Source organism: Muscardinus avellanarius (genome assembly GCF_963383645.1).
Source record: "Muscardinus avellanarius genome assembly, chromosome: 4".
Taxonomy (NCBI): domain Eukaryota; kingdom Metazoa; phylum Chordata; class Mammalia; order Rodentia; family Gliridae; genus Muscardinus; species Muscardinus avellanarius.
In genome coordinates, this window is record NC_137789.1 from 105,980,878 (window position 1) to 106,051,825 (window position 70,948).

General features: G+C 49.2%; 3 protein-coding genes across 3 annotated transcripts in view; 1 reads left to right on the forward strand and 2 right to left on the reverse strand.

Moving 5' to 3' along the window:
• Positions 1 to 1,668: 1,668 nt before the first annotated feature.
• Positions 1,669 to 25,495, reverse strand: RASSF4 (Ras association domain family member 4; the record flags this gene model as incomplete). The annotated part of the gene is made up of 10 exons (XM_080694806.1): positions 1,669 to 1,729; positions 2,915 to 3,012; positions 3,796 to 3,917; positions 4,914 to 4,965; positions 5,232 to 5,333; positions 10,799 to 10,956; positions 11,572 to 11,663; positions 13,791 to 13,933; positions 22,895 to 22,970; positions 25,434 to 25,495. The coding sequence occupies 10 exons, from the start codon at positions 25,493 to 25,495 to the stop codon at positions 1,669 to 1,671; spliced, it is 966 nt and encodes a 321-aa protein (XP_080550932.1).
• DEPP1 (DEPP autophagy regulator 1) lies at positions 17,700 to 18,317 on the forward strand (the record flags this gene model as incomplete). Its single annotated transcript, XM_080695274.1, has 1 exon — positions 17,700 to 18,317. One exon carries the CDS (start codon positions 17,700 to 17,702, stop codon positions 18,315 to 18,317), a length of 618 nt encoding a protein of 205 aa, XP_080551400.1.
• A 25,353-nt stretch (positions 25,496 to 50,848) lies between the features above and the next one.
• TMEM72 (transmembrane protein 72) overlaps positions 50,849 to 70,948 on the reverse strand; it is a gene marked incomplete at both ends in the record, with an annotated part of 25,429 nt that continues 5,329 nt past the window's right edge. Inside the window, 4 exons of the mRNA XM_080694080.1 lie at positions 50,849 to 51,327; positions 52,822 to 52,961; positions 54,334 to 54,405; positions 57,632 to 57,698. Coding sequence (XP_080550206.1) covers positions 50,849 to 51,327; positions 52,822 to 52,961; positions 54,334 to 54,405; positions 57,632 to 57,698 — 758 coding nt within the window. The remainder of the gene's footprint in view (positions 51,328 to 52,821; positions 52,962 to 54,333; positions 54,406 to 57,631; positions 57,699 to 70,948) is intronic.

Below are 70,948 nucleotides of genomic sequence, written 5' to 3' on the forward strand. Positions count from 1 at the left end.
CTAGACCTAAGGTTGGAAACATGAGCTGGGGAGTAAAATTACCAGAAATTACCTGGAAGATTCCTTCTGATGCTAAGATTCTGCAGTTCAGAGTGACCCTATTTCTCAGGCCACTCACAGGCCAGTCACCAGAGACCTCTCCACATGTATGGCAGCCTCCCCTCAGGCTCCACACCAAGCCCCAGGCTGTGCATGAGAGCAAAGGTCTGTCAAGGTCAGCAGCAGTTGGATGTGGCTCTTCTGGTGCACTTTCCTACCACTTCTGAGATTAGAGAGAAGGGGCCGGGTGGACAAGCAGAAGGAAAAAGAGAGCTTGGTTATCACTTTTATAGTTCAAGAGAGCACATCTTTATTCAGCACCTAAGAAACTCTACTTCCAGCAGAGAGAAGAGACCATAGAACTGCAGTCAGGCCTCCCATGGCATCTGTGTTTCTCTGTGATGATAGACCTGGGTTTGGGCAATCTTGGGGTGAAGTCGACCCTAAAGAGTGGCTCCATACTTTGCGATCATCCTTAAACTCTGCTCTTTTGGGAAGCCTAAGAGTAACTTCTCCACTCATCACAGATGGAATCTCTCCTAACTTTGCAACCCCCACCATGGTTTTTATTTTAAACCTACTGTCCACAGATCTCAGCAAGAGAAGAATTTGGTCTTTGGTCAGCTCTGTTTCAGAAAAACACCCACATGACTGATGTAAACTGCTGCAGAGTTTTGCAAAGGCTCTCTCCTTCATCCCAGAAATTCTCTATCAACAAACATAAATTGTTCAATATCTGGCCCCAGGGAACTCAGAGCCTTTCTCCCCAAACAGACCTTTGTCCTCATTACCATGTTTATGGGAAGTATTTAGGGTCATCCTAAATACATCTGCCCAGGCAGTTGTGACAGTCTCAAGCCCTGCCTCTGGAGCCCTCTGCCCAGAGTGCCCTTTAGATGACATGTTGTGGACCACCACCCTGTTTAATTGAATTGATATGCTTCTTCAGTGAGCTCCTTTAAAAAAAAAAAATCCCTTCGGGTCTCACTGGGAAGAGACTGATTTCTGAAGACAGTGGATGGAATCCTGAGGGTCTTATTCATGGTCTCACCTCTGTACATGGAATGCTGGGCTGTGCCTGCCTGTGGGGAAGTGTTAGCTGGTAAGACTCGCCCCCCAAGGCTACTGGCAGCCCCTACTTTCATCAGTCATTACTGTAGTGGCAGTGAGATGTGGGGGCATCCATGGAGATGATGAGGACAGGGGCACTCCAGGGGCTCCGACCCAGGCAACAGGAAGCTGGACGAAGCCCATGGCCCAGGAGAGGGGTCGGGTACCATTCTCCTCAGCAGGAGGGATGTGGCCTGAACAGAAATGGCCACACCATCCAGTCACAGAACATGAGCAGTTCCAGTTTCAGGGCTGCTCACTGGATGGGCTAGCCTGTCATTCACACCCAACCAGAAAGCTCCTAGCCCCTCAGGCCTAGCTCTGCTTCCTTCTTGTGTGTGCTCACTGTAGGGCCAAGGTTAGGGATGCAGGCTGACGGTGCTTAGCTATCAGGTTAGAAGCACAGGCGCTACAGTCCTCAGGCAGCAGCATGGATATGTGTGACCAGTCAGGGCCCAGCCACCAGGACTCCATCTGCTCTCATTGTTGGGGACATCAGGAGAGGCAGGTGCCTGTTAGCTACTCGGCCTCCACCAGCTGTTCCAGACGCTGTAGCATCGTCAAACGCAGGGCTTGGAACCTGCAGAGAGACAAGGCAGAGGGGACTCACTGAGGAGGGAGGGGCAGAACGGGGGATCAGGGAGAGAGCTCGTGGATACCTTGCTCAGGAACAAGGACCATCTCCAGCCAGATGATTGTCAGCCACCACTTGTCCTTTACCAAGGAAAAGGAGGAGCCCAGCTTGCTTCTGTGAGAAGTCTTAAGCAGAAACTGCCAACCAAACAGAGCTTCAAAGCTGCAGGTTGCCAATTTCATTTTAAAGACTCTGCAGTATGGACCAAGTGCGATGGCATGGGCCAGGGCCATTGAGCAGAGTCCAGGAAGCCTGTATCACAGCCCAAGCTCTGCAAACAACGTGTGTTATGTCTTTCCTCGTCTTGGGCCTCACTTTCCTCTCTGCACACCAAATTGACAGAGAAGGTGACCTCTGGGTCACTCCCTACTCTAAAACCCAATGGTGGCATGACTGAGGGTACAAGAGACAGTTCCCTCTGATTGGGGTCTCCAGTGACTCCCTGCCTGGGGCTCAACTGCACAGGCGAAAGCTGTGGTGGCAGATGCAGTTTTCCAAGGGTCATTCAGCCAGAAGCCAGAATCTAAACTGTGTGCAACTCAAGCCCTCACAGTGAGCAGCCTGTCCTTTCCTTTCCTGGGCCGGCCCTGGTCAACGTCCTCCACAGGTCCCGCTCAATGCATCACTTAGCTGAGAAATGGGCAGACTGTGGGGACCTCACACAGCCGGTCCCTGGAGTAACTGCCCTTTGTATTGAACTCGACCCCTGGAAACAGCAGCTGGTGCTGGGAGCGCCCACAATCTCCACTTTCCTGCCGGTTCTGCAGTCCTGTTAGTAGGAGAGGCCTGGGACTAGGCAGAGTTGCACCTAGTAGGCTCTCTCAGCGGTTGCTTTTCCAGAGCTGTTTCACTAGAACCTGTGAACTTCCCTTGCTCCCATGTCCGCCTTTCCTGCCCAGTCTTCTGCAGCTAAGTCCCCTGCTGCTAAGGATGCCCAGGCTGTGTGAGCATCTGGACTGCACTCACTCCATTTTGCAGGCTGACACCCCAGAAGGCGAGGGGGTAATGCTGCGAGCCAAGGCATCCCAGTGCGGGCGGGGGAGAAAGCCTCCCTGCTCTGCATAGCTGTACCCTGCAGAGAGATGCACCTGATGACTGGGACCCCCAGCTAGCTGATCAAATGCTGCTTACTTCGTGGTCAGTTTGATTATTTCTCTTTCCTCCTCTTCTTTTAATTTTTCCACAAAACTGTCCAGCACCGGCATTTCAAACTTAATGTATTGAGCAACCTAGAAAATCCAAGAACATTTCAATGTGCTTTAAATTTTTTCTCACGGCTGATCCTGGACCCACGGAAGTGGCTGCCCTTCTTCCCACCCTACCCCACGCTGCCCTGCTGTGTTGGGTGGGAGAACAAGTGGGACCCATTCTTAGCTCTAAGGCAGCTCCTCGCCCCGGGAGGAAATATCAAGCTGAATATTAGGAAAAGCATTCAATACTGTAGCATTGTCACACTGGATGTTCCCTGAGGCTGGGGGTGGGAACACCTTTGTTTCTAACAATGGAATGAAACTGTGCCCACCCAGGGAAGAGGTTGAGGGAGGAGGGGCCACCAGGCCTTCTCACAGGCATCTAAACTTTAAATGCCTCCTCTGTGCACAGGAGTTTGTGCATCATCCTCTTGCCTGGACAAAGACTCAGCAAGACTTAGACACCCCCTTCTTTTGCATAGGCCCTAGTTATGCTAAAGTTAAGGAGCCCTTGTGTGGAGTCATTAGCACAACCAGAATAAAAGTACACTCCAATAAAGGACCGATTTTCACTTGCCTGGAAGGAAAAGGTTAGGGCCCTGGGTTTCCAGAGCCCACATTTTTCTTTCCCTTTAGGAGGCTGATGGAGCCGGTGATCATCCACAGGCAGAGGGCAGGCTGGACCCTTCAGGATAGCCATGGGGTTCCAGTAGACACAGCCCAGGAGGGCTCTAGCCAAGGAAGCCTTCAGAGCCCTCCAAAGCCCTATGTTGGCCCCCAGGCCCTCCCTGTAGCAGAGGCCTCAGCGAAGCCCCCACTCACATCATAGGGGACCTCCTCGCCCAAGTCGGCTTCCATCACGAAGATCTTGACAATCTTCTCACAGGGTCCATGGAGAATTCTGGAAATCAGTGGGTACTCACAGTCTTTTAACTTTGTTCTCTCTGAAATAGAAGGCATTTTACAAAATTTGTAGGACTTCAGAATCATCTTTCTTTGTACCAGAAAAGATACAAAAATGTATATTTAGGGGGCCTGGGAGACTTTCTTCAGACCTCACTGAATACACTGTCCTGAGAGATGTGTGATCCTGTTGAAGGATGACAGAGCAGGGCACCTCCACATTTGCCACTGCCCAAGAAGGTCCTGCTGAGCTAAAGGCAACTGAAGCAGATACAGGGAAAGCTCTGGGCCCCCTCCTGTTTGCCTATTTGTAGGGCATAAATGTGTCATGGTGTTCCCTCCCCTCTCTACCAGGAAAGACAGAAGTTAATCACCAGAGGCAACTCTAGACCCTCCTCAGTGCAGAGATGGCACCAAGGAGCGTGCATCCTAAACCTTGCTGAAACTAGCCCTTGCCTTCCACTTGCTCCTGACATGTACACCTGGAATCTCAGAGCCCTCCTTCTTTGTCTGCTCCTTTCTCCAAAGGGTATTCTTTTGCTGAGGTGCTGTGTAATCATCTTTTCCCCCGCAAAAAAACATCTTTTCCTCCACAAAGGCTCAGCTAAGAGATAAACAAGAGTTGAGTGGATGTCAGAAGGGCAAGGGGATGGGGGAGACCAGCCTGCCCGTGCTGCTACAGGGTGTTGCTGCGTGAGTGTTACAGAGGTTACAGTGGGGGCCTGTGGACTCTGCCACAGCAGCTCCAGGTGTGGCAGCCCTGCACCTGCTCCCCGCTCTCTGACTGAGTCACAGTGAGCTGGGGAATGGTGCATTCCACTCAAAGGGATTGGAGAGGGCATCTTTGCACAGTTTCAGGGGGGATCCCTAGAGCAGAGGAGAGTAAGCCTGGCTTGGCTTCAAGAGGAAGGTACAAGAGGCAGAGGCAATGTGTCTCAAGGCCACCCCAGGGCACCCAGGGCAGCACAGCTGGTGAGCTGGCCCCATGGGCAGAGACTTGGTGTTTTTATGATCTGGAAGAGGAAGCTGATACTTACCCCCAGACTCATGGACGATGTAGAGTGCAAACTCGCTGGGGCCATCTTCCACCTGCACAGGAAGTCACAGGAAGTCAGAGCATGAGCTTTCTGGGCTGAGCGGGAGTAGAGTGACCACAGGCACAAAGCCATGTACGCAAGCCCCCAAAGACCCTTCCCTCTTTGCCTAAAGTCCCAGGGATGCCAGCTTTGCAGAGGAAACCTTGCTAGTCTTCTAGCAGGAGCCACGGGCAGCTGCCCCCAGCCTTTCCAGTCCTCCCAGCAAAATAGCAACGCGTCAGCGTCCCGGGATGGGTTCTTTGGTGTGTCCGCACTTACTCTGAACTTGTTCAGCAGCAGGGTGAGCACCTGCCGGGTGGTCATGGTGCTGTTGACCCTCACGTTTGTGACGGACCCGTAAGCAGGAGTGAATACAGAGGTCTGTGTGGGGCAGAAAGAACACTCAGGGCAGGCCCAGAGGAGCCACGAAGCTGACATTGTGGTGCTGAGTAGATCCAACAGCAGGTTCCCTGGGCTCTGGGGAGACCTGCACCTGCCCATCATGCAGACCCTTGTGTGAGCTCTTGGTTACCAGATGAGGGGCATTCAGAGTAAGCTTTAATACTGTGAGTCCCTCTGTCTTTTACTCCCTCCCTCACTTCCTTCCTTCCTTTCTTTGAACCTAGGGGCATTCTATCTCCAAGCCATACCCTTAGTCCTTATTTTTCATTTTGAGGAGGGACCTCGCTAAGTCACGGAAACTGTTCTCAAACCTGCGATCCTCCAGTCTCAGCCTCCCACGTTGTGGGATCACAGGCATGTGTCTCAACATGCTACTGCATGTCTTATAGAGGACTCTAAAGAAGACACCTATATTCCCTACACACCCCTGGGGGCAGTTCTCTGGATCCTAGGCAAAAGGGTGGGAGGAACCCATTTTACCATCTATCACATCACCAAGTGTCTGTTGATTGAAAGGCTGGAACTTCCCGCACCTGTCCATTCCTCCACATTCTCCCAGCAGTGCCTGAGCGGAGGCCCTCACATCACTCTGAAGCTGCATCCCAGCATGCTCCTTCCCCTCGGCCAGCCCTTCCGGCCCAGTCACCACCAGGCTGCCCAGAGGTGTCACCTTTCAAACCCCTGAAACTCAGAGTATGGTCTGCCCCATCTTCACCTGCATACAGTCTCATCTTGGCCTGCCTGCCTCTCCTACTCCAATCCAGACCTCCTGAAATAGAATCTGCACTCGGAAAAAGATGCCAGGCCATGCTATCTTTGGGAGGCCTCTACACCATGATCTGGAAGTACAGTACAATTTATCAGAAGCACTTATTTTTTTAAAAAGCATGGTTCTAGTTACCAATCTATGAAGGCTTCCCGCACAGCCTATGCAACACCATCTGCCGCTCCTCTTATTGTTTTGCTCTAAAGACAGCAGGATTTGCTTGCAAGCACCTGTGACCCAGCCACATGGGCTTCTTCACAATTTTTTTTTAAGGAAAGGGCACATTGTATTTTTGCATGTAGTTCACCTTTAAGTGTGTGTGTGTGTGTGTGTGTATGTGTGTGTGTGCACGCGCACAGGGGGGTCAGGGATCGAACTCAGTGCCTCACATATACTAGTAAGCATTCTACCACTGAGCCACATCCCTAACCCTATGTATGAAACACCACAGATGGTTCACAACCTTCTTATAATGGTTTGACTCACAATATTTCTACTGGCCAATAAGTGCAAAAGCAGTACACCTTCAGTAAAAACTGGACTTTGAGTTTTAAATCTGGATCTTTTCCTGGGCTTGTGATACACAATCCAATCCTTTCTCTCAATGTTGGGGGGCAGTGAGCCTCAGCTCCCCTGAGCCAGGTGATCTCCAGGGGAGATGAGCGACACTCCATGGTGGGCTATGTCAGTAGGCAACGGCGCTCTGTAGGTTAGGGGGATTAGGTGCATTTTCATTTTCAACTCATGATGGGCTAACTGGTACAGAACTTATAAGTGGAGGGATGTCTGCATATGAAATAACCTGCCTATTGCCTGATACTTAAGGAGTCCTTGATAACCTCTAGCCATGTGTTGAACTTTAAATGTTTTATACGCAGTCCTTGATTTAACCTCCACAATAGCTCTTTGAAGGTCCTATAACTCATTCCCATTCTTTCCTTCTTCCTTCCTTTTTTCCTTTGTAAGGTTCTAGGATTGAACCTGGGAACATTCTACCTCCAAGCTATCCCCTCATTCCTTTTATTAGTATTAGTATTTTACTTTTGAAACGTGGTCTCTCTAAATTGCTGAGGCTGGTCTTGAACCTGTAATCCTTCTGTCTCAGCCCCTCTAGTACTGGGATTACAGGAGTGTATCACCACGCCCAGCTAACTCCCTTTTCTTAGAAAGGAAACGTGATTATGGAGGTTAAACAGCTGGTCAGCGTTGTCCATCTAGAAAGGACAGTGCTGCGACTAAAGATCCTGTGATGGCTGAAACCCCACACACTAGCTGCTTGACACAGACATCTCCCACAAGACGGACTCCTCTGTGAGTAGGCCTCTCACTGCTCTCCAACCCAAGTTCAAATTCACATACTCCTCCTCTGTGGCCTGCCTTCCCAAGGAGGCAGCAGAGGCTCAGGGTGCTCAGAGAACTTGCACAAAACCCCCAAGTGGTCTCCAGGGTGCAAGGATCCAGAGCCAGCTTTAAAGCCAGCCCTGCAGCCAGGTGTGGTGGCTCATGTCTGGAATCTCAGTACTTGGGAGGCTGAAACAGGAGGACCTCAGTTCAAGGCCAGCCTCAACAATGTAGTCAGATTGTTTCAAAATACCATCAGATCTGGGATATAGCTCAAAGACAGAATGCCCTTGGGTTCAGCCTTCAGCCCCCCACCCCCCAAAAAAAGATCTGGGGCCAGATTAGCATCTTTCATAGACTCAACTGACTCTGGGTTGTACTTTTCCAGAAGTAGAGTTAGGCTCTCGACTTTCCAAGTCTTAACAAGAAGACACTGTTAGGATTTCTTCTGCATGAAGACTCTCCTCAAGATGAAACCAACCAATTCCAAGTGTCCAAGTGGAAACAAAGGTTCTGGGTCTGCTGTATCAATGCTAAGCACAAAAAGTGTGTGTGTGTGTGTGTGTGTGTGTGTGTGAGAGAGAGAGAGAGGGGAGAGGAGAGAGGGGAGAGGGGAGAGGGGAGAGGGGAGAGGGGAGAGGGGAGAGGAGAGGGGAGAGGGGAGAGGGGAGAGGGGAGAGGAGAGAGGAGAGGGGAGAGGAGAGAGGAGAGGGGAGAGGGGAGAGAGGGTAGAGGGGAGAGGGGAGAGGGGAGAGGGGAGAGGGGAGAGGGGAGAGGGGAGAGGGGAGAGGGGAGAGAGACTGGGGATTGAACCAAGGAGAATTCTACCTCTGAGCTACACCCTTAGCCCTATTTTATTTTATTTTGAAACAGGGTCTCATTAAGTTGCTGAGGGCTTCACCAAGTTACTGAGGCTAGCCTTGAACCTGCAATCCTTCTGTCTTAGGCTCATAAATACTGGCATTGCAGAAGTGTACCACCATGCCTGGCTAAGGTTTCTCTTGAATTGATCACAACAGGCCAGGACAAATCAGTGGGAACTGTTACACAATTTTACCCAATGTGGGAATAAAACCAAAATCACTGTGAATCATAGCAGTTTTGGAAAATGACTCAGTGAGGTACTGGTACACGGTTCCGAACAATAAAACCTGGACAGCAACCCCAGGAAGTTAGTGACTCAAGGAATCTGTATCTTAATTTCTGAGGATGCTACCTGTGTGTGGATATAGAAAAAGGTGAGAAAGAGGGCTTCTATAAAGGGTTTCTCTTTGGGAGCCCCTTTCTTACCTAGGATATGTGAACCCACTGTCTGAGATATCTAGGGTACTAGTTAGCCTTCTGGACGGTGGGCCATTAGCCTGGAAAAATACATTCTTCAGGTAACTCTTCCCTCAGGATCATGGGCTGGCTGTGATGAGGGTCTCCTTGTTCCTTTCAGTTACTTTAAGTAACATCGTATCCCTGTGCATTTGCAATGACTAAAATAAGATCACAAGTGCCAAACAAAAATGAGATGCCAGAAATGCCAACGTACCTGAGCCAAGACCCACTATTAGGTGTGTGTGTGTGTGTGAGTCTATGCTGGGGTTTGAACCCAGAGACACCCTACTTCTGAGCTACACCCCTAGCCCTTTTTATTTTTTATTTTGAAATAGGGTCTCTCACTAAGTTGCTGAGGTTCTCATGAATTTGTTGAGGCTCATTAATCTGTGATCCTCCTATCTCAGCACTGCACTTTTGCAAGACTTGTCTTTGGCAGTTTTAAGGTTTTTTTTTTTTTTTTTTGGTGCTAAGGATTGAACCCAAGGATGCTCTATCACTGAGCTGCATCCCCAGCCCTTTTCTATTTTTAATTTTAAAATAGGGTCTTGCTAAGCTGCTGAGGGTCTCAGTAAAATCCTGAGGCTGGCCTCCAACCTGTGATCCTCCCAAGTACTGGGATCACAGGTGTGTGCCACAATACCCGGAAAGAGGATTTTGCTGGGTTTTTCTGGACTTAGCAAAGAAACCCTGTGGTCATTCGTTAGCACACTGCTGCAAACCTAGAGAGGGGTAGGAGGGGAGTTGTAAATGGAAGCAGGGTCCCTTCAGCTGGCCAGGCCGAAATCTTTCTCTTATAGTCCAGGATACCCCAAAGAGTGGCTTGAATGGCCCTTGGAAGTCCTGATGCGGGCTGCTTGCTCCTTCAGACCTGACCCCCAGGCCCGTCTTTCCCCTTGCATGAGTCATACTCTTCCATTAAGGAAGACAGCTGCTCAGACTGGAAACTCCACTTTCCTTTCCCAGTGTAGCAGGGAGCTGCTGGCACAGGACGCTCTGACCAGGGCCTCGCCCAAACTGCCACTCCTCCCATTTTTAGCAACAATTGACTCTCCTTTTACAGTTCCCTTTGTGTGTGGAATGATGTCATTCAGGGAAGGTGATCTTTCCTAAGGGTCAGTACAATGCTCACTGGGACAAAAGGGGTGCTGGGAATCACCAGCCAACTGGGTTCCCGGGGAACAAGCACACATCCCATGGGCACACCTCTGCAGCAGGCCAGGTTTACCAAGTGGAGCTGACAGCTGGGCACATGGTGTTCTCACAGAACTAACAGCCCGGCTCAGGTGGAAACTTAAGAAAACGGCCTCAGGAAAGATAAACTTGGCATTGGGTGGGGTGGCACACATTTGTACTCCTAGTACTTAGGAAGATAAGACAGGAGGATGGCAGGTTCCAGGCCAGCCCCAGCAACTTAGTGAGACCCTGTTTCCAAACAAAAAATAAAATAGGATTGGGGGTATAGCTCAGAGGTAAAACACCCCCAGGTTCAATCCCCAGTACCAAAAAACCCACATACCCAAAAATACTTAACAATAAACTTGGCAAATTGTATGTCTTGAGCTTATTTGTCAAAACCTACAGGTGTGGATCAGCTGAGCGCGGTGGCGCACACTTGTAATCCCAGCATTTAGGAGGCTGAGACAGGAGGATCACAGTTTGCCGACATCCTCAGCTACTTAGTGAGGCCCTTTGCAACTCAGATCCTGTTTCCAAATAAAGAATAAAAAAAATAGGGCCAAGAGTATTGCTTGAAGGAAGAATGCCCCTGGGTTCCATCCTCAGTACCACAAACAAAACAAAACAAAACAAAACAACAAACCACAAGGCAGAAGAAAGAGCGCAGCTCCAGAAGGGGACTGTCATGCTGCTGTGGCTTCTCCTGAGTCTTTTGGACAGGGAGTGACCACCGCCTCTTCCCAGAGTCATGGGGCTGCTGTGCCTGGGCTTGGGGCATGTTGGTCACTGACCTCTCAGCTTTGGGACCCAGGGAGCAGCCAGGTGGGGGCGTCACCTTGTGATTGTAAAAGTGCCCGTTGATGGAGAATCGATGTCGCCGGATCCGCTGGGCCTCACCCGGTGCACGGCACTTGGGTCTCCTCTGGATCATGCAGCTGGCGTCACTCTTGGTCCTCATCAGCTGGGGTACCTCCTCTTCATCCTCCAGGGCCCCTGAAGAGAGCAACAAAGGGAGCAGTAGCAGGAGGGAGAGCAGCTGTCCTTGGTGCTCAGGAGGCTCCCTGGACCCACTGGTCACACGCATTCAAGTGCACAGTGACTGCTCCTGGCTGGGATGCGTGGCAGAGCCTGTGTGCTTCCCAGTTTGCAAGTGGGAGGGTGTAAGCTGTGTCACAACATCACCCAGTCATAAGCCTCCCCGGTCTGTCCCATGGCTCCCAGAGAGGGGTGTGGTACCCAGCCCCATCCTCACAGCACCTACTCTGGCACAGTCCTTCACTTAGTGATGAGGGGAGGGACACAGAGGGCAGATGAGTGATCATGGAGCCAGAGCGCGAGGATGGGGTCTCCGGGCTGGGGCTGCCCTCTGCTGAGGCTCCTCTTCTGCACAGCACTGCACAGTGCGGGTGTCTCAGGCACTGCCACACGGCAACTATTCCGCATTCCTTTCCCATAATGGGGAGTAAATAAGAATATGTGTAAAGGCACCGCTGGGTAGGGATTTAGCAAGGGTCACTCCTAGGAGTCAGACACTGAGGTTATGAGCCAAACCCCTCTTCTCCTCCCTTGGATGAGACAGGGTCCAGGCAGCTTGTGGGCCCCACTTACCTGAGCCGTCGCTGGAATTCTCGGCCTTGTGCACGGGCTGGGCACCTGGCTCTTCAGTAGTGACCTTGCTGTCTTGGGGAGGCAGTTCCTTTCTGGAAAGAGAATCACAATGCTCAGGTGGCTTCTGGCAGAGAGAGAAGGCTGAAAGGTGAAGAGACTGGCTGCTCCTGGGACAGGACAGGTGAGAAGAGGGCAGGCTGAACAGAGTGAATGTGGAATAAACAAACATCAGCAAAGGCCTCTGAATGGTATCCACAGGAAGGAGCAGGAGCCTGGCCCTATCACCTTAAGTGGCCGTGCTCAGCTGCTATGAAGAACCTCAAAGGGCTCCCAATGGCATCCGCAGAAAGGAGCAAAAGCTTGGCCCCATCACCCCGAGAGGCTGTGCTCAGTGGTGTCACCTGGACACAGGCACATGGAAGTCAGCACCTGTGAGTCTTGTGCAGCTATGGGCTGAGTGGGCTCCTGGGCTTCCAGAGGGCCGGAGGGGAGGCAGACAGGGGCAACCTTGAATGGGCCAACATCTAGGTCTTGCGCAGGACTGACCCCTGCCAGGACTGCCAGTGCTGGGCTTGAGAAGGAAGAGGTATGTTCTGGGTTGGATATCTGGGTGTCTCTGGAAAAATTCTTGGGTTGGCAATGCAACAATATTTAGAGATGAAATAAATGGATCAGGGCTCTAACCTCATCAATAGATAAATCCACTGATGGATTAATCGGCCATTGAATGGACTTACTGGGTGGTCACTGTGGGCAAATAGTATGTAGCTGTAGGAGGTGAGTTACTGGGTGCATGGTCTTGCGATTATATCTCTCTCTGGCACATCTCTGTCTCTCTGTGTCTTTCTCTTTCTTTTCCCTGGCTGCTATGAGCTGAGCTGCCTTCTTCTGCCATACCCCGCACATAATGTTTCTGCCGTGGAGTTGGCTAACCATGGACTGTAACATTGCAACAGTGAGCCCACATAAATCTTGCCTTCTCTAAATTATTTCTGTCAGGTATTTTGATCACTGTGATGAGCAGCTGACTGATACAGGGAGTGATGGAACACAGCCCACAGTACAGGGCTGCTGGGGAGGATAAGACAGTAGTTATGAGGAATGCATGAGCATTTCACAGCATGAACATTCTAGAATGTGACTACTGATTGTGCCTGGGACTGCTTTTACCACGGGAAAGAAATTCAAGTCACACTGCAGCCTTACCAAGGTGTCTTTCCTTAGGCTCTAGTTATATGAAGCTCAAAATTTGCTGAGTGTGCAGGGACACCTGAGGATGTGTTGCTGTGTCCACATGCTGACTGCTCCTGGGGAACCCGTTTACCTGCATATTTGGAGAGGCCCTGTTATGAATGCTTGCCCCTTTGAAGGAGTTATTATGCACAGAAGCTCAGCCATTACCTTCCCTTTTGGGGGAAGGTGGGTGGAAAGAGGTAAATGTTCTCAAAACAGTATGACAGGTTGGAAATCATTTTCTTCTGGTTGAACCATTTGCCTAATAGTAAGATAAATTTGATTGGAAATTCTAATACATGTATGAAAGCAAAATCTAATAGTAAAATACAAGTGAAGTAGTAAGGAGACTACATTTGTGTGAAAGTTTTTTCTTTTTTTAGTGGTGGTACTGGGAATTGCCCCCCGAGGAGCATTCTAACCTCTGAGCTACACTCTAAGCTCTATTTTATTATTTATTATTTATTTATTTAATTTAATTAATTAATTAAAAATTTTTTTGCGGGTCTGTTGGGTCTTGCTAAGTTATCACATTTTGTTTTCGAACCTGTGATCCGATCTCAGACTCCAAGTACTGGGATTACAAGCATGTGTTAACACTCCTGGCTTGTAGCTGGCCTTGAACTTATAATCCTCCTGTGTCAGCCTCCCATGTACTGGAATTACAGGTGTATGGTCATTTGTGTGAATTCTTACCCCACCACCTAGGGATGTGATAGAGCTCTTGGGCCTGGGAGATTCCCTAGCCCTGCTAGGCCATATGAGTGAGGCAGTGTATTTAGGTAGGTGAGGTAAGAAGGACCATGGCAGCCACTGAACCACAGGGGACCAGGCAGGGCTACCATCCCATGCTAGAGCCTCGTCAGGAGCAGGGCATCTACCCTGAGGCTGATGATACCCCACATGCACCCCGAACAGGAGCACCTAGGTTGAAAAGTGTCGCATACCCCCCCCCCGTGGCTCCCCCTGGGCTGCTGGTTACTCACAGTGGGCAGCTGGGCTGTGCAGGTGTCCACGAGGTGGAGGGGAGGTGTATGCGCTCCCTGTCATCCTGCATCTGAAGTCGGATGGGCCGTCTGAGTCCCCAGGCGATGTTGAGCAGCCCCTCAATGATCAGAGTCCCTTCTTCCTGTGGGGGACCCGCCAGGTCAGCCTGCTCCCCCAGAATCCTTCCTCCCCATGCTCCCTGGGGGACAGGACACTCAGGCCAGGCCCCCAGATGTACTCCTTCTCCTCGGGGTCCCCCCTCCTTTAGTCTCTACGTGCTCCGGGCCAGGAGGCCAGGTTCCTCCCGGAGGAAGCCAGAGGCGTGCCTTCCACTGCACAGCTAAGGCCTGACCGGCAGCATGGCCGGGGCAGGCGGGAGGCTGAGTCAGGTGTCCCACAGGAACCGCCGCTGTCAGCAGGCACGTCCACAGAGCAGCGAGGAAGCACGTGCCACAGACGCGGGGTCTGGCCACGTGCGCCACCCCGGAACCCCCTGAGTAGGGGGTGAGGTGACCAGGTCCTGCTCACCTGATCCCACACCCACAGTCGTAGAGGAGGCTGCTCCTTTGCAACAGCGGCAGCGGCAGCGCCCACTCTTGGGGACTCAGCCCAGCCCCAGAACACTGAGCCGTCTTTTTCCCTAATGGCTGGTCTCGCCTCTCTCACTGCTTTGGGGACATTGCCAGCCCTGGACTTTCCTCAGCTGCTCCCATCGTGTGGCACACACAGAGTGCGGCTCGTCCTCCGTCATCCACACGAAGTGTGAAGTCCCGACCACGGAGCCTGGCTCCACAGGCACGCTGGCTGGCTGGCTCTGGCTCACACCTCTTGGTCTTGATTTCAGGTCTCTGGCCTAGTTCAGGACCTTCTCCTGGCAATCACCCTAGCCAGGCTTGGCCCCTGGGTCCCTCAGAGCACTGCCTGCAATGTGGGCATTTCCCCAGAGCCCATGGACTTCAACCAGCAGGCTCCCACTCCACCCAGGATCTTCTTTCTTAATTTACTTCTTCATTTTTGTGGTAAGAACATTTAACATGAGACCCACCTTCTGTGTGTGTGTGTGTGTGTGTGTGTGTGTGTGTGGTACTGGGGATTGAAGCCAGGGGTGTTTTTCCTCTGAACTACACCCCCAGCCCTTTTTATTTTGAAACAGGTTATTACGCTAAATTACCACACACTGGCCTTGAACCTGTGATTCTATTTCATCCTCCCAAATATTGGGATACAGGCAGGAGGCACGGCACTGAGCTCAGACCTCGTCGAGGTTCAGGTGCACAGCACAGGACTGTTGGCTATGAGACCTCCAGGCCTGCTCAGCTTCTGTACCTAACTTTCTACCAGTTCAACAACAATCCCTGCCTTCCCATCCCTCCCCTCCCTACCAGAACAGGCAACCATCCTTCTCTCTGCTTCTAGGAGTTTATTTTAGAACCCTCCTTTAAATGGAACCATGCAATATTTTTGACCAACTTTTCACGTTCACAAATTCTATTTCTCTCTCTTCTCATTGTCATCCCACTGGAACAGGGCTGCTGTGGAAACGCCTCCATCCCCCTGGCAGCATTTATAGGAGTGCCTTGCAGCATGTGGACCTGAAACCCCACTCCTCCTCCACAGGCACCTCCCGCCTTTCCCCAGGTAGGATGCGAGAACTTAGGACTGCCAGCCCCTCCTCCTTCCCGGAGAGTCCAGGGTCTGTGGGACCCTCAGACCTCAGGCTTGGCCAGCCCTCTCCCTCCTGTGACTTCTCTTGCTCACTCATCTGAAGTCAGATGCTTTGCAGTTGGGACTTAGGCTGGAGTGGAGGATCTGGGCCCTGTCTGAGGAGTACACAGTGCTGACTCTTTTTATGTGTGTATGTGGTGCTGGGGATCGAACCCAGGGGTATTCTACCTCCAAGCCATACCCTCAGCACTATTTCACTTTTTATTCTGCAACAGGGTCTCACTAAGTTGCCAAGGCTGTCTTCGAACCTGTGATCCTTCTGTCTCAGCCTCTCAAGTACTGGGATTACAGGTGTGTGCACCACACTGGGCCATGGTGCCAGCTTTTTACCAAGTGTTCCCAGGAGCTGTTCACCTTGACCTCAGCAGCCTCCTATGCTGACAGCCACCCCTGGCCCCCTAGTGTGGTCACTTCTACCCCTAGTAGAGCCACACCTGTCCCCCTAGTGTTGCGCAGGTGCTCCCTGACCTCCCCTTAAGATCAGGCAGAAGCCAAACCACAGCATCCTTATTCAAACCCTGCAGTCCAGGGTCCTCAATGTGAAGTCCAGCATGCACACCAAGGTCCTCTGACCTCCTCCCATTCGGGTCAGGCATGCATTCTCCTATGGCCCCCTGAGCATATCTAACACACTCTCACCACAGGGCCTTTGCACGTACTGCCTCGTAGGAAAGACCCTCCTGACTGCACCATCTACAACCACAGCCTGCTACTCTGTCCCATGCCACTGCTCCACCTTTCTCTGCAGCACCTGAAGTCACAGCACCTGTCCACCGATGACTTTGTTGTCTCCTTCACTGGGATATGAACTTCAGGGACCCATAACTTTGCCCACTGCTATGTTTGCTGTCCCTGAAACAGTCCTGGAACATGGTAACACTAAATATCTAATGAACAATAAATAAATCCACCTTTGAAGGCATCTCATCTAGGGTGCTGTAAAACTGGGACCAGACTGCCCTAGGTCCCAGCCCAAGGAGGGTGTGGCTCATCCTGGAGCAGGCGCCTGGAGCCCCCAGGCTGGGGCCCCGCGTGACTGGAGCGCAGCCCAGGGTTCAGTAAGAACCAGTCCAAGGCTGGGGACCCTGGGGTCATGGGTGCCAGGGTAATACTTGGTGGGGAACACTTTCAGGAGAGGGTGGCAGACCCTGAGTCTGACTGTGGGGAGCTTGTGGAGCCTGCTGTCTCTCCCTGCACCCCCTCCAGGTGGCCAGGAGTGAAGGCCTCCACCACGCCTGAAGTGTAAACATTCCCCAGCCTCCCACAGGCACAAACACTGGCTCCAGGCTGGCAGCCAAGCCAGGCCCCGCCCTCCAAGCTGTTTTCCTCTGAGAGCCTTCCTGAGTGCTGCTATTTTGGGCCCTCGTGACAGTTAATTGATGGCTGGAGGAAAGGTATAAAAGCAGCGGCTGGCTGTGAGGCTTGATGGCCAGCCAGCTAGCCAGCCAGAGAGCTTTCAGCTGTGGTCGGGAGCCTCAGAGCATCGACCAGCGACCCAGAGCCCAATCCCAATCTCTGACCCCTGAGCTTCTTAGGAGCCCTGCCTTGGACGGGACTGGCTCATCCGGCTTCTCTGCCAGAGACCTAGACCCTGAGCTGCAGGTAAGAGAGCAGCTGCTCAGACTTTCCCAAGGGCGGTTCTCAGCTGTCAGACCTCGCTGCCGGGTAGAAACCACGTGGCGCTGCTAACTGTGGTCTGCAAAGAACCAGTAGATACTTGTGCAAAAGGTTGTGTTTTTACAAGGGGCTCATACTAGACAGATGCGATTTCATGCATTTTCTGCAAAATCCCAGCCAGGGACATCTTTATACCCCTGTTTATGGATGGGTGAGTGGAGGCTTGGAGAGATAACCTTAGCAAGGATCTCAGGCCAGTAAGTGGCAGATCCTGGTTTTAAACCCAGGTTTTTCTGACCTCACATTTGTATACTTAGATTCTCTTGTCTGCACACATTCTTAACCACAGGAATAGTCTTAAGCAGTTGAATTTTTAAATGTTAGCAGGTAGGGAGAGCTCAGGGGTCCCGGCCCTGGTCTGGACCTTCAGATTCCACACTGTGCCGGTGTACTTGATTCTCATAGATGAGGGAGGAGCCTTGGGAATGGGTACTGGGATGGCATGGCGGGTCTTAACCATCTGTCCCCCATGGCCAACAGGCTGCTGCCTCTGCTTCACAGGAGGGATGAGGTCCCGACTTCTGCTGTCTGTGGCCCACCTGCCCACAATTCGGGAGACCTCGGAAGAGATGCTGTCTGGGGAACCTGGGCAGGAGTCTGCAGCCTCCTCCAGCCTGGATGACTACGTGAGATCTATCTGTCATCTGGCACAGCCCACCTCTGTGCTCGACAAAGTCACAGCCAGGAGCCGACCCAGCAGACCCCACGCGCCAGCCCAGGCCAGCAAGAAGGGCCACTGTGCCATGTCCCTACAGGATGGCACCTCCGACTTCCACGGCCAGCAGCCCACACTGCCCTCTGCTGGCGCTGATGACCCTCTGAACCGGCTCTTCGGGGAGTCCCAAGGAAAGGAGCCAGATAGGAGGGACCTGCTTGGGAAAACAGGCCTCTCTGCTGGACGCTGGGGTGCACGCAGACAGGCAGACAGTGGCAAGGCCAGAGGGAGGCTCTGGGAAGCCAAGGTGCCCGGACTCTCCCTGACAAGACCATCCCAGGACGGACACCAGATCGTCAATCTCAAACACAAGACATGCGGCCGGGCCACAGCCTCCCGCTGCGGCCCTCGCCCCAGCAGCATCCTCAGAAGCCTCTACTTGCACCTCCCGGTGATCCACGAACTCTGACCCCTCCCCAATAAAGGCTTTTGTACAGCACACGTGGGTCCACATGGCCTCTCTCCCCACCCTCTGCCCTGTGGTGGGCGCTGTCCCGGGCAGGTCTCTGGAAGGGATGCAGTTCTCAGGGGTTTATGTTGGAAATTCAGGGTGAATGAGATGCCCTATTCGGAAGAGTGGTGACGGCCCGTTTTGCATGATGAGATGTGACTGGTACCATTTGTTCTGCTCCTTGAGCAAGTGACTTAGTGTCTCTGCCCTTTGTTTCTTTGCCCTTGGGTTCAATGGTGATAACATGGGACCTGCCTCCAAGGCTGCTTGATGAGTAAATGCACGTCCTGGGCTCCCGCTCTGAGCAGCTGTTTCATTCTCAGAAGGGGAAGCCAGAGGCAGGGCCTCAGCTCCCTGGAGGTTTCAGAAGAAGGCCCTGAGCACTCACTTCCCAGGTCTCAGAGCCCTTGTTCCATGAGGACCAGCAGAAAACATGGAATCTTAGCAAATGCACCACTGAATCCTGTTGGTTCCAATTTGCAAATACCTGGTGGCAGAACTGCACCCACCACTAAGCCCACAGGCCTGGCCCCTACCATCCCCGCTGCCTCCCCTCCCAGCGCCCTCGCTGCAAGGTTTGGCTCTGGGCTCAGGGACCAGAGTAGGGACATGTCCAGTTGCCCTGCACCGGGCATGTCCAGATATCCTGAGGCTCAGACCACCTACGGCCAGCTCTGGGTGCCCACGACCGGGAGAACCTACTTCTTGGAGGCATCTAGCAACCAAGGGGATGAGGAAGTGGAATATGGAGAAGTGGGGTGGTGGGGGAAGGATTTCCTTTCTCAGAGAACTGAAAAAAAATCCAGATTAAAGACCATCACCCCATTGCCTTGTGCTGAGTGGGAGCTGAGTGACCTGGGGAGGATGGAAGGGCCACAGGGTGAGCGAGGGAGCTGGGGTCCCACAGACAAGGTCACCAGGTGGGCCACTGTCTCCTCTGCCTCTGTGCCTGGTAAACTATCCATCTACTTCTTTCTTTCTCTTTTGTGTTTGAGTGTCGACTTTAATTGCTTTGGACCTGTTAAATGTTTTTCTGTCCTCTTTTGTGTGTGTTTTCTGGGAAGGCAGAAAGAAGAAAAAATTCAGGCAAGCAATTTACTCAGTTTCCTCATCTGTAAAATGGGGGAGACCAACACCCACTATAGGAGATGTGGAAACTAGTCAAGGGAATTAGAGACAGAGTGGTAAGGACCATTGGCTGATGCCTGCGTCCATCACAGCCTGCTGTGTCTCTACAGGAGCCTCAAGCACACTCGGGGCAGCCTTTTAGCCCTAAGGTCCTCACTTGATGGCGAGGGCGGACCTACCCAGTGGGTACCTGGCTGGTGACTACATGGTCCAGGCTTGCTAGACTCTACCTCACTGCAGACCCTTTTGCAAAGCAGCATGAAAACTAGGCCAGAAGCTGGGTATGCCTCTGCAATCCCAGTACTTAGGAGGCTGAGGCCGGAGAATTGCTGGTTCGGGGCCAGCTTCAGTAACTTAGCAAGACCCTCAAAAACTTAGTGAGACCCTGTCTCAAAATCAAAAATAAAAAGGGCTGGGGGTGTAGCTCGGTGTTCGAATGCCACCGAGTTCAATCCCCAGGTCCCTCCCACACACCCACACCAGGCCAGAGGGAGGTGTGTGGCAACAATCATGGCCTTAATGAGCCTCCCCCACTGGTCAGGGGAGATCAGGTGGAGTGAGGGGACACCTGGGCTTGGCCCCTTTGCAAATATTCTCAGATGTGAAAGAGGTGAAAGGAATCTTGACAAGGATCCCCCAGCCCCTTGGAAAGAAGCCGGGGAGAGTTATTGGCAGTGTCCCAAGCTGCTGAGGACAGGACAGCCTAGCAGAATTCCTTTCCCTTCTCTAAGTCTTCCAGTGGGCGCCCACAGGAACAGTCACACTCTCCCATGGCTTGCTGCAGGCATAAGGAAGGGCCTGGGACACAAGGAATGCATGCCCCCTGGCCCTGGAGCATGTCCAATGTGCTCTCACCACAGGGCATTTGCACATGCTGCTCCTTAGAAAAGACCCTACTGACTGCACCTAACCCTAATCCTAACCCTAACCCCACCATCAGCTGGGAAGCCCTTTTCTGCTCTCAGGTAACAGATATTCATAGGACAACTACTCTTCCAGGCCTTAGGAGAGGAAGCGGGGAAACTCTCTTAGGGAAGGGCCTAGCTTTCTGCACCCCTGACAGGCAGAGAACCAGGAAGAGGGGGGAGCTCCTTGGGTCTCTCTATTACTGGGGTGTCCGAGTCAGACTAGGTGCAGTGCATGTTCACAATTATCAGGGGGAGCCTATGAGCCCATTGAGGGCTGGGCACAGGGGCCGAGCTGGCCATGTGGGTTCCTGGACCAGGGTCAGCTGGCCTCTGGCTTCCCGTGTTTATCTAGAGGGACCAGTTTACACTCCAGCATTTCCTGTTAGTCCACTTTTCTTCTAAGACACCAACCAGCCTAGTTAAAGCCCTCTGCTATGCACAAAAGGCACAGACCGCTCTAGTGACTCAGCAGCTCATTGCATCATTATCTCAAAGGCAGGGTCTAGAGAGAAGGCAGTTGATACTTGGCCTCAGAGAGGGGGAGCTCTTCCCGGCAGGGAGTAAGGCTGTAGCACACCTGTGGCCCAGGGTGTGGTCACATCTACACCTCATCTCTCCATGTTCTGCAGACGCTGATGTGATGGTGAAGGAGGAGGTGCCCCAAACTATAACACTTGGGCTGCATCTGCTAACAGAGAGGCCTGGTGACAACAGGGAGGGGGACTTTCCAGGGCATTGCATGGCTTTGGGAGGGCACACCCGGCTGGCCAGCCCCTTGCTAGCCAAAAGGCACCGCAGCTAGGGAAAGGAGAGTGACAACCAGCCCTTGTCCTTGGGTCCGTGTCAGTGACCCTCCATAGAGGATCCTGAGACCTCTCAACCTTCCTGATGGAAACGTGTGGCTATGTTATGCTCATCTCTTTCACCTATTCCACTGTGACCTTGGACTAAGGTCTTCACCTCTGAGTTGTCACTCAAGTCTTAGCAAAGCTCTCTTGTATTACCACTTTGGGGAGAAGCCAGCCTGGGATGGCCCTGCAGTGAGTGCTTGGGAATGGGGGATCCCAGAGGCACAGGCAGTCCCAGGACTACAATCTTCAGGAGGGTGGAGGGCGGTGGGCCTCAGTGAGACCCAATCATCTTATCAGTACCAGAACACTGAGCCCCCCAGGCCTGCAGCCTTTTCTCTATGGTGGTCATCACCCCCAAAAGATACACACCTACTAAAACCTGCAGCCCCTTGCCTGCTAGCACTGCTGAAGGTTCCTGAAAGATACTTTCTGACTCCATGAAGATAAGGTCTGAGCTTTACATCCCTTTTAGGGTTAGAAAATGAAAACCACTACTATGAGCTAACCTCCTACCACTGCAGGCTACCAGGAATGCCTCCTGATGACCACTCTCCACAGGGACTGTCCCGCTGTCCCTCAAACCACAGGCAAGGCTGCTGGGGGCTTTCCCAGCCCTGTTCCTAAAGAGCAGATTATCTTGGGGAATTCCAAGTGACCAGGCCAACCTCTTACTAATGGTTCCCAAACTTGACCATTGGTTGCCAAATACTCAGAAGGGCCTGTAATAGCAATGGGAATCTGGCATGGTGGCAGACACCTGTAATCCCAGTATTTGTGAGGCTGAGGTAGGAGGATCACAGGTTCAATCAAGGCCAGCCTTAGCAATTTAGCAAGACTCTTTTTAAAAATAAAAAAATAAATAAAAAGGTCTGAGGGTGGAGCTTAAGGGTAGAATGCCCCTGAGTTCAATTCCCAGTACCACAAACAACAACAAAAATCAAATAAAAACCCACAGATGGAAAGACCAAGAGTTTTCAATTCAGTAAGCCTGGGGAGGGGTGGTAAGAATCTAGATTTTCTTTTTTTTTTTTTTAAACTGGGGATTGAACCCAGGGGCATTCTACCTCTGAGCTACGCTATGGGTCTACCTATGGGTCTCCTGTAGGGTCCCGTGAACATCTAAGTTTGTCATCTGGAGAATAGCCCAGCACCTCGCTTGACAGACAAGAACACCAAGGACCAAGGGACATAGCTGAGAAGGCCCAGAATACCTGGCTAGGCTGGTAAGGATCAGAGAGGGCCTGATTCTTTTCAGGTCCCCTCCACCTGGGTTGTGTTGGGCAGAGAAAAAGAAGAAGAGCTGCAGTAACCAAGATTGAAGACTCCCTTGTCCCATTAAGCCCCTGTACAAAATTTCCTGGCTGGAGGGAGAAGACTTACAAGGCGAGTTTTAACTGCTCTGGAACCTTACAAGGACTTTACAACCTTATTCTGCCTGCTGGTAACCTGGTCTCTGACCAGGAAGTGACAAGAGTGACCATCTAACCTAAAGTAGGCCACTTCTGAGAGCGAAGGGACCAGTTTTCACAATTATCCTGAAACACACACACACACACACACACACACACACACACACACACACACACACGTCTTCAGGAAACCAGGACACACGGAGACCCTGTGGACAAGCAGGAGCCATGGGCCTCACCTCTCGGTGTCTCAGCTGGAAGCTTCTGCCTTCATGGTAGCAGTTGTAGGTCTTCAGCAGGCTTAAGAGTTCCGACCTAAAAACGTAAAGGCATGCGTATGCACTTGGGGAGTGGAAGGGCCTTGGACAGACACGCATCTTTTGGCTCCATTGGCCTCAGTCTCTTTACTCATAAACCGAGCATGATAGCACACACTTTTCCAGTCACGTTGTAATTAGTTAGAAGCCCTGGGTGTGCCACTGTGGCACCTGTGCTTTCATCTTCCAGAAGGTTCTTTCTGCACGCAGGCCCTTGTGAGAAAGGAGAGGGTTAGGGTACGGGGGAGGGGGGTGCTGAGAAGGAAGCAAAACTCACAGGCTTTCCCCCAGGGCATCGAGGGTGTAGCACACTTTCATTATTACAGATAGGCACCCTCAGACGCTCCCCTGGGCTCCACCTCTGAGTCACTTCAGAGGAAACCGTGACTTGGATTATTGGCATTTCAAACACTCTTGGTTTCTCTTCATATTAACTCTCTTCATATTAATTCCTACAAGGACCCTGTGTAGCTGCTACAGGGGCACAGGAGGTGCGCCTACCTCTTCCCATCTTGAATTTCCAGAACTATATCAAGGAATAAAGGCGTCTGGGTGAGAGTAAGACCCTGAAGGCTCAAGGGAGGCCACTTTGCCCAAACACTTTCTCCTGGCATAAGGAAAAGAGACAGTGCCATGGCTGGTAGATGGGGACAGAGAAGGCCAGGCCAGCTCCTATGTCCAAGCACACTCTGCAACCCACACAGGCCATCTAAAACCTCCTCGTAACCACATTACAAGGGAAAAGACACAGGTGAGGTTAGCATTCACAGGGCAGTTAGTGAAACTCAGTATATCTAAATTATTGTCTTATCAGCATGGAATCTATAAAACTTGGGAATGAGAGCTAGCACATGCTTTTATTTTGCACAAAGTGTTTGCCCCTTGGAGCATCTTTTGTAAGAAGCATGCTTTCCCGGCACAGTCGTGTGGGGTTTCTGGTCCCCTACTGGACACTGAGGCTCTTTCTAGGCAAGTGCCTCTACCCACAGGCAAGACAGCAGAACCCACCCTGGGGCCCAGGCGTGCGGACTGCAGGTCACAGGGGGATGATGGAACCAACAGGGTGAGTGATATTTAATGCCCTGGCATCAACAAGGCAGGATTCAATGTATTATTTCCACTCCTGGGTATGGAGACAACAGACATAAAATATTAGGAAATATGTATTTATATGAACTTAATCATTCTGTGATGATCGTGACTTTTTTCAAAATCAAATTTCATATTGTTGCAACATTTAACTATGGGAAATGGTGCTGTGGCGGCAATGTGAAATGCAGTGATGCGGCTGAGGTGGGACAGAGGGCGCCAGGTGGGAGATGAGGGGCCACACAGAGTGAGCATAATCACAATCAACACTACTCAATCAGTTGTTAGACCTTACCTATGGGTCAGCTGATTGCCACATCTGAGTGTCACAGCTTTTAATTATACATCAACATAATACTGTTTAAGCTCACGAAGCAAAACGGAAAAAAAAATTAAAAACCCACAAAACCCTGACCAGTAAACAGAGATTCTTCATGAAGAACAAAGAAGAAAATCATCCTTAAGAGGTAATAATTAATATATCCAACCATAGGTCTCAAGTCATGTCCCTATACTATAGATTTTGCATATATAAACATGCCTGGCTAAGATGTAACTAGCCTGGTATTCTCCCATGCCTGCACTCACCTGTCTCTCAGAGTGTGAACTGTTTTCCTTCTCTCAGTAAAATCAGCCTGTGCCTCGCTGTGACCTGTTCTGAAATTCTTTTCTGCGATGGCACCAAGAATTCTCACAGCCTGAGTCCAAAGTCCACCTCCCCATGGTGGGGCTTCCTCAGGACCCCTGTTCTGGTGACACGATGCTGTCTATTTTCTGGGGTTGCTCCCAGGAGGCTCCTGAGGACAGGGCCTCAGCAAAGCTACCTATTTCTAGGGTGCTGTCTGTCCTTTGGGTTGGCAGGTAGGGCTTGCCCAAACTTAGATCATATTTATATAGTCATAAAGCAAGATAAAGTGAAAACAAAACTTTGCTTTAGTTCAGAAATGGATTTAAAAGAATTTCAAATATTTTATGGCAGTTAAAAATAAGCAAAAGTTAAAAATATATATCAATAAAATACACTTTTTCATTAAAAACTCAGAACCAAGTTTTTTTTTTAAACTGCTCAACAAAATGATAAAATGGGAGTGTTAGTATCATTCTAGTTTATAAATACATTAAATTAAATTCTCTCTGCAGAGCCCCAGTAGGCACTGCCCGCTTTCCTGCCTTTGTGGGTCCAAGAAAGTGGGGCTCAGACCCACACTCTGAAGAACACCTTGGTCTCCAAAGAGACAAGCCCCAAAACGAAGCACCCACACTTGTCTTCAGAGCACATACTGTATGTATGAAAAAGTCCCCACCACTCTACCCATGGCTTCCCGGGAGATGGCAGGCACGAAGTCTCCCTCCCCACACAGGCAAAGCTTACTTCAGGATGGACTTGCTGTCACTGATGGGCACATGAGAGCTGGGTAGAGGATCTTCCTTCATCTTCTCTATCTGCAGACTGGGAAGTTACCTGTCGGGAGAATGAGGGAGATGTGCAGACAGGTGAGGCAGGAGGAGCTCCGACCAGCGGCTTCAGCCTCATAAGAGTCAGGTTCGGCGAGCAGTCTCCACCCAGGCAAGCTCTCCATGGTCAGAAATCTGGATTAATTTCCATGTTTCTCGGTGGGGCACCTAGATGGTGCCTTTTGGCGTGGCTGGCCCCTGTGCCCTCCAGAGCCACCCTGGGTCTCCCCTCCCGTCTTCTCACTGAGTCAGGTAGCGGCTCCACCGTAGCCTTTGGAGTCAGCTCCTCTGGGCCAGCTCTTCCAGGGGCAGGTTCATCGGCACTCTACCCACCTCGGGCTGGAGACTGCTGACCATTTTCTATGAATTATCTTATCCAACCCTTAGAGTAACATAACGAGGATCACATATGTCCATTTCATGGATTGGAGGACAGGAAGTGAGATCAAGTGCGTTGCCAGAGATCACGCAGCGAGCACTCAGCAAAGCTACTCTGAACACAAGCATTTGGACCCGATTCTGGCCTCTTAGCTCTTTTTTGTATTGCTCTTAGGAAGTGGCTCAGCCCCCAAGTCCTCCCTTCCTCCTCTGCTTGATGGGATCAGGTCCAGCCACCAGGATCAGTAGTGCTCTCATGTGAAGCCGTTTCTACCTTTCTTTTTCTTTTCTTTCTTTCTTTCTTTCTTTCTTTCTTTCTTTCTTTCTTTCTTTCTTTCTTTCTTTCTTTTTTTGTGGTACTGGGGTTCCTGGAAGCCCTTCTACCTCTGGCCTGCACTCCCAGACCTATTTTTACATTTTTATTTGGAAACAGGGTCTCCTAAGCCAGCGCACGCGGCTGGCTTCAAACCTGTGCCATCCTCCTGTCTCTGCCTCCCAAGCACGGGGATTACAAGTGTGCGCCACCACGCCTGACCCGTTTCTACCTTTCTATTAACAGCTATCGTGAGTCTGGGGGCCTCTCGAGCCCTCCAAAGTTTCCTTTCATGGAGGGTAATCAGGGGTGCCTTCTCTATACTGCTGGCAGCTCTGCCCAGGAACTGCTGCTCTCTCCTCACAGTACATCCCCTTATAATACACCCCAAGACCCCCAGGGGGGCCTTCAACCTGGGGTAGCACTACAGCCTGGAATTCAATGCCTTTTCCATCTTAACTAAGACCAACCACGGACTGTGGCCTAACTCGTGCACTTTTAGGTGCAACAGCAAAAGGAGCGAGCGTTTCTTCTTCCTGCGTCACAATTTCATGGGTAGAACTCTTACTGTACATCCTAGCAACACAGCATATTAATTCTGCATTCCTAATCAGGTTGAGAATGTTACCCTTTTCACTTAAAGAAAACACTGTCAAGCTTCCAAATTTTCAGCATCACTACTTTTATGTTTGAGGACCATTAACAAGTAAAATAAGGGCTATTAACACAAACACTGAGACACCACAACAGTTGATATAGTAACTGAGAACTGTAAGTGACTAATGGGCAGGGGGATACACTGGACAAAGGGATGATTCATGCCTTTGAGGGGGAAGTGAAATTAAGATTTCACAATGCTACTCAGAATTTTAAAACTTAGAAATTTTTTCTGGAGTGTTTCCATTTAATATTTTCAGACCAAGTTTGGCCACATGTAAAAAAAAAAAAAAAAAAACAGAAAGCGAAACCATAGATAAGGGATTACTACTGTATTCTGGCCTAGGAGCCTGCCTTACCCAGTTTCCTACATGTTAAGTAGAGAGGGAAACCTCTCTTTCTCTCTCCAGCATTGACCCTATTTCTACCTTCCATCTGGGGCCCAGAGTAGGGTGATACTAGAAGGTGACATGGCCAGAGTGCACACTGTCCTTCCCATCACAGAGATCAGCTCATTTGCAACTCCCCAACATTTGTTTAGATGACTGTATCCCAGCCCATCATCCGGACCTGTGTGTGCACAAATGTTCCTGGGGCTCAAGGTCAAGGGCAAATGCTGTTGTATTTATTAATGTCTTCAGGGCTTGTGCTGCAGAACAGGCCATCCCTGTGGGGAGTAACACTGACCAGTCCAGCAAGCTCTCTCCCTCTTTGCTCGACACCCACAAACTAGGTGTGTGCTGGGGATGAGTGTCTGGTCAGAAAAGCAGGGGAAATAGAGTTGGCAGGGAGAAGAGTATTCACTTGAGGGAGGGTCTTTCTGGTGACCCTGGGACCAGCCTGTCAACACTTCCTCTGCAGACCATGGCCCACAGAGGTCAGCTCCCTTGCAGAGCAAGCTCAACCTATACACAGGGGGTGGCCCTGACAGGACCTGCAGCTGGGGACCTCCTGAGGCTTTCTTCTCTGCTGGGCTGTAGCAATGTCAAAATACAGTTCTTTAGTACCTGAGCTTGCTTTTGCAAAAGGTGTCCTGCTGGCTCCATGTCAGGGTAGTTTCTCAAGCACATGTGGGGCAGAAGCTGCCTTTAGCCCAGGTAAGGGTCTAAGACCAGGTTTCCAGGTCAACACTCTTTCTGTAGCTTCATGGCACAACCACATCTGCCTTTAAGCAGGCCCATTGGAGGAAGGGCCAGATTTACCCAAAAATAATGGGAGGTGAGTATTCCCACCCCACTCCCAAGCTTCCCTATGCGTGTTAGCGATACCTTCAAATACGGACATAGCATTATTTGAACTATTTTCTTCCTCAATCCTCTTTTTCCCCTTTTCACGTCCCTCCCCAACCCCCTTCCACTATCTACTGGACTCTCCCCTCATTTAAGGGAAGTCCCTCTTATTTCCTATTTTTCTTTCTAGCTTCCACATATGAGAGAATATAAAAACATGAACCCTGACTTTCTGAGACTGGCTGATCTCATTTAGCTTAACGTTCTCTGGCTCCACCCATTTCCCTGCAAATGAAATAATTTTGCTTTTTTACATGGCTCTATCTGGTGTATACACCACATTTTCTTTATCCATTCATCTGTTGGCGGACACCTAGGTTGGTCCCACAGTTTGGCTATCATGAATTGTGCTCCTATAAACATGGATACGCATGTATCACTATAGTGTTCTGACCTTACTTCTTTTGGAAAGATGCCCAGGAGTGGTAGAGCTGAGTTCCATGGTGGCTACATTCCTAGTGTTTGGTTAAATATAGCCAGGCCAAACACACCTGCAGGTCAAATGCATGTAGCAGGGCTCCAGTTTGTGACTCTACAATGTTGCCATCCCCCAGACTATGCAGGGATATGCTTATTTTTCTCTGAGCAGTGGGAGCTCCTGCATATGGAATTCCCTGTAAGTTGAACAGTGGTTGCACAGGAATGGAAGATGCTTCCTAAAGCACTGGGCTGTAGCTGCCAAAATCAGGGGGGCTTCAGTTGTATGCCTTTTCTTGAGCCTTAATTTTTTTCCAACCTGTGCAAGAAAAATATTGACCTCCAATGGAACTGAGGTTTGCTCAGCTGTAGAACTCCCACTTCAAATGGAAAGGGTATACAAATCAGATGAAAGGGAGCTGCTTTGGTTGACAGGGAGGTGAGTGGCAGGGAGCCCTAGCCAGAAGAATTCCGATAATTCTTTTCAGTCCTCCCTCTTTGGCGGGCCTTAGCAGGGTTGTACCTGTCCCATGAGGGCCTGCTTTATAAAGGAGATGCAGTTAGTATGCTAAGGGTCCTTAGCTGCAGTGGGGTGGCATCAGCTGCTCAGAGGAAGAGTCAGCAAGAATATAAAGGAAGGCCTTTGCTTTACATGTAAAGGAAGAGTGAAGGGAGAAAGGGGGAGGTGGGTTCTTGGGATAAGCTTAGGATAATTCTAATTTCGAGCCACAATCTCAAAATTAGGTCCTCGGCAGATGCAGAATAAACAAGTGGATTGAAGTGAGACGCTTAGGCACAAGCAGGAACCAGGACAGGATAGGGCTGCGGCTGGCCTGCCACCCAGGCTCAGCCTGCAAGACACAGAGTGACAGATGCAGCTGGACAGGCTGTCCTCAGGCTCCTCCCCTCCCCAGCTGCCTTCTTTGTCCTGGCCTGCTCCCAGGCCCCTGGGGCACACAGTTCAGGCCTCCAGGCTTGCTTCCCAGGCTGGAAAACACTGTTCCCCAGAGAAGGGCCCTGAGGCCTGCCAGCCATGGCTACCTGTCCCCAGTGAACAAACAGTGTGTTGTTTTCACTTTCCACTTGAGTGGCTGCTCCGCTGGCTGAGCAGACAGCCTGCTATCCAGGGACAAAGGCCTCCTCGGAGGCCTTTGCAACCGCCAGGCCTGGGCCTCCTTTGCTTATTTGTGGTCTTGGGGTCAGTTATGAGAGAAGGCCTCCTTATTATTCTTCAGGTAACCACCAGGCCCAGCATCTACTTCAATTGCAAAGAAGCCAAATGAAGTGGGATTTTTCTGAAACTGAGCGCACTGAGAGCCTTTTATTGTAAGGCTGTGCTACCCATTACAAGATGGCTAAGTATTCCCTATAGCCCAGTATGTGGAACTGTAAGAAAATCTAGAAGAGCAGCTATGAACCCTGAGTTATAGGAAGGTTTCTAACCAAGATTGTCCTGAATTCTGTGAGATGGCATTAGGAATTGCTTTTCTTTAAAGCATTAAACTTGGATTCATTACCTCCAGCTTCTGATGCCAAGTATTCTATATAGCTCAATAAGTCAGAAAACCTGAAATTATAGCTATAAAACCTAAGATATAAGAAGATTTCTCTCTCTCTCTCCCTTTCTTCTTCTTCTTCTTCTTCTTCTTCTTCTTCTTCTTCTTCTTCTTCTTCTTCTTCTTCTTCCTTTTTTGGTATTGGGGATTGGACGCAGCAACTTTCTACCTCCAAGTTACACCCTCAGCCTGATTTTCTTTCTTATTTGGAAACAGGGTTTCATAGATTGTGGAGAACCTCACTACGTTTCTGAGGCTGGTTTCAAACCTCTAATCTTCCCTTCTCAGCCTCCCAAGTACTGGGATTATAAACGTGTACCACTATTCCAGGATAAGAAGGTTTCTAATTTGGGTTTCTGCTGATCTCTGTGAGGAGACCTTGAAATCTTAGGCTTGGATTCTTCATTTCTATCTTCTGGATGACATCATTCTATATATCCCAATATCACAGCAATTCAAAGGTTCTAAGCTCTAAGCCAGTCAGTGAAATCTGAGCGTTTGCTTACCCTGGTTCTCAGGTTTCCTCACATCACAACTTCTATTTTCTCACTCACGCATGATTAAAACCCTGTAGGTCCTAAAGAGCGAGTGTGGGGCACTGCCCTGAACTTGGGGGAGCCCAAGGTCCCTGGTCCTGCCCAGCCCTGACTACAGCTTTCAGATGCCAGGCGGGCACAGCAGCAGAGAGCTGAGAACAATGAGCTTTGAAAACAGCCCTCCTTGCACCTGTTAAGTAGCAAATGGCAGGATCCTGGCCAGGGAAGAAGCCACTGGTGCCTCTGTAAAAGGGGCTCCAGCCCAGATGGACACTCTTGTCCCTCAGTGACACATTGTCTTCTGAGAAAGCCAGCTGTTCTGGTGTGGACAGCAGATAGCAACTGAGTAGCCATTCTCCTCTCCCATGGCTCCCCTCCTCTCCACTCTTATTGTCATCCACCTCAGGCTCAGCCACACCCCCTCCTGCTCCTGCCCCAGGCATGGCATCCCAGAAGCCCTGGAGCATGCTATGCACAATCAGATGGAGGAGACAGAGGCCTGGTTGGAGGTGGGAGGGTGGATACAGGAATGACAGGCAGACAGCTGCCTCCGCTCCCTGCCTTGCTAAGAGCAGGACCTACTGCTCATCTAGTCTTTACTGTATCCCTGTCCCCTCCCCAGTCCTGGGGTCCCCTTGATGGGTTTCCTTGAGCCCATTCTGACTCTCAGGCCTCCCCCCTTTTTCTGGAGAGCCTGGTACTTGGCTGGCATGCAGACTGTGGCTGGCTATCCTTCCAACGTGTCCTGATGGCCCAGCCTGGGGCCGGTGCCTCCCCAGACCTCCGGGGTTAGAGTTCTGCCTTCTGTCCTTGCTCTCAAGAAAGTCACTTCCAAACGTATTGCTTTCCCAGACATGCACACTCACTAAGCTTGTGCTTCCACACCATAACTGGCTCACCTCTTGCCTATGGAAAGGGGATCCATGGAAGACACTTGCAGCCGTGGCTTGTGGGCTGAACAGGCAATCAGAGAATCTGGATCACCTGGGCCAGGGGTTCAGTGCAGACGGCAGATGCTCTAAGTACTGTACCAGCCCTGGCAGGTGGCCCTACCTAAATGTCTCTGCCCCCAGCCTTGTGCCACATGCAGCTGCCAGGAGCTGCTGCCAGGAGTAGGTGTACTGGGAGGCACAGTAGGTCTCAGAACCTTTTGGGTCATGCAGTCCTTTGGAATCGCTTGAAAACACATTCCCCTTGGAAAATGGCATGTGTGTGAGTATGTGCCCATGTGCAGTTTTGCACACAAACACATTACCTGTGCATACTATTGCAGAAGGGTCAGGAGGCCCTTTTCTGTGTGTTCTGAGATTCCCTACATCCTAGGCTGAAAATTTCTATGGAAATGTATCATGCAAAAGAGAGAAGCGTTGTAGGGATGGCTGTGAGTTCTGCTGTGGCACTGACTTGGCTGTGACTTACCATGTTTTGCCACTCTGGAACATCGATTTAGCCAGAGACGCAGGCATGGTAGACTAGAATGTTGTCGGGGCTCTTCCCAAAACTGCAGCTGAATGGCCCCCTTTCTGTGCTCCCCAAGGTCAGGCAAGGCAAGGGGACAAGGTTTAGGAAATCTCCCTCAGCTGTGCATCCTGAGGAAGAAGCGTGGACAGCCAGAAAAGAAGACCCAGGGAACTGTAAGTTCCCCTTTAACAGAAATGAGAACACTACAGCAGCTTTGGGAAATTCAGCTACTTCCTACTTGCTGTCAGTTTACTTTAAAATGATCTCAACAAGTTGTCTTCAGTGTCTGTCTTCTGTAACAGGATAACTACCCAGCCTTTATAAGCTGTGGACTCAAAGCTATTCTGTGATGCCCTGGCTGAGTGACCCCGTAAGTCCCTTTCCCTCTCTGAACCTCTGGTTTCTCATCACTTAAGTAATTATAATTTTCACTTCTTTTTTCTGGTGGAATTACTTAACAGATGCTAGTGAGGAGGGTGACATTTTGATTGTTGGGATAATTTTCACTTTTGTTAAAGCAAATGAGGAGACCTAACAGACAGGCCTTGTACACCCATAAAAAACATAGGCTTCCATTATTGTTGACATTGGGAGTCAGGAGTCCCAGGGAGGATCTGGAGAAGAAGATGTGGAATTCAAAGAGGATGAGACCTCTTTCTGCAGAGGTGACTGGGAGTGAGAAAATAGTCTGAGTTTAACCCTGAAACCAGAACCTAGGACCCCAGAGGTCCAGTCCAGAGGGCTTCCTGGTAGACCCCATAGACTGGGTATCTTCCTCCTCAAGGCTTTGTATGGGTAGGATCTGAGCCTGTGCCACACACCCAAGTTCTGTGCATGCCCTGACCTAAGGAGATCCTGGACCTTAATTCTGTTCTCTACCTTTAGGCCCTGTACTGGAGATTTTTGAGTTTCAGATGGACATTTTAATTGATATACATATCTACTTTTTTCTTTTTTCTGTACTAAGAATTGAACCTAAGGACATCTTATCTTTGAGCTACAGCCATTAAATATTTTAAATCTTGAGACAGAGTCTTGCTAAGTAGCTGAAGGTTTTGCTAAGTTGCTGAGGCTGACCTGGAATCTGTGATCCTCCTATTTCAGCTTCCCAAGTACTGGGATTATGGGGGGGTGTGACCACGCCCACCTGCAACCTTACTTTCAATGTCAAATCTGAAGCCACCAGCACTACACAGAAAGAATGATGACCAGGATAGAGGAAAACAGGCTGAACATACGTGGATAATGTGCTGACATGCATCCCTTTACAACTTGTAGCCAGCCATCTTTTGACCCACAAGTAACCAGTTCTCTCCTCTCCCTTTCTCTCTCCCCAAACCCCTCCTTCCCCTCCTCCCTACCCCCCTCAGCCTTGGTGGCAGAAGTCCAGGAACTACAGAGGAGTAGGAGCCATCAGATCTGCATTTACCTGGTACTTACACAGTTGAATCACTTACAGCTTTGTTTTCATGATTGATGCCTTAGTGAGGTGAGTAATTAAACAATAGTGAAGACTGTTAACCTCTTTTCTGTGGTGCACGATTTTGGGGGTCTAACCTGCTTGGGTTCAAATTACGGAATTCCAGGCCTTATTTTCTGTGTGGCCTCATTTAATTCCCATGTGAAACGGGGTTTCTAAAGCTCTCCTACAGTATTTTAAGGAAGTGTTTGCTGGCCTGGCACAAGGGGATGTGTCAGGCTCGTGAGGTGCAGGCTGGAGAGTCAGGAGCTCAGGCAGAGTGAGCTCCAGAACTAAGTGGTGATGTGCAGGAGACCTGCAAGCACCGCCAGCCCTTGGTCCAAACATCGCTTTACCACTGGCTCATCCGGGGAAAGGGGCTCCGTTCTATAACTCTTGAAGCCTCGGTTCTCATCCAAAACGGGGTAATGGAAGGACCACTCTCACAGTGCCTACAGAGAGAGTGCTTTATTGAGCTGTATCCCTTAGGCCCAGCACAAAGCAGACCTTCCACAAATAGCGATTGCAAGAGCAGCCCCTCTGCTAGTACCTTACCCGTGAAATGAGAGAGAGAGAGAGAGAGAGAGAGAGAGAGAGAGAGAGAGAGAGAGAGAGAGCTCTGCAGAGGTGCTCCAAAGCTTTCTTCCCAACTTTAAGATCAGAGCTTTTTGGAGACTAGCTGAAGAGGTTGGGCACAGGTGTCCCCTGCGGCCCCGCTCACCTGTCATGCTTAGATTTTAGCTCCTAAAGCGCCTTCCCCTTGAAGGAGGTGTCAGGCATAGTGCCCACTCTTAGCACTGGGCCCAAAGTCCGCAATGCGCCAGGCTGGCAGGGGGAGGAGACTCCGTGCGTAGCGGCCAAAGGGCACAAGTGCCCAAACTAGCGCTTCTGCCTGTCGGTTGCCCCAGACTCAAGGAGCCGGGTGCACCGAGGACGCCCACTAATACTCCTGCTCGAGCATCACTCACCGTTCAGTCATCCCGCGCTCCAGAAGCCACTGCCCTTGCCGCACCCTCCTGCACCGAGCTGCGCCTGCGGCTCTAGCAGTCCCAGCTCTGCTGCGCAGGGGTCCGGCCCCCCCCCATCAGCCCGCCCCTCCCCGTCCTACCTAACCAGCCAATGGGTCCGCCCATCCGCTCCGCCCTGAACACGCCCCTTAGTGTTCACGGGCCAATAGTACCACCATCTGCCCCGCCCCTCCATCCCGCGACACGCCCCTAAACCTCAATGGTCAATGGCACCGCCAATACTCTCCGACCCCCGCTCTGCTCAAGCCCCTTGCCTCTCACTGGCCAGTGGCACCGCCCATCCGCTCCGCCCCCACGCCCTGCACACGCCCCTCGCCCCTTATTGGCCAATGGCACCGCCCATTGGTGCGGGCCGGCGGCGGGCAGCTGGCTGGGAAGCTTTGGGGCATTTGCGTCCCAGCTGCCGGGCGTCCCTCGAGTATCACTCAGAACGCCGAGCGCCATTCTGTTTTCCGAGGCCGCCTCAGAACGAGCAGGAAAGCCGGGCTGGGTCGGCCAGTGACTCTTGGGCAATGTGGACCATTGGGTTTCCCACAAAGGCAGTAACTTCTGTGCGCTCTTGCGGGTGGTGTGGTTTCGGGGTGCTTATCAATAAAGCCCGGAGCATTTCTTGTTTATGGTGCAAGGGTTATCTGTGTGCAGTCTGACTATTTACTTGGCATGGCCTGTTCGAATTCTACATCATGTAAGAAGTCCGATTCCGTGAATAAGAACAGAAGTTAGCCCTGTGGCCCAGTCAAAGTGTTCTGGACACAGATTTACACTTACTGAGGCGGAGAGGACAGAAATAGGCCCTGTAGGCAAGGTGGAACAGTTCAGTGTTTCTGAGGTGAGTGGGTGGCAGGACAGGGGTGAGGCTGATGGAAACATTTGCTGTTTCTGTTTTATCTCCACCAGTCCTGACCTCAGGAACTCTTCGCCCCTAACATAATTTATTTTTGTTTCACTCAGCCTTGGTTTCCTAAATCTTTCTAGGGTCATATGGCCATTTAAAAAAAATCTGATATAAACCAGGCCTGTAATACTAGTACTCCTAAGGCTGGGAAAAGATGATTGCAGGTTTGAGGCCACCTTCAGCAACTTAGCCAGGCTCTGTGTCAAAATAAAAAATAAAATAAAATAAAATAGGGCCTGAGGTGTAGTTCAGTGTACTGCCTCTGGATCCAACCCTCAGCATTAAAATAAAATAAAACGAAATTAAAATGTCTAATATAGAGTGTCTTTAAAAATAATTCAGATGCCCATACCTTTAAAAATCAGCATAGAACTCTTAAGATCCCAGCTCAGTGAGACTGTGCTAGTGGTTGTTATGGCTGCTGGATCAGGGGCAAATATATGCCCCTGTGACCTTGCCCATGTGGCACTCCTTCTGTGTCTGTTCTCCCTACCAAGAGTGATGGGCTAGCGAGGAGCAGCCCAGGGGCCCTCCCATCCCTGCCTCTGCTGGATTCTTGGACTGGACCCATCTTTAGAGACCTGATCAGGAAAATACCAAAAACTCAGTGGGGCTTTTGTTTTGTTTTGAGGTTTTGTTTGTTTGTTTGTTTTTGTTTTTTAGTACTGGGGATTGAACCCAGGGGTGCTCTACCTCCAAGCTACACCCCCAGCCCTATTTTTCATTCTGAAACAGGATTTCACTAAATTGCTGAGGCTGGCCTTCAACCTGTGATCCTCCTGTCTCAGCTTCCCAAGTACTGGGATTAAAGATGTGTGGCATGTCACCTGGTTTGCAACTGTGTTTCTGAAAGGTTTTTTGAAGCTTTCCCTTGGGCTTCCTGACACCTGAGCATGACTCATTCTCTCTGACCTAGTTAATGCTGTCCCTGAGCCTGGAGCAGCTGGTGTGCCCATTGTGTGCCAGATGCTGCTGGTGCTGTGCCAGCAGGGATCCTGCAGTTCCCTTAGCATGCTGGGCAGGGGGCGTTTCTACTTGCATTTCACCTGGAACACAAGCCTTGAATGCAGGGGCCTCAGTTCTTTCGGGAGGGGTGCCTTGTCTCTCTGTTTTCAGGAGAATTGCCTCTGCCGTTCTCCTCCCTTATGGTGGGTGCTGTGGATACTGTGAGTTGCCAACCTGCTATCCATTCCTTTCTTTGGGAAAAAAAAAAGAGAGGAAGGAAAGGATAGAAAGAAGGAAGGAAGGAGGGAGGGAGGAAGAAAGGACAGGAAGAAGGAAGAAAGGGAGGGGAGGAAGAGAAACCAAAGTGTTTGTAGCAAGGGCCATGTCGGCCTCAGTCACAGGTCATATTCTTTATACGAGACTTATAGCCCAATAGAAGTTTGTGAGATTAATTTAGTAACTGTGACTAGTATTTAAAAAAGTAGGTGAGCAAATATCAGGGTACGGCACACATCTGGAACATAGGTTGTGCTTATAAAACTTGCATTATTTGTAGCTCAGGCAGGTGTATTAGGCTGATACAACCTGTGTCTCTCACCGTAGACCACAGCCCAAAGAATGAAGCCAACCATCCTGGTTGTTGGAGCTTTTCCAGCTTCTTTTAAAGCTGGTAGCGACCCATAACACCACTTCTGGCTAGAGAGACCAGGGAATGTATGTTAGGAAGGGGGCTTTGAAGGAAGAGGAAGACAACTTTTGCTTTCCTGTATCACATGTGGGTATAATTCGTTATAGCTGGAGCACTGGCAGCCATTTTGAGACCATGACATGATCTGTCTACATGCTGAGGCTGGTGACTCATTAAGATTAAAGGAGTCTGGGTTGGTATTGCCTTCAACACCCTGCAAACAAACACACGTGCTTCATGGGCCATAGTTGGCCAACCCCTGCCCTAGATGATCTTGTCCTCTTTATTGTCTCTTTGAGCTAATCTCCCCCTTCCCTCCTCTCTGCTCTGGTCATCCACCCTCCATGTACCAGGACAGGACCTGCCTCACGTGTGGCCATAAAGCAAGATAAAGTAAAAATGAAACTTTGCTTTTGTTCAGAAATGAATTTGAAAAAAAATTTCCAAATTTTTTATGAGAATTAAAAATAGGCAAAATAAAAGGTATATCAACAAAGTACACTTTTTTCATTAAAAACTCAAAACCAATTTTGAGGGCTTTGTTTCTTAAACTGTTCAACAAAATGACAAAATAAGAGTGTTAGTGTCATTCTAGTTTAATAGTAAATTAAATTCTATCACTGCAGAGCCCCAGTGGGCATCGCCTGCCTTCCTGCTTTTTGGTCCAACTCTGAAGAACACCTGGGTCTCCAAAGACTCAGGAAGGTCAGGAGGACTTACAGATTTACAGGACTGAGGTGCTTCTCGAGGGAGAATGCCTTCTGGCCGGTTATGGTGGTGCATGCTTGGAATCCCAGTTCTTGGGAAGCTGAGGCAGGAGGATTGCAGGTTTGAGGCGATCCTTAGCAGCTTAGTAAGACCCTTTGCAGCTCAATGTAACCCTGTTTCAAGATAAAATAAAAAATAAATTTAAAAATAGTCTGGGCATGGTGGTGCTCACCTGTAATCCCAGTATTTGGGAGGCTGAGACGGTAGGATTGCAGGTTTCAGGATAGCCTCAGTAACTTAATGAGACCCTCAACAACCTACCAAGACCCCGTTTCAAAATAAAATAGGGCTAGAGATGTAGCTTAGAGATAGAATGACCCTGCGCTCAATCCCCAGTCCAATAATAAATAAATAAATAAATAAATAAAAGTTAAAAGAGAAAAATTAACATCCTTGAAAAAAGTGGTCCTCCACGAGGACACAGAGTCCTGGAAGTCAGAGTGCCTATGAATGGTGAGCTGCCTGGAAGATGTGAGGCTGGGAACCAGGAAGCAACCAGAATCTTCCCTCCAGCCAGGATATGCAGCAGCCAGAGATGGGAAAGAGAAGGAATCCCAGAGGGCACAGATTGTTTGCACACACAAGGGTTGTCTGTCCAGCTCCAGGACTGTGTCTTTCGAAACAGACCACCCTTAGGGCACTCTAGGAAAACACAAGAGTTGGAGAATGCACTGCTTCCTTCCTGATGGAAACAGCCTTGTCCTCTCTTGACTCGGAAGGAATGCAAACCATTCCCCCGGGGGAGGGGACAGGCTGGCCTCCAGCCAGCCAGGCTTGACCTGTGAGCCTGGCCTTGGAAAGATGTTGCTGCTGAGCTGACCTCACCCCCAGCCTGCCATCAAAGCCACCTCTGTGTGGCCTCAGCATGGTGGGGGCCACCCATCCCCAAGTCGCCTTCCAGTCTTTGTAGCTGGGATCTAAGGACCTGTGTGTTCTATAGGGTAGTGCCATAACATTTTAAAACTTCTTAAGTTTTGTCTTTATCTGGGAATTGTCTCTGGCTTGTCACCTTCAAAATGCTCTCTTCGGAGAAGGAATAAACATTCAATGTCACAGCTGTGATAGAAGTATGATGATAGATGTGTTAGTTAGGGCTCACCAAGAAACCAAACCAATAGGCTATATGTGCAATTGGCCTTTGTATCTGCGGGTTCCTCATGCACAGATTCATTCATCTGCAGATCAAAAATTATTTGGGAAGCTGGGTGTGGTTATACACACCTGTAATCCCAGTACCTGGGAGGCTGAGACAGGATGATTGCAGAGTCAAGGATAGCCTCAGCTATTTAACAAGACCCCCAGCAACTTAGCAAAACTGGGTTTTAAAAAAAGGAGAGACTAAGTGTATAGCTCAGAGATAGAATACCTTGGGTTCAATCTCCAGTACCCCTTCAAAAAATTGGGGGAAAATGCATCTGTACTGACCAGGTATATGCTTTTCTTCTTGTCATTATTCCCTAAACAATATAGTGTGACAACTATTTGCATAGCGTTTACATTGATTTAGGTATAAATAATCGAGCGACAATTTAACCAATTTAACGTATACAGGAGGATGTGAGTAGTTTAGTATGTAACTATAACACCCTTTTATCTAAGGGAACTGAGCATCCTCACATTTGGATATACAAGAGAGGTCCTGGAGTCCATTCTCTCAGCTGCTGAGTGATAACTCTGTATATCCTATTGAGATTAGGGGAGAGGGAGAGAGAAAGAAGGCAGGCAAGGTACTGAACTTCTTTGATTCCAGTTCTTGGAAGGCAGAGACAGGAGGATTGCAGGTTTGAGGTCAACTTCAGCAATTTATCCAGACCCTGTTTCAAAATAATAATAATTAAAAGTGCCAGAGGTGTAGCTTAGAGGTAGAATGCTCCTAGGTTCAATTCTCAGTACTCCCTCCAAAAAAGAATAAAAAAACTTCAAAAGTAAAAGTAAGGAGTGGTGTGTATGTGTATGTGTGTGTGTGTGTGTGTGTGTGTGTGTGTGTGAGAGAGAGAGGGGGGGGAGAAGAGATTGAATTTTTAAGAAATAATTGGCTTGTGTGGCCAATTTTGGCGTTGGCAGGTCTGAAGTCTGCAAGCAGGACTCAGCAGGCTAGGGATTCAGATGACTAGCTATGGATCTAATATTGTGTCTGAAAGCTGTGGCCCAGCAAAACTCAAGTTCAGGCCAGGTTTTTATTTTTCAGTTTTGAGGCAGAATTGCTTCATTTTTAGAAAACTTCAATGTTTCCCTGAAGCTTCTCAATAGCTGGATGAGACCCATACCCACCATTATGTGGGGCGATCTTCATTTTTCAAAGCCCATTAATTTATGTGTTAATCTCACTTAAAATATACCTTTGTGGTGACATCTAAATAGGTGCTTGGTCAAACAATGGGGCTCCATAGGCCAAATTGACACGCACCATTAGACATCACAGCCAGTGATGATCTCAACCAAGGGTCTCAGGCTCTCCTGTCCCTGTGAACACAGATCCCACAGCAAGGTGTGGCCCCACAGCAGGGCATTCCAGGATGGAACCGATGCTTTTCCCTGGGGTTTCATCTTTCAATGCACCCAAGTCCTGGAAATTTCAGCAATCGACGATGTGGGAAGAACCTCAGAGATGCATGCTTTAACTCTGCAGTCCCAACAGACCAGGCAGGGCTGTTCCAGAGGAAAGGATATTTCTGAAACTTATCCTTTGATGAGAGGTCAGAGCTCAAGGAGATAAGGGGACAGGCTGGAGAGAGAGAGAGAGAAGAACCAGGAAGCACTTCCTTTGTAGGGGGGTATGCTTGAGGAGCAGGGCTCTGGGTGACTGAGAGACACCTGGCCAGGGAGAGGTGGTGTGACCAGGGCCACAGCGAGACACCCAAGCCAGAGAAACGGGAACTGGAAATGCCATGGAGAAATGAAGAAGGGCAGCTGGGGCTTCAACCAGACAGGCTGCTGGGAATTGGGGGAGTTAACCAGTAAAATCTGGGGTCAGAAGCAAGGGGCCCTGTATGGCTGGTCTCTCTCTACTAGGATCTCAGGCACTGGAAGGTAGCTAGCCCTGGGCCTGACAGGGGGCCGAGGTTGTGGCCTGCATGTTTTTGCTGTCTTCTGAAGCACCCGGGTGACATTTCTTTAGCCAGTTTTTACAGACATGGGCAGGGTAGACACTGCTGAAGATGGGATACTTGTCCTGGGATTGGAGGTCGTGGAGCAAGGACCTGGTAGGAGGACTTGGCGGAGCTCCTGGGCTCTGCTCCGGCTCAGAAGTCACCTGGGAGAAATCCTGAAGGCATCAGGCTCTCCACATGTGAGGAGCAAAAGGCAGATAATGCCACAGTGGACAGGAGTGTGAGCTGCTGTGATCAGAATAGTGTAACCCCTAAGCAAGACCCCGGTTCACAATAAAAAATACAACAGGGTAGGGCTGAGATTGTAGCTTAGAGGTAGGGCACACCTGGGCTCAATCCCCAATCCCCAATCCCCAATTCCCAATCCCCAGCCCCCCCCCCAAACACACACACTCACACACCAGAATGGTAGACGCATACACAGTACACAGAAGTAGAAATGTGGTAAGCTGTTGCAACCTGCATGCACAGGCTGTAGTGCACCACTGTCCACCTGAGCATCCCTGAGTTCCACCCGAGGGGAGTCGGGCCCAAAGAAAGTGTCCAGGGCCACTTGTAGGCAAGACCTGTGGCAGCCTTGGTGTTTGATCTTTTTTTTTTTTTTTTTTTTGGTGGTACTGGGGTTCCTGGAAGCCCTTCTTCCTCCGGGCTACACTCCCAGACCTATTTTATATTTTTGAAACGGGGTCTCTTACGCCAGCGCGGCTGGCTTCAGACCTGCGTGATCCTCCTGTCTCCGCCTCCCAAGCGCGGGGATTACAAGCGTGCGCCACCATGCCCGGCTGTGTTTGATCTTTTAATGTTCCTCAAAAGGCTAGGAATGGAACCATCATTTGACCCAGATATACCAGTCCTCGGTATATTTCCCAAAGAGGTAACATCAGAATACTACAGTGACACGCGCATACCTATGTTTATAGTAGTGCAATTCACAATAGCCAGATGATGGAACCAACCAAGTGTCCATCCACAGATGGTGGATAAAGAAAATGTGGTATATGCACACAATGGAATTTTACTCAGCCATAAAGAAGAACAAAATTATCTGACTTGCAAGGAAATGGATGGAATTTGAGAACACTGTGCTAAGTGAGATTGACCAGACTCAGAAAGTCAAAGGCAGTGGTCTCTCATATGTAGAAACCAGAGAGAAAATAAAAAATAAAGGGACATCAGATAAACAAGGAGAGAGACCAGTAAAATAGTGGAAGGGGGTGGGGGAGGGTTACGGAGAGGGGAAAGAGGAGGCTTGAGGAAGAAAACAGTTCAAATACTGTTATGTCCCTATACATGAAGGCGTCACTACCAATCTCACCAATCTCCTCCTGCATGAGGAGGGAGGAGGGGGATCAGGGTGGGGGGTGAAATAAAACACACATTCTGTGTGCAGGCACATCTATCACTTTGAATTTCACTATGATATATAATTACAGTGGATCAATAAAGAAATTATATTTTAAAAAAGACCTGTGCTCTGGAGCAGGGAGTGAATACAGATCCTGCCATTTGCAGCTGTGTGCAGCCTGTGAGTTTCTTGATTCTCCTTGCTGTGGTGTCCCATCTACAATTAGGACTGTGGCTGGCCTGGTCTCCCGGGCTGCGAGGACCAGAGCATTACAAATCATAGCCCACGCACTTGCACGCTCAGGCCTGACCTGCCTGTTGTCCTTGTCGCTGCTGTGTGCTTATGCTCTTCCTACTGCACAAAAACCTCCGTGTTGTGTGGAAGGTCTCCCTGCTCACTCCAGACTCTGGCAAGCTCGGCCACACCTGCCTGTCTCTAGATAGATAATAATGTGCCTAATAAGAATACTGTGCTTGAAACTCAACTCAGCTACACCTTCTAGACTTCCTTCAGCCTGTTGTCCTCTCTGGTGGGACACTGTTTCTAAGTGTCATAATGCTATGCCTGCCTCGGGCCTCAGGACAGCCGCACTTACTCCTGTTCCGTCTGTGGGATCAGAGTGTGACAGATAGCACCAGGCCTGGAGACTTTCTGCACAGTAGGGGCTTGATAAATGCTTGCCCAGTTAAACTGAATCTTATCCCCAGAAACCTCTAAGTCTATACTGGTGCTACCGATTTAAATGAAAGGAACATGTTCCACTCTGGAAAGAGGAACTGAGACTCTGGGCCCGCACATATTCGCCCAGTTCCTTGGAAACGGAAGTAACAGAGTTGGGCCACTGGCGGCCTCTCCCTGGGGGCCATGTGTAGTCTCAGACGGAAGCAGCTATTTAGGGATAAGTGACTCATCAAAGACAGGGCCCATTCGCTTGATTATCTCCTCATTTTTTTTAAAAATTTAGTTTTTATTTTACTTTTTGTGTTGGGGATTGAACCAACGGTCATTCTACCTCTGAGCTACACCCCCAGCTTGATATGTTATTTTGAAGCAAGGTGTCCCTAAGTCAGTTGCTGAGACTGGCCTCATACCCATGCTTCTTCTGTCTCAGCCTCCCAAATACTTTAGCTCCAGGCATGTGCCACAGCCCAGGTTACACTCTCTAAAGGGCAGTTTGATTTGAGCCTCACAAAGGCTCCCATATCCACAAGAGGGTAGAATTCCTTTGGATGGGTTCTTGTGCCTGCTCCAGGACAGCTGGGTCCTGAGGATACCCACTTTCTCAGACTGCTGCCTTAAGCAATTACCCAACTTCAATTAATTAAATTTAAAAGTCAATTTAATATTAATGTATGCCAGGCATGCTGGCATACATCTGTAATCTCAGTATGTGGGAGTCTGAGATAGGAGGATCACCTGTTCAAGGCTGGCTTCATAACTCAGTGAAACCCTCAGCAACTCAGTGAGACATTATTAAAAAATTAAAAGGACTTGGGTATAGCTCAGAGCAGAACACCTTTGGATTTAGTCCCCAGACCACAAACACATTTAATCTTAGTTTTTTTCAAAATGTACTTAAACTTGATTAATTTTAGAAATTGTTCAGTGCATCTTTACATTCAGTGCTGAATTTTCTTTGGTCTTGCTCTGCAGACTCTACAAACGGTCCACGAATGTACACAGCCCTGTGTCCCTGAGGCCCAGTACAGGCTGGACCCTTAGGGATAACCTCATCCCTCAGGTTACATGTGAGGAATGACCCAAGGCCCCCATTCTCAGCAAGCCCAGTGGAGCCACCTCCTGGTCTCCTGCCTTCTGACACAGTGTTCTTTCTCGGCATCTGTTTCTCATCATGGTGATATGCAACTCAGGCATAGCATCCCACGTAACTGAAATTCTGCTTTTCAAAACCCCACGTGTCACTTGTATAAAGGTCATGAATTAGTTCTTCCCTCTTATCTGGAAAATGACAATTATTCCAGGGGAACACCCCATTCCAGGCACCAGAGACAGTCCCTCTATCTCCAGAGGACACTCCCTTTCCCCTTCCTCTCTCCTGGTGGATGAATGGCTGACTGTCCACCTGCTGGCCAGCAGCTGGGCCCAGGGCTTTGAGGGGCAGGTGACAGCTGAATGACTGGGGAGCTTGAAGACAAGGCTTACAATGTTGTTCCTCCAGGGAACGCGGGGCCAGAGGCTCTCCTGTTGCATATACGAGGAGTGTGTTTCCTTTGAGAGGTCCGTGAGGAGTGGGGTAGGGTAGAACCCCAGGGAAAGAGGGTCAAGTTAGTTTCTCAAACCAACTCACCATTGGCAATGTCAACTCCAGGCTGACCTGAAAGCAGCAGATGTGGCTGATGAGTGGCCCTGGCAGCCTGCAGAACGCGCTGCATGCCACAGAGTGACCAGGAGGGAGAGAGTGGCCTGGAGCGGCCATCGGCACCCATGTCCCATGGAAGGAGCATTCAAGAGCAGGCGGGCTCTGTTAGAGCTTCGCTGATTAGCCAGGTGTGCTGGTGTGTACCTGTAACCCCAGTTCTTGGCAAGCTGAGACAGAAAGATCGAAGATTTGAGGCCAGCTTTGGCAACTTAGCAAGATTCTTAGCAACTTAGGAAGAATGTTTCAAAATCAAAAAAAGAACTAGGGGTGAAGCTCAAGGTAGAATGCCCCTGGGTTCAATCCCCATTAACAAATGCGAACACACACACACACACACACACACACACACACACACATATACATGCACATCCACACACCCCTTATCACTAATAAATCATACTCAGTCTTCAGCCATTTATGGAGAGTGGTGCTACTATTATCCCATCTTTACAAATGGGAAATGGAGTCTCAGAGGAATGATACAAGCTCTGGCCACCCTGCTGGTGAAGAACAGGCCCAGGGCTTGAGCCTTAGGCTTCGTGGCTCTGTCAGGTCAAAGTTCTCCTCAATGCACTCCATGTTTTTCATGGTCATGGCAAAACAAACAAAATCCAAAAATAGTTAAGAGTAGCTCTTCTGGATCCAGATAGCTCAGAGAATTCTCTTCATAGCAAAATAACTATTTCACTGGAGAAGAATTACGCATATCGGTCATTTACATTTCAGCAAACTGTCCCGTGTGTACATAGCGAATGAAAAAACATTCAAGGAAACGAAACACACCTTGGAAGCACACTTAGGAAGCATGGTGTACAGCAAGGAAGGCCCATGCACACAGTGAGGAAGTGGATGGATTTGAACCAAAGTCTCTCCATCGATCCTCCTTAGCTCCATCTATGGAAACTCCAGCCGGCTTTAAACACAGTGCCCACCTGTTCTCTGACCTCACTCCTGGGGGAGCAAGACGCTGCCTTCTTCTTCCTCCTTGGTCCTGTGTGACAGATGCCCTATTCCAGAGACAGAGAGATGACCAAAGCTACCTTATTCTACTGAACACCTGCTCCTACACAGGAAGCTGCAGGCTGAAATTGGGAGCCTTGCTTGACTTGCCCCAGGACACAGGTTCCACGGTGGGAGGGGTATGCCAAGAATACCAGAGGCCCCTCCCTCCTGGGAGGCAGCTAGCTATTTCAGCACCAGCTCCTGCACAGTATTGTGGGATTTTTTGCTCATGGAGAATGGAGCTCGTAAGTATGAAGAGCTCAGAGCTGTCTGGGGGGAATCTCCATGGACAGGATGTGGCAATGCCATGCATAAGGGGGTTATTGAAGAGAGTGGAGGTCCTGTCGGAGAAGACAGAGAGGGGGCTTAGGACTCCAGAATTCCGGTAGCAATGAGCAAAAGGCCAGATGGATATTTAAAGGTAACAGAGGAAAGAAAGCACAAAGAAGAGCCCTCTCAGGATTGGTCAACTCGCGTGGTGGGGAGTGTGAGGCCCCAGGCATTCTACAACCATCAGGCTGCTGTAGTGTATTCTTGGAAACATTGCTACCTGTACACAGATCCATCAACAAAGGGGAGAGGGTTCATGGGCACAGGTATACTCTAACCAGATAGTAAGCCAGGGGCTACTCCTAGAAAGCCAAACTTAGAATACCCCACACAACGCTGACATATGGTGTTATACGTTCAAGGTTGTGTTCTTTTAAGTGTGATCAGAAAAAGGATATCCAAGATGCTGGTCCCTAGTTGAAGGTAGAGACAAGTGTAATCTCCTTGGTCTGGGATAGAAGAATCCAAAGCTCTTTGCTTTGAATTCTGTAATGGTGAAGTGGAAGTATATAATTAGTGCAGAGGGAACTTCATTACAACTTTGGGTAATAAATGGCTTATGAAAGCCCAGTTATAGGTAACCATGCTAAAAGATTAAAAACATCTGGGTGTGGTGGCACACACCTACAATTCCAGTGCTTGGGAGGCCAAGACAGGAGGATTACAGGTTCAAGGCTAGCCCCAACAACTTAGGGAAACCCTGTTTCAAAAAAAAAAAAAGCCTGAGGATATAGTTCAGAGGTAAAATTACCTTGGGTTCAATCCTCAGTACTAAAAATAAAATAAAATAAAATGATTAAAAATAAGGAAAAACATCTGATCTGGGACACCAGAGGTTGAATGTTGGAAAAACGAATCAACTTCACAGAATTAGACAAGTCACATAACTACACAAACAACCAGAAAGCAGGCAGGGCAGAGGGAGAACCAGTATTCAGAGTTGCAATATCTGCTGTCCTGTCATTAACAATTTTGACATATGCAAAGAAACAAGAAAGTGTGATGTAGGGAGAAAAAAAAGCAGGCAAGAGACACAGCTTTTGAAGGAACCCAGATGTTGGACATAGTTGATGAAGACTTCAAAGCAACTATTATAAACATGCTCAAAAAACTAAGAAAAACTCTGCTTAAAGAATTAAAGGCATGTAGAATTATGTCTTGCCAAACAGAGAATAGTAATAGAGGCAGAAGTTATTAAAGAAAAGCACCAAATTATATGATATTATGTGATTCCATTTATGTAAATTGCTGAGAACTGACCAATTTACCAATTTGTAAAGACAGGAGTGGATGAGTGGTTTCTTAGGACAGGAGATGGGGAGTGAGAATGGCTGCTAGTGGGCACTGGGTTGGGTTTCTTTTCTGGGGTAATGAAAATGTGAATTTAGATGATGGCCATTGTGGTGAACTGAGATTGTAAACACATTTAAAACCATTTCTCTGTTCGCTTTGCATTGGAGAATTTCATGGTATGTGAATTATGTCTCAATAAATATATTTAAAGAAAACCAAAGTCAGGCATATTGGTGCACACCTTTAATCCCAGTACTCAGGAGGCTGAGACAGGCGGATCACAGGTTTGAGGCCAGCCTCAGCAATTTAGCAAGACCCTATTTCAAGAAAAAAAAATTAAAAAATATAGGGCTGGGGGTGTAGCTCAGAGGTAAAAGGCCCCTCTGAGTTCAACTCCCAGTACCCCCAAATAAATAGAGAACAAAACCAACTAACCAATCAAATAAAACCAGAAAGCAAAAAACCTTACAGTTGATAGGAGAGAGAGAGAGAGAGAGAGAGAGAGAGAGAGAGAGAGAGAGAGAGAGAATGCGCGAGAGCGCGCACCCCAGGCAGGGTCCTCATGGTCATGGGTCCCCTAAGTCTTTTTGTTCAGCTTTTGTACAGCTGGGCTCAGCAGCTATACCCTCCTCACATTCAGGCCTGGTACCTGGGGGGAGGGAGGAAAGAGTCTTGAACCTGCACTGGTCTTGCCCCAGAGGAGGTTAGGGTGGTTCTTCCTTGAGCTTCTTCTCTGTGAGACTCCTGAGCAACAGGGCCGAGCCGGGCTCACCACCACTGGCATCTCCAAAAGCTCTTCCTGTATCTTCTTGAGCCATTGCTGTTATTTACACTTAACAGGGAACCTTAACCAGAGCCGTTATGGGCCTTGGTCATGTTAGCGGCAGATGGAATGGTCCCCAACCTGGAGCTCTGGTTTTTGCTGAGAGGGAAGGCAGGCCACAACAGGGTCTGCCATTATCTCTCGGAAGGAGAGATGGTTGTCGCTATAGCTGTTTTGCAGGGACCCAGAGGGTAACAATGGGATTCTAAGGCCTCAGGCTGAGGACTGAGAAATGGGAGCTCACTTCCCTATGAGGAAATTAGTGTCCTTCCTTCCTTCTTCCCTTCCTTCCTTCCTCCTTCCTTTCTTCCTTTCTTCTTATTGAACCCAGAGGCATCTTCCTCAGAGTTAAATCCCCAGTATGTATGTATGTGTGTATATATATATATATATATATATATATATATATATATATATATATATATTATACTACTTAGTAATATATATACTTAAATTTGAAACAGAATATGGGCAAGTAGTTGAGGGTCTCACTAAGTTGCTGAGGCTGTCCTTGAACATGTGATCTTCTTGTCTCAGCCTCCCAAGTACTGGGATTGCAGGCATATGCCACTACACCTGGCTGAAAATGCCCCTTTCTTGCCTGGTCCACTGACAAGTGAGGGTTCTGGTCACCTATCTAATGCCTAGTGACCTTACCTAGCTTTAGTTTTGGTAGCAGTAAGGGTGTTTGAGAGCTTTACTTTGTCATCTTGGTGAAGATCAAAATGGCTGCATGCACAGCAGGCTCCCCAGTAAGTGATGACAAACGGCATGTAGGGTTTCACTGGAACTCATGACATACTCTTCACCTCAAACACACATCCCAGGCCAGGCTCTGCCACTTGCTTTGTAGGAGAGCTTAATTACTTAATTATAGCTCTGATCTCACATCTTCTAGAATGCTTCCTGCTACCTGGTCCACCTGGGCATCCAGCTCTGCTGGCTTGGACCCCAGGATGGGCTCTGACTTGTGAGGCCTGCCATGTCTGCATGGTGGGGCATCTGTGGCCACTGCTTTCCTATTACACCCACACGCCCACACGAGATGGGCAGAGCCCTGGCTTCTCCCCACCGAGGCTCTTTCTGTGCCCAGGAACCCACTGGGGACTCATCCCATCAGGAATGGGAGCCGATCCATGCCTACCTACACTGGCCTTTTATAATACTCATTCTCTCCTGACTGCCCGCTGTCAAATCCTGACCTCCCTCCTGCATGGCAGCTATAGAAACAGCTATGACTTCCCAGCATCGAGGCTCACAGGGACCTGTTTGTTAGCAATTTGTCAACGGCTTCCAGGGAAGACAGGGCAAGTGCAGGAAGAGCCTTGCTCATTGGAACGCCTGTTGCAGTGAGCACACAGAGGCCGGCTTTGGTTGGCCCTTCTTCCCATACACTTGCAGAGTAACTCCCAGGAGATGGTGAGAGCCAGACAATCAACAGTCATGTGACCTCAGGCTTCACAGAGCCCTGGTTATTAACCCTCCTACACCACATGGGACTTTTCCTCCTCCTGATTGCATAGGCATTGGGGTCACCTATGAGGAACCATGTGTCTGTTATTCCTGGCCACAGTCTCATGGATCCCAAACACATCCCAAATTCTAGAAGTAAAAACTATCTGGCCATTCCTTTCCCGAGATTTTTTTTTTTCCAGGTCTGGGGCATTTGACCTCCAGGCTACACTCCCTGCCCTATTTTTTTTTGAAACCGGTTCTCACTAAGTAGCCGAGGCTGTCCGCGAACCACGATCTTCCTGTCTCAACCTCCCGAATGCTGGGATTACAAGCTTGCGCCACCACGCCTGGCTTCCTGAGAAGTAGTTGATTCACATTTCTTTGTTCATGCTGGGTCCAGCATTCACTTCTCCAGGTGTGTGGCAGAGAATTACCTGCTCATGGTCTTTCCATTCTCTCTCTTTCTCTCTCTCTCTCTCTCTCTCTCTCTCTCTCTCTCTCTCTCTCTCTCTCTCTCTCTCGATTAAACACTTATCATCCATTGCACTACCAGGCACTCCCGAGTGGGGCACTTCTCTGGGCTGTGTGCTCTCCAGAGTGCCTGCATGGTACAGGCACATGGCAGACTCGCGCTCTGAGGTCACTACTGAATACTATGAAGCTCATAGCATCTTTGATATGATTGACATGGAATCTGGATGAGCTGCGCAGTGGGGATAGAGAATGCTCTTAGCAATGCTTCTGGAATGGCATTTGCTTCCGGCCAGGCTTCCCTGGTGGTGGGAAGCACAGAGCTGCATTGATACCCTGAGCTGCCCTGTGCTGTAACCTCTGCCATCCAGGCCTGGCCAAGCCGCCACCCTCTGTCCCCTTGGGGCTGACACCATGGTGGCTGCAGCCTTGTGTGGGGTGGGAATGACTGTTTCTTCAGGGAAGGCAAAAGGATTTCTGCACCTGTGGCCAGGAAGGGAGACTCTGTGCTGGCTCTGAATGGCTCCACCCTCATTCATGTCTTCCTGGAGTCTCTACAGGATGGTTGGCCTTTTACTCCACCTGATGACCCTGGAGGCCCAGCTGCCATCAGAATGCCTGGTTACCCTTTGAGGAGCCGACCTATGAAGACCCCAAGTTCCCTGGGAGGGCCCAGGGGTGTAGGGAAGCTCCAGGGAGGGCTGCTGGTTTCAGTAGCACCCTGGCCCACTGCTCAGAACAGATCTGTAGCCATAAAGGAAGGCAGAAGGAGTGGGGACTGGGGGGCAGGGATGATGGGGGCTGTGTCTGAGGTGGTCTCCTCTGACTCGCTGTCCCCGTCACCCAAGTCTTCAGGGATGGACGGGACAATCCTGACCGCACTGTCTTCGAAGCGCACCTGCTTCCTGGCCAGGGTGTCAGCTGGCTCCAACGTCAGCTCCAGCAGCGCGGCATCTGAGGGCTGCAGGGGGCCAGGCTTCCCGCTTCCCTTCAGGATGCTCTTCACATGGGTAAAGAGGGAGCCAGGGCCCTGCTTGAGAGCGCCGTGGAAGGTGTAGGTCTGTTCGGTGTCCCCGTAGCCTGTGGTGCTCACGGCGCTACCACAGGGGTCTGTGTACTGTTCAGGGGGGGCCCGTGCCTCGGGGGGAGCTTTGCTCTTCTTACGTTTGCTCAGCAGAAAGTAAGCCAGGCCGGTGAGGATGAGCATGGAACCTGGAAGAGGCCGGGGTGGTCAGGATGCTGGACATGCCTTCCTCGGGTTACAGGGGTGGCATGGTGCCCCATGGACACACTCAGGGCCCTAGGGTTCCAGCCTCCACACACCCCAGCAGACGCAGGCAGGCCTGGCCCAGCCAAGAAGCTGTGATCAGGGCCATTGCCTGCAGGGGCCCTCACCCTGACTGTCGGCCAGGGAACTAGGGTCTACTTGCACACCAAGGAAGGGTCTCTCTGACCTCCATCCTCCTGGGGACACTCAGCCCTGGTCAGCCTGTCCAGCTTCACGTCACTACCCTTAGGATCTTGCTCAGACAGGCCATGCATTTTAATTGTTTTTCTTATTGGTACTAGAGATTCAACCCAGGGACATTCTACCTTTGACCTATACCCTCAGCACTTTCTTTTTAGAAAATTTTAAAAATTTCTTTTAAAAAATTAAAAAAAAAAATTTAAATGGGGCCTTGCTCTGTTGCTGAAGATCTTGTTAAGTTGTAGAGACTGGCCTTGAACCTGAGATCCTCCTGGCTCAACCTCCCAAATACTGGGATTACAGGTATGTGCATCACCACACCCAACCAGGTTGTGACTTTGACGGACTCAGACTCTTGTTTTGGAAACTGGACCCCACCCCAATTTGGCTTTCTTTTATTCCTGGAAATAGACATCTCCCTTTGTGCCTGCCTCCTCACCAGAAAATCCAGACAGAGCCAAACCGTGGGTGGAGATGCAGGGAGTCCAGCCAGGGGCTCCTTGACCTGGGCTGAGGTGGCACTTTGCACTGGGTCTCCTGCCAGGAGCCTTGCCTGTCCAGCAGAGGTGGCCAGAGCCTCTTCTGTATGCCATGCTCTCCAGGGAGCAGGGCTGGGGCTTTTCTGACCTCTCAAGGGTTTGCTTCTGTTCTGGAATCTTCCAGGAGAAGCTGCAGCATGTATGTCCCCAAAAAATATTGGCAGGAAGAAGAAGGGTTCGGCCCCTCAATTTTGTCTTCCTGAAGGGTGCACAAACGTTTACATATGGGCTGGAAGAGGAGGATCCTAGAAAAGAAGGGTAGGTGCAGAACTGTAGACTTGTGAGCACCGAGTTCTGGGCCGTGTGGTCAGAAACCAGCTGCCCAGCAGGGTGGGGAGAAGCAGATGGGTTACAGAACTCTTTTGGGATTCCACCACGGTGTCTTCCAAATCAGGCTGAGGAGTTTAGAGGGAATGGGAAAGTGCTGGAGAGATATGGAAGGGTTGGGGTTGAGAACTGACCACCTCATGGCCCTGCAAAGCTTGGGCCAGGTGCAGTCGCTGCGAGGGAAGGCCAGGTCCTCCTGAGGGCGTGGCCTCTGGACCACTACCTGAAGGGCAGATGCGCTTCTAAGGACAACAGTGCCCCAGCCAGCATGGAGCATGTCTGACAGCCCCTCCCCTCCTCTCTTGCTATATCTGAGGGACCTTATGACCCGGTGCCTGGGATGGTGTCAGGCCTGCAGTCCTTGGCTCCTACCTGGGATGGTCACGTGCCAGACCAGGACAGGGTGGAGGAAGCAGGCCACTGACAGCAGCAAGTAGGTCAGGAACCTCTGGAAGCAGCCCAGCCAGCGGGCCTTCTCCCTCGCTCTGTGGGCCAGGCTCCCCGGCTGACACCTGGGAAGGGAGACCAGGGTTGGCAGAGGCACCAGGACACCCAGCGGAGGCAGAGGCTGGGAATACCCTGGGCATGACCTCTGCAGGGCCCTTGGTGGAATGCCCTGCAGGGGCAGGAGTCATGGGAGCTCCCAGGAGGAAGGAAGGGTAGCAGGTGCCTCAGGGGCCACTAGGGAGTCTGCAGTGAGGCAGAGAATGTACCTGGTGCTAGGATTATGGTGCAGGTTGTGCCCTGCACAAATAGCCTGGTCACATGGATAAGCAGGCTGGCGTGTCATTGTACCTGCTTGCTGAACCTTGCCTAGACACAAGATGAGATGGGATCTGGCCTGCAAGGGTTCATATCCCCATCAGTACACAGGGACCTTATACAGCAATGGCAGAGGTCTGATGATAAACAGATTTCTTCAGGGGTGCTGCCTCTATGTTCCAAAGGAGGAAAGTGCCTGCCTTTTGACCCATCACCTTCATGCTCTGAATTGGCCTAAAGCAGGCTCTCTGCACAGCTGCATCCTACTCCTGCCAGCTGAGCCCACACCCAACATTGCCCCCAGTCCAGAGGCTTTCTGCCATGGCTCACTAGTTCCACCTGGTGGTCATTTTTGTGTGATGCATGCTTATGGGGATCCTGAGAATGAAAAATGATCCTTCACTTCCAAGATCCTTTCCCCTCCTGCCCCACTCCGCCCCCAAGAAGTTTAAGGATTCCTTGGTAGTAGAACAAAGTAGCCAGTTATGTCAGGGCTGGGGAGCCTGGGAGGCAGCCAGTGACTTTGTGAGGTGCTGTGACAGCCAGATCTGACCACCCAGAAACCCGCAGCTCCAGGTGCCCTGAGCTTCGTCCAGGCTCCAGCCCGTGACCACAGTGAGGACGGCTCCCTCTAACCTTGATTGTCAGCTGAGCAGTCATGAGGCCTCTGTGACCAGAGGCTCAAAACCCTGGACTTGTCCCTGGATTGTGGCAGGAGGCAGAACCAGGGCCAGCTCTTGAACCCAGCTCTGCTCTGCGTGAGTGTCCTGCAGGGCCCCCAGCCCTGAGCCCCGCCTCCTGAAGGCTCCTCACTCTGAGCTGAGCCTGAACCCTCTGCAGAATCCTCACCCTGGGGGCGAGCTGTTGAACACCAAGGCCCAGCGACCAGCACTACTTCCTGGGGGCATCTGGGCGGAGGCAGGCCTCCGGTGGAGGCGTCAGCTGGTTCCTGAAGTTGGGAGGTGACTGAGCCCGTGAGCCTGAGCACATCTCCAGGCGCTTGGAGGAGAGCCTGACCATGGTGGCATACGGGACTCCCTCCCATAGTCCCTTGGGTGGGGATCTGGGGCTGAGGGTGAGTGGGTGAGTGGTATGGCGGGGCTACTTCCAGAGACTACTTACTTAAAGCAGATGTCCAGCAGCTGGGCCACAAAGTAAGCCCCTTCGCACACGGAGACTGTCACTCCTATGAACCTGCAGGTGGAGACAGGGGAGGGAGCTCGGTAGCTCTGAGCTGTGGGTTTCCCCATGCCATGGTCTTGCAGCAACTTTACCTCCCCACAACTCCATCCACATACTGACAGCTGACCAGGACCTTTTTTTATTTGGTACCGGGGATTGAGCCCAAGGGCTTTCTACCTTTGATATACCATCAGCCCTTTTAATTTTTTTTTTTTTTATTTTGAATCAAGTCCTTACTAAGTTGCAGAGAGCTCTCTAAGTTGTTGTAGCTGGCCTTGAACCTGAGATCTTTCTATCTCAGTCTCCCAAGTACTGGCATGACAGGTATGTGCCACCATGCCCAGCTGAGCAGGACCTTTTGGCCTGTTCTTGTCATTTGGATGCATTGTCCAGGTACCGTCCCAATGCCAGGACCTGTGCTGGAGGGGTGAGAGCCAGTGTAGACAGGATGAGAAAGAAGCCTGGGTCAGCGGGTGACGGCAACATGAAGACAGTGGCAAGTGTGTCCCTCCTCCTGTTAGGACAGTCGCTGCCTGGCTGGGTCCCGCCCTGGACCACCCCCTTTCTTCTCTTCTTCCCCCTTCTTCAGTCACCAGAATCTGTGAACTGTGCTCCTTAAATAGCTGTAGAATTGCTCCCACTCTCTCGGGCCTCGCCGGCATTGCCTGAGTTCAGACCCTGCTCTCTGGCCTTCCAGATTCCTGGCCCTGTCTCCTATTCCTCCATTGTGACCGGAAGGCTGCTCAAGGCTCCTTCTGACCCTCACATCTGATTCCAAGCACTCATATTCCAGGGACCCTCCAAGCAGAACCTCCTGGGGCACCTGCAAAACCATAGCTTCCTAGCCTCTGGGGCATTAAGTATCAGAACGTTCATCCTCTGCCACATGGGAGGCTGTTAGGTACCACGCATCTTTGGACAAGCCAGTCATTCTTGGAAGGTCTCCCTCTTTCTTCTCTTTTATGTCTGGTGGCATCTTATTTTTATGGTGTTATATGTGGCCAGAGCCATCAGTCTGTGAATAAGGAAGGGGGTTCCTGGATCCTCCGTATAGCCTGGGCCCAATTGTGGAGGGAGCCAAGGCCAAGGAATACAGGGACTCCTTCAGCCTTCCTGACTGGTGTCAGAGATGGGGCAGGCAGGCAGTGGGTACCAATCTGCAGGCTGAGAACAGGATATGGACAGAGCGAGGTGAGACAGGGGGCTTGAAGCCTCGGTGTTCCCCACTGTCCCAGGATGTAGAAAAGGCACATGCTTTGGAGTGCTTCTTAGCCACACAGGCTCTGGAGTGTCAGTGCTGGGTTTCCATTGCCCTTGCTAATGATCAGCTGTGTGACCTTAGTTAAGGGGCTTGCCCTTTCTAAGTCTCAATTCCTTGATTGTGAAATGAGAGTGCGGATCATAGAAGCGTTGCAAGGACTGGACTGGAGAGTGACCACGTGGGCATGGGGTGCCCTCGAGGCAGGGGTGGAAGGCAGTCTGCATTACCTGTCCTGGAACTAAATGGTAAGCTAGGCAGGCTTCGGAAGGCCCAGCTCTGCCTTTGGGTCCCACAGGGACAGTGATGTGTGGAGGGCATCCAAAGCAAGAGACAGTCACTTCCAGTGAGCAGGGACTTCAGGCTCAGGGAAAGGGCACCAGGGAAGGATGCTAGGAAGGAACCATCTTGAGGATGCAGAAATAGGTAGAGATGGCCTGGAGGCCAAGGGGGCGAGAGCAGCTTGAGAGTCAGAAGTCACAGTAGTGACCAAAAGGTGAGAAATACCCTTCTCTCCCCACTGTTTCTCCGCTTAGTAGCTCCTTCAGCACCTGGGGGCTGGAAGACATGGGCTTCCTTTAATGTCAGGAGGAAATTCTAGTAGGCTCTCAGGATGGGGCTGTGGCACAACTGGGCCAGTATGCACTTCTCCAGGACTGTGACAGTGAAATGGTGTCATTTAGACACTTAACTGCACTTGAGGAGCTCAAATATATGTATTTTCTTGACCTGATTCAGCTCTTCCTAAACAAGAGCTCTGCTAATGTTTACTGAATAAGGAAATGAACCCAGATGTGGTGGTGCATAGCTGTGATCCCAGTACCTGGGAGGCTGAGACAGCAGGATCACAGTCCAAGGACAGTAAAAAGTGAGACTCTCAGCAATCTAGCAAGACTCTGTTTCAAAACAAAAATTAAAATGGACTGGGGTATTGCTCAGAGGTAGAATGACCCCGGGTTCAATCCCAGTAACACACACACACACACGATTGAAGCAATGCATAGATTGATGGGGGATAGGTGAGTGGGTGGGTAAGTTAGTGGGTGGATGAGTGGGTAAATTGATGGATGGATAAGTGAATACATTAATGTATGCATGAATGGATATATGGATGGATGGATGGGTGGGTGGGTGAGCAGGTGGATGGACAAGTGGGTGTGTAGATTGATAAGTAGGTGGATGGGTAGATGGATGTATGGATTTTCAGGAGGATGGATGAGTGTGTAGGTAGATGGATGTGAGTGGATGATAGATGGGTATATGGGTGGGGAGATGGATGGAAAAAATGGGTGGGTAGATGGATAGGTAAGTGGATATGTAGATGGATGGGCAGATGGACATATGGGTTGGCAGGTAGATGAGTGAGTGTGTAAGTGGGTGGATAGATGAATGGATGGATATATGGGTGGGCAGATGGATGGAAAAGTGGGTGGGGAGATGGATAGGTAAGTGGATATGTAGATGGATGGATAGATGGATGTATGGGTTGGCAGGTATATGGGTGAGTATGTAGGTGGGTGGATGGAAGGATGGATGGATGGATGGATATATGCATATATGGGTGGGAAGATAGATGGACAAGTGGGTGGGTGGATGGATAGATAGGTAGATGAATGCATGGATGGGTAGGCTGATGGATGAGCAGGTGAGTAGATAGAGAGGTAGGTGGGTGGGTATATGAATGTGTGGTTATCAGTTGGATGGATGAGCAGTTAGGAGGATGGATAGGTGGGTGGATAGATGGGTGGGTGGATGGGTGGACAGGTATGTAAATGGGTGTATGGAGGGACAAAGGACTGATTTATAGAATGGCCTTTCCAAGCCAGGAGCTCTGGAGAAGCCCTGTCAGCTCTCCACACATTGGGATTGGATGCATTTGGCATGGCAAAGAGGGTTGTTCTAGGCTGATCTGAGTGGAGAGCTGTGGGGTGAGCTGGGGCAGAACACCCAGGCAAGGAAGGTATGAGTGCACATACTCACAGCAGGTAGAAAGCCAGGCTTCTGTACTGCCCCTGCACGAAGGTCTCGGTGCCCACGCCGATCAACACTGAGGAAGACAGGAGAGGGGGAGTGGGCCTGAGTGCTCTCCACCACAGCACCGCCCTGGGCAGGGCCTGTTGGCTTTGGACTGAGAGCCAGGGGAGTTTCTTCTGCACGTGGCACCAGTGGCTGTGGCTGGAAAGGCACTGGAGACAGCATGCCTCCTGAGTGGGTCCCCAGGAGATGCTGCCTGGCCTCGTCTCTCCACCAAACCTCTCTTGGCACCTGGTGTGCAAGCTCCAACACTTGACCCTCCATTCCTCCAGGGCGGGTTTGGTCTTGGGCCTGCCTTTCTGCATGTGCTGGCTCCTGGTTCTCTCCACACTGGGATTTCCTGGCTCCTAGGGCTTTCTCAACCAGTGCAGAGCCAACCCTGCCAGTCACTGATGGGAAACCACATGGACAGAGCATCAGCCTCCAGCTCAGATCACTTTCTGCCCCTAACGGGTGACACGCCCTGGCACTTTGCGGTCTTGCTGGATTCTGATGACACCTTCTGGGGTGTGGCTTCATCTGTTAGAGAAAGGCCTGGGCGGCCTGCCTGCTGCCCGTGTGTGGTCTGGGTCCCTGCCCTTCCCTGGGCACTGGTGTTTTCCCTCTTCCCTGCAGAGATTTTGTGAACTTCCATCCCCGGTGTCCCAGGCTGGAGAGGCCCTTGGTCTCCGCGGCTTCAGTGCTGCCTCCTGAGAAGCCAGGAGGAAACCCTGAAGCTGCCAGCACCCCACCCCCACCTCTGGGGGCCATGGGGGAGGCTGGAGTTGCTGGGGCTAGCTTCTAACCTGCAAGTGGCTGAGCACTCCCATCTGGGCAGGGGAAAGGAGGCGGCTCTGTGCTGAAGTGCTGGATGGAGAATTCCCCTGCTGCAGGGGCAGAACAGTGGGCTCCCACCTGCTCCAGGTTCCAGTTGCCTGCTGGCTGGTGCAGAGTGAGGTTGGTGATGTGTCTGAGCTGTGCCCCTTTACAGCACCAGCCTACCTGAGTAACACTTCAGAGATGCACATGTCCTGGCTCCCTGGCAAAGGGGGCAATTCTTCCCATTTCACAGAAAGGCCAATTCTTCCTATTTTACAGAGGCAAAAAAGGCTTAGCAACCTTGTGTACATCACCCAAAGAAATGTACTGAAAAGACCAGAGTTAAGCCTCTGGCTTCAGGCCATGTGCACTGGATACAGTGTGTGTGTGTGTGTGTGTGTGTGTGTGTGTGTGTGTGTGTGTGACTGTAGATGCATCAGAATAAGCATGCATAATTGTGTATGTGTGTGTCATGCAGGCTAAGGGCTGTCTGTTCAGTCTCTAATGTGTCATGTTCAGTTCTCCACACATTGTGTTTACTACCTTATTTAGTCATTGTGACAGTCTCATGTGAAAGAGCTGCTGTCACTCAATTTGACATTAGAGGAAACTGAGGCAGAGGGTATGCAGGCAAAGCTAACCAGTTAACTGTGGGGACCCAGGTCACAGCTCATGGTTCACATATTTGCTGAGTTGCTGGCTCTCTCTGAGCTTCAGTTTCTCCATCATACCTCCTGCATCTAATGGTTGTGAGCTAATTGGGGTCAAGCACATCACTAATTGGGAGTTAATTGGGGCCCAGCATATCACAGGTGATTGTTGAATCCACTCCTTAATTTTTGGTTCAAAGGACCAGGCCTAGCAGGAAGGAGTCCTCCTACCAGGGCTGGGAAATGGCCATCCACTTAGGGCCAATGGGTATAGCTGTGCCATCCACTTAGGGCCAATGGGTATATTTGTGTGTGTGGTCCTGGGGATGGAACCCAGGGACTTTATACCTCCAAGCTACACCTTCAGACATATTTTGTATTTTATTTGGAAACAGGGTCTCACTAAGTTGCTGAGAGCCTCACTAAGCTTCTGAGGCTGGCTCTGAACCTGTGATCCTCCTGTCTCAGCCTCCCAATACTGGGATTACAAGTGTGCACCATCACACCTGGCTCAGCTGTGCACACTTAAGACAGGTGGGCACTCAAGTCACATGGGTGGTCTTGGCAGATTTGCCTGGGTTTGTGGTGGATGACCAGCAGACAGCAGGAAAGGGTCTTGGGAACTTATTTCTTGTTCCTTATTGGCATCCTTTGGCATCTTGAGAGCTATTATGAGCGCGTGTGTGTGAGTGTATGTGTTTATTTTAAATCAGAATCTAAGTCGCTGAGGGTCTCACTAAGTTGCTGAGGCTGGCCTCCAACCTGTGATCCTTCTGTCTTGGCTCCCATGGACTGGGATTACAGGTATGCACCACCACGCCTGGCTGGAGAGCTATTTTGATACCATTTGTTTTGTCCACCTCACGTGGAAACAAGACCAACAGAGACATCTGAAAAACACTGTAGAGGCAGTGCTGGTTTGTGCTAACAACAAGTAATTAAAATAATGGCTGCAGAGAAATAAGAACTGGGCTGAAATCCCAGGTCTGTGGATTATTACCTAGGTAACCTCTGGGAAGTACCTCCCCTGTCTGAGACCTGAATAGAACTAACCCTCCTCTCTTTTTCCAAGGGTTCCTGTCTTTGGAATGAGCAGAATAAGTTATATCTTACAGAGTTATTCTCCAGTTATTCAAACTAGAGAAAGCAACATGTCTGGTGGCAGTGCCAGCCACCCACCCCATGGAAGCCCAAACATATGCCCTCCTTGGGCCTTGGCAGCCTCCCCAGCCTACAGCCAGAGGCGCATTGTGTATGGAGAGGAGTGGGCCACTCACCTGTAGGCTGTCTCCCAACCATAGCTGCCAGACTCTGCATGCTCTAGGCAGGCTAGAGGAAGGGGAGGGTGTGCGGAAGCCAGGGCTCTGGTCCTCAGCCTTGATGATCATTAAGGGGACCCGGGATCATTCTCATGGAAGGCTCTCAGTGCATCCAGGCCAAGGGGCTGTCTGCTTTCTATGGATCCTCCCAGCCCCGAGGTTCACATTCCTTCCCTTTGCTCCTGTCCTGTCTGTCTGTCTGTCTGTCTGTCTGTCTGTGTACTCATCCCCAGACTGCTTCTTAGAGTCCTCCTGGCTCTCCTGGTTGGCATTGCCACCTGGTTTTCTGTGGCTTCTTGTTGGGGGTGATTTGGGATCTAGTTCAGCAGTGAGATGCAGCCAGATGTAGGGCTTATCCCTGGGGTGTATTCAGTGCAGCAAGAGAGCTGGGTGAAGAAGAGTGTATACAGGAATGCGAGCCATCCAGGCTGTAAGAGGGGCGGCTCGCCTGATGCCCTGGAGTCAATGAGGGAGGGTCCCTTGGGAAGGACTTGTCAAGTTGAATAATGTAGAAGTAAATGTTGGGGACTCCCATGCGGTACTGGGGATTGAAACCCAGGGGCATTATACCTCTGAGCTATACCCCCAGCCCTATTTTCCAGTCTTTTCATTTTTGAAACAGGATCTCCCTGAGTCATGAAGGGCCTCACTAAGTAGCTGAGGCCATCTGTGAACCATGATCCTACAGTCAGCCTCCCGAATGCTGGGATTACAAGTGTGCGCCATCATGCCTGGCTACGTATTTGTTTTTCTATGGCTAATTTCTGTATTTTTTCCTTTGGGTATTTTATATTTTATATTTCAATATTGAAATATGGTCTCTCTAAGTTGCTAAGACTTGCCTTGATCCTGCGATTCTCCTGTCTCCACCTACCAAGTCTTGGAATTACAGGAATTAGTCATCATGCCTGGTTCCATGGTAATTTATAAAGAGCTTCTAACTAAGCTTCTTAAAACACTTGAATTGGGGAAAGTCACTCAACATGTTAGAAGTCTGATTCTCCAGAGACCGTCATATTATGAGGAAGCCTGTGTTAGGCTTTTTTGTTCCTGTGACCAGAATTCCTGAAAAGAATAACTTAGAGGAAGAAAGCTTACTTCAGGGTCATGGTTTCAAGGTTCAATCCATGGTCATTCAGTCCCAAGACAGAAACACAGAGGGGACGTGGCAGAGGAAGGAAGGCTGTTCTCAGTTCATGGTAAGCCAGAAGCACAGAAAGACAGACTGGAAGTGACCAAGGGCAGATGTATTCCTCAAGGCTACACACACTCCATCACACCCACCAGACCTCCTCCAACCACGCTCCACCTCTGAATCTCACTGCACGGCCAACACATGGGCTTTTCTGTAGAGCATCCCATATCTGAACCATAACAAATCCCAAGCCAACCAGATGTGGAGAGATGGTTGGAGAAAGAGACAGATGTTCAGTCAGCCCCACTGGCTCAGCCTTCTCAGCCAGCCCAGAACAGATGAATGAAGGACTTCTCTTGGACATTCAGTTCCAGCAGATGTGACATGGGTGACAACCCAGGAACTCAGCCAAGAGACAGACCTGCAACCCCATTTGAACCTCCAGGAGCCATTTCCACTCACATCAGGCAGGCCAGGCACCCCACTTGTGTCCCCGACATCATGGAGCAGAGGCGTACTATCTCCACTGTGGCCTGCCGGAATTCCAGAACCACAGCATGTTGAGCGTGCACATGGTTATCACCCTGTGCCACTAAGTGTCGGAGTGGTTCGCTTTGCAGCCATAGGTAGCTGGAAGAGCATCATAGTCTACTGTCAAGTTACCCCGGATTCCTGGCACGGAAGTCCTGGTGTCTGGTCTGGTGTGTATTCTGACTCTTATAGGAATGCATGTTGGTACAGGGGCTGCTGGGCTTCTGGTCCTGCTCATTGGATCTTCAGTTTCACTGTCAGGAAGCCAATGTCCAGGCTTCTAGGTCCTGTAGCCCCTGGTCAACACACACCTTATATGCACACCTGCCTTGGAGATATATCCTCTGAGGAGTGTGGGTGGTGTCTGAGGATTTTCTTTGGGGCATGATATCTTTTGGTGGATTTATATGTTAGACTTATATGTTTTTTTTTATACGTTAGCACTTTATGGAGGATCTTGGGATACCGCCTCACCTAAAGCATGTCCAATTCACGATTATATTTTGCAAAGATTCCCAGCAGATAAAATAAGAGGAAAAAGTGAGATAAATTCCCTGCTATAGGAGAACTCTGTGGACTGTGTCCAGCACTCGGCCCAGACAGCCACACTGGACCTTATGCCCCAGTCTACTGTGTCCAAGGACAAGCTTCACTTCTCAGGGAACTGGTCTCTAAGATTTACACTTTGGAAGCAAACTGAAGTGTGGTCCTAAATTTGGGAGTGGGGACTTGAGCTAAAATAGAATTGGTGTGTGAGGAGGAGCTGGGCCTTCCTGTCTCCTGGCTGTTTGTCGCCCAAGACTGCACAGGTGGACCTTTTTACTCTCAAAGCCTCTCCACACCCTAGGGGAGAAAAGCTCAATCCTTGCTTTGTGATATTGTACTACAGATCTGTGCCAGGTGTCCAGATTTAGGCAGGGATGTCGTAAAACACAGAAAGAAGCGTTGGCACAAAGAGAGGCAGGCTAAGGGCTAGGGGACCAGGACACAAAACAGCAGACAGTCATCCTAAACTAAGGAGATGCTCAGCCTGAAACCAGCAAGGTGCTTTTTCCGTAATTAAGGAAGTGCTCACTCAGAACGTAAGATGCTCGCTCTGGATTGGAGGTTCACGTGCTCATGACCCTGCAGAGGCAGGGTGGCTTCTTTGAGGCTGTGCAAGTGGGCACCTCTAGCCCCGGCATCTAGAGATGTAGGTAGCTGAGGACTAGAGGGTTTCTAGCACTCAGGGGATCTGGTCGCCTTCTGTCCTCCACCTTCCTGCTCATGGGTGCCTGCTTGGCATCTCAGGAACTCTGCTTCCATGGGGCACTGAACCAGTGTGAGGTTGGCTGATCCAACAATTCACTGGAGTGAGTGACCCCAGAGCATTTCCTGAGCTGGGTCCTCAGACAAAGAAACTGACCCTTTGGTGATGGAGACATGATAGGACTATTCTGCTGGCCTCTCCCTTCGTTATCTTTTCTGTATTCTCTTTTTTTCTCTAGCTTCCACATATGAGAGAAAACATAAAACCCTTGGCTTTCTGAGACTAGGTGATCTCATTTAGCATAATATTGTTTAGTTCCATCCATTTCCTGCAAATGACATATCTTTTTTCTTCTTTATGGCTGAGTAGAATTCCATTGTGTATATACACCATATTTTCTTTATCTACTCATCTGTTGATGGACACCTAGCTTGGTTCCATAAACTGGCTATTGTGTATTGTGTAGCTATAAACATGCATATGCATGTATTTTTATAGTATTCTAAATTTAATTTTTGTGGTACTAGAGACTGAACCCAGAGGTAGTCTATCTCTAAGCTACACCCCAGCCCTATTTAATTCGTTATTTTGAAACAGGGTCTTGCTAAATGTAGTCTGGCCTCAAATCTGTGATCCTCTTGTCTCAGCCTCCCAAGTCTAACTTTAATTCTTTTGGATGGGGAGGAGGAGAAGGGTGTGGGATGTGGAGGGAACACACCAAGTGAGGTATGCATATATGAAAGTGTTACTTTGAATCTTATTATGATGTATAATTACAATGTTCCAATAAAGTTATATTAAAAAAATTGGACAAGTGCTGCACCATCCCCAGAATCAAAGCCTCATTATAACAAATTATCTATGGGAAAGAATTGTCCCCACTAGCTGCCCTGACCAGGCTGCTCTGTCTTTCTGCTGGGGGTAAGAGGCACTGGGCACAGCTGTTCTGTGCTGTTCTACACTGTCATTTTTGGCTGTTAGACTCCTTTCATCCCTCCCTGTCATCCCAACCTCAGGATCCCCAGTTACAGAAGCACCTCACTCCCCCCAGCTCTGTGTACCCTACTCCTCTGCCCACTTCTGATCAACCGCAGGACACATCTTGCATCCTGCCTGGACAGAACCACTGAAAGACCAGCCTGGCCTCTCTCGTCTTATCCCCTTCCCTCCATACGCTGAACAGGGTCCAGCCTCTAATAAAGGTGCTTTCTTCTCTCCATGGCCCGGGCTTCCTTCTCAGTTTCCTTCCTGGGGCTTGGCAGGTATCAGAGATGCTAGGTAGAGAACCATTGTTACAGGCCTGGGCAAGGCAGCCACCTCTGAGTATCCTGAAGCCATGGTCTCACAGTATGAGTGGACAAAAGTGGTCAAGGGGGCATGCTGTAGCAGAAGGGCCGAGTCTGATCTGCTTCCTGTTCTGCAAGACAAAAGTAATAACAGCGCTGGAGCTTGGAGCCACAGTTCTGTTTTAGTAACTGATGGTGTTGTGTGAAGGCAGACAGCGGCTAATAGAACCCTTGTAAGAGGCAGGCTGTTCCCATCAGTCCTCTTGGGGGAGGAGAGAGCTTATTTTTACCCATTAGTGGTTCCATTGTGGTTAAAGAGCTCTCCTCAATGTATTGACACTGCTCATTGATTTTCCTGTCTCAGGGCCCCTCTCCAGACCTGGCTGGGACATAAGTGTCCCCAAGTCCCATCGACTTCAACATCTCTCGGGTAGCACCTCCGTCAGTCTCTGGCGCCTGTCTGCGGCTGCCCATCCTGGCTGGCGTGGGGCTGATCTCACGACTGACCTTCTGCCTGTCCTGCCTCCATTGCTGGGTTGGGTTTTGATGTGTGTCTTGTATTCAACCTGTAACACGGGATGTTTCACAAAGGCCACCAGAGGACACTGTATCTGAATTTTCATACCACGCAGTGATCCGGACCCTGGATATCTTTGGAAGCAAGGAAAACTTTATATTGTTGCTGAGGGAAGCTTTACAACTCACAATGTGTATTTATTGCCTCTCTTTATCCACAAGCATGGCCCATCTCTGCTGGCTTTGGGATTTCTAAAGACATCTCAGGCAAGGGTCCACAGGCTGATGGCAACACTATTGCTGAGGGGAACCCACTGAGTGACATACCTCTGTCTGTAACTCACCTATTGATGAGCACTTGGGTTGTCTCTAGTTTGGGGTCATTATAAACAAAGGTGGTATTAATGTTCCTGTGTAATCTTTGTAGGGACACATGCTTTTGTTTGTTTGTTTGTTTGTTTATTTATTTATTTATTTATATTCTCTTGGGCTAGTGCTTGAAAGTGGAATGGCTAGATCATATGGCAGGTGTCTGTTTCACTTTTTCTTTTTTTGTTTGCAGCACTGGGAATCAAACTCAGGGGTAATCTGCCTCTGAGCTGCACCCCCGCCCTTTTTATTTTGAAACAGCATCTTACTAAGTTACTATGCGCTGGCCTGGAACCTGTGACCCTCCTGTCTCAGCCTCCCAAACACGGGGATTATAGGAGTGTGTCCCCATTCTTGGCATATGTCTACATTATTTTAATTTAAAATTTGATGGCATTCAACTTATCAAAAATATTTTGGGGGATCCTGGGGTCTGAACTTAGAAGCATTCTACCTTCAAGTTACACTCCTAGTACTTTTTATTTTTTATTTTGTAAAAAGGCCTTGCTAAATTGTGGAGGCTGGCCTTGAACCTGTGATCCTCATGGCTCAGCCTCCCAAGTACTGGGATTACAGGTATGAGCCACCATACCTGGCTCAATTTATCAAGTATTTTATGAATTGACCTTTTGGAATTCTATCTAAGAAATCTCTGCCTAACCCATGGCTGAGATTTTGTTGTATTGTCCTGGAGTCTTATAGTTTTTTGGTTTTACATTTAGGTCTATGATCTATTCTGAGCCCCCTTTTTTGTATATGGTACAAAGTATAGAGAGAGGTTCATTGGTAAATGAATAACTAATTTCCCAGCATCATATGTTTAAAAAGTTATTTTTTTCTGAATTATTTTCTAAATTAACTTTCTGTTTTGTCCAAGTCCAGCTTCTCACATATGACCGGCCTTTGTTCTCTTCCTTTGACTTATGTTTTTTATTTGTATTGATATTGCACTGTCTTGACTTCTGCACTTTTTAGTAAATTTAAATCAGGTAGTGTCAGTCCTCTAACTGCCCTCTATTTACAAAGTTGTGTTGGTTATACGAAAACTGTTTCTTCATTTCCGCATGAGTTTTAGAAAGAGCTGCTAATTTTCTCAATCCTGAGCCTCCTGAGGCTTTCACTGAGATTGTATTGAAACTGTAGAGCAATTTTCTGGGGGAGAGGGAATTGACAACTTAACAATATGAAATCATTTAATCCATGGACAACATATATGTCTCCATTATTTAGGGTTTCTTTACTATCTCCCAGCAATACTTTTAAATATATGTTTTTTGAAAAAATAGAAAAATTTCTTATTTTTGGTGTATCTATGAATTGTATTAAAATTTATTTTCTGGGAGGACCTACGTTAATGAAAGATATTATCCCATAGTTTTTCCATAACAGCTTTGTATAGATCTGATATCCATGTAAATGCTGGTTTTATAAAACAAGAAGCACTCCTTCAAATTTTCGGAAGAGTGGACACAGAGTAGATATTATTTCTTGCTTAAATGTTGGTGGAATTCCCATGTGAGGCTGTCTCATCTGAAACATCAGTTTTTGGTGATGACATTACTTGTACAGAGGAATTCCGTGGATTTGCACAACTTTTTGGTAATATTGACTCTATTGTCTTTCACTAAAGTGTCATCCTTCTTTAAGGGCCCTCAGCAGAAATTTCTTCCGGGTTGGTGTTAGGAATACCCAAGATATGTGCTCCTTGTTCTTTCTTGCTGTTTGAAGAGAATGTGTCTGTCTGCTACTTTTCCCATGACAGCTTTTCTTGTGCCAGAAAACAATAACCATTGAGCCACAGCGCATATACCATTCTTATCCTTCTCCTTCTCTTTTTTTCTCCTCCTTCTTTCTTCTTCTTGGTACTGGGAATTAAACCCAGGGCCATTTTCTCTCCAAGGTATACCCCCAGCCCTATAATTATTATTGTTTTTAAATTTGAAACAAGGTCTCACTAAGTTGCTAAGGTTGACTCTGAATCTACAATTCTCCTGTCTCAGCCTCCCAAGTACTGGGATTACAGGTATGTGTCAACATGCCTGGCTCGTACCACATTTCTTTACCTCACTGTTACTTGCCCTACGGCCAGACTTCCTGAGCAACTTCTCAGCACTGGGCACTGGTATCCAGCTTCACCTGTGTGTGTGTGTGTGTGTGTGTGTGTGTGTGTGTGTGTGTATGCGCATAGTCCTTTGTTGAAGGCTAAACAAAATTAAAGAAAATATTTTTAAAATAATTTTTATTTGTACATTATAATTGTACATCATAGCAAGATTCATAGTGATATATGTAATATTTTTTTGTTCTGTTTCCATCTCCATATCTCCTCTTTTATTTCCATTCTTCCTCACCCAATTGCTTTCCCCACTCTGCTGGTCTCTCTCCTAAATTTCATTAGGTTAGAATGGCAATCATCAAGAACTTAAACAATAAGTGCTAACAAGGATGTGGGGAAAAAGGAAGACTCATACATTGTTGGTGAGATTTTAAATTAGTGTATCCACCATGGAGATCAGTATGGAGGTTACTAAAAAACAGAAAACCAAACATATAAGGAATTGAATCATCTACCCAGTTATACCACTTTTCAGTATCTTTCCAAAATAATTAAAGTCAGAATATTGTAGTGATACATGCATATCCATGTCCATAGCAGCACAATTCACAATAGCCAAATTATGGAACCAACCAAGATTTCCATCGGCAGATGAATAGGTAGAAAAAAATGTGGCATATATACACAGTGGCATTTTTTTGGGTATCTACTAGAGGTTGAACTTAGGGGCATTCAACTTCAAGTTACATTCCAGCCTATTTTACTTTATTTTATTTATGTTGAAACAAGATCTTGCCATGTTGCTGAGGTTGTCCTTGAACTTGCGATCCTCCTGTCTCAGCCTCCTAAATACTGGGACTAGCGGCATCCAACCCCTGGCTCACACAATAGAATTTTACTCAGCCATAAAGAAGAACAAAATTAGGTATCTATTCATTTAATATAATATTCTAGAGTTCCATCCATTTTCCTGTAAATGATTGTATTATTTTTTATGGCTAAATAAAATTCTATTGTGTGTATATACCAAAGTTTTTTGATCCATTCAAAAAACCTTGATGCTGATGGACACCTGCGCTGGTTCCATAATTTGGCTATTGTAAATTGTGCTGCTATGAACATGGTTACGCAAGTCTCTGATTCCATATCCTTTGAGAATATGCTCAGGAGCTCTCTCCTGGGTCATATGGTAGTTCTGTTCTCAGTCTTCTGAGAAACCTCTAAACCAATTTCCATCGCAACTGTACTAGTTTACAGTCTCACCAACAGTGTAATAGGTTTCCTATTTCCCCACATCCTTGCCAGCATCTATTATTATTTGTGTTCTTGATGATTGCCATTCTAACTGGAGTAAGAGGGAATATCAATGTAGTTTTGTTGTATTTCCCTGATTGCTAAAGATGATGAACATTTTTAAATATATTTATTGACATATATTTGTATGTCTTCTTTTGAAATGTGTCTAGTTGGTCCCAAACACCAAGTAAATGTATTATTTTTTTTCTTTTATGTAGAAGCTAGAGAGATAAGCAGATAGATAAGCCAAGACTCCAGGGGAGTGACTGAGGGGATTAGGAAAGGGAAGGGGGAGATGGAGTCATAAAGAATGCAATAGTAGAAATAATGCTTGAATATATACAAAATTACCAATTCCAATCAAAGACTTAAGGGACGAGGATGATAGGGGTGGGACCGGGCAGGGAGGGCAACAGGAATTGTGTGCATGTATTTTTTGACACTCTTTACCCCAATATGATGTCAAATTACAATGTACATCATTGTACATTTCAAAGAAAGAAAGAAATTATGCCATGTTCAGGAAAATGGATGAAACTGAAAACATCATACTCAGCCAGGTCAGCCAGACTCAGTCAAGGGCTGGATGTTGTCTCACATGTAGAGTCTATACAGCGGTAAAGAGAAAAAAGCAAAGCTACGGATCATCTTGAAAGAACTGTTGAGCCACAAACAAAACAAAACAAAACAAAAAACACAGAAGAGTGCTGCCCACAGCCTTCAGGTTACTCACTACATGGGGTGTAAAATAATCAAGTTCCTCTGTTTCGATTTTAACTATACAAACTCAAAATGGGATGGGGAGGGTCACTGGGATTAAATCTTTAACGTCTGGCCCCCTCTGCTCTTCCAGCCTCCTGGGCTATATGTTACTTTGCTCTTTTCTCTGACCTTCTTGATTTCATTCAACAAGAGGAGCCTACTGTTTACACCTTGGATTGTGCACATTTCTCTGAAAGTTTTTTTTTTTAATGTGTGGTAGTAGGAATTGAACTCAGGGGCATTCTACCTCTGAGCTACACCCTGAGTCCTTTTCATTTTTTGCTTTGAAACAGGGTCTTTCTAGCATGCTGAGTCTTACTATGCTGCCGAGGCTGTTCTTGAACCTGTGATCCTCCTGTCTCAGCCTCCAAAGTACTGGGATTAGAGGTGCTTTGTTCTGAGCAGTGTGCGTCTGAGTCATTGTTTCATTGGAGCTTCAATGTAGATACAACAGTTATCTCCATTTTATAGATGAGAAACTGAAGCTTACAGTGTTCAGGCTTCAGCCAGGCATGGTGCCGCCCATGATCCCAGTACTTAGAAGGCTGAGGCAGGATTCCAGGTTCCAAGGCAGCCTCAGCAATTTAGCAAGACTGTTTCCAAAACAAAAAACAAACACAAAAACAAAAACAGGGCTGGAGATGTAGCTCTTGGAGATAGAATGTCCCTGGGTTCAATCCCCAATACAGAAAAAAAAACCCCAAACAAAACAACAACAACAACAACAACAACAACAACACCAAAAGAACTTCAGGTGACATGCTTAAGGTCACACACCTAGTAAAAAAGAACAAAGTGGTGGGGTAGGACACAAATCACATGCAGGGCCTAGTGGTGGGTGGGTGTTCACAAATTTGCCTCCCTGGCCAGACCCCCGATGGCAGATGTCTTGCCATCCTTGTCCATGGGTCAACCTTGTATAACAGGGAAACTCATCTACTGCTCACCCAGTGAATGACTCTTATGTGGAGTTCCAGATTCCTGCTTTCTCCATCTAAGAAAAAAGACACAGATGCAAAGATGCAAAAAAAAAAAAAAAAAAAGAAAGAAAGAATACTCAAACCAAACCCTTGTTCCTAGTGCAGACAATCCAATCAGGAAAGGAGAGTGGTCAGAGTTTGCGTGGAATGTCTGGAAACAAGCTGTGGCCCCAGCTAGGTCACAAGGCCCTGCAGACATGTAGGTTGCATGAAGCTTTATCAAACAGCAGGAGGTTGTCATGGGGATCACCATTTTAGAGGGTGGAAATTATTGTGCAGGGCCCGAGATGGTTGCTTCAGAAGCATTTGTTTGCTT